The sequence below is a fragment of the Scophthalmus maximus genome, chromosome 9 (assembly GCF_022379125.1).
Source record: "Scophthalmus maximus strain ysfricsl-2021 chromosome 9, ASM2237912v1, whole genome shotgun sequence".
Lineage (NCBI taxonomy): Eukaryota > Metazoa > Chordata > Actinopteri > Pleuronectiformes > Scophthalmidae > Scophthalmus > Scophthalmus maximus.
Window position 1 is genome coordinate 1,678,214 of NC_061523.1, and position 70,611 is coordinate 1,748,824.

A 70,611-nucleotide genomic window follows, 5' to 3' on the forward strand; every position below is an offset into this window, starting at 1 on the left:
CGTAACAATTTAGGAAAAATGTGTAAAATATGTTGACTGCTACGTCCACTTTAATGACACAAAAAAATAATCATGTATGACACCTGTTACTACCTGGCAATAAAACAGATTCTGAAACTGAAAATATCAGTTTCCTAAGAAAGGGAAGATTAGTCTCAAAGGAAAAGTGACTGGGGAGGACAAATACAGATCACTGTTGGTGTGGCTTGTCCTTGTTGTTGAGCACAGAGAAGCTCCTTGACCGAGACAGGCTTGCATTTATTTTTCATAAGATTAAAGTTATTATGATATTTGTTGACAGTGTTTCTATGCTCCTTTCACTTCCAGAGGGGAAAGCTAAAGTTCTGGAGGACAGGTTCAAAGATTTTCTGAGAGTCTGACTTGTGAAACTGGTTTCAAATGGTTTCAAAAATTATTTCTTTGTCATATTAAATATTCATGATCAAACAAAGCAGCATCAAAGCAAAAAACAAAAAAATGATCTGTTGAAGCATTCTTCAAAATTTTAACAATCACAAATTCAGCTTTGTCAACTCATTAGGAGTGTGTAGTACATCTTGGCCCGGTTGGTTGGTTGGACTACACAAAAAGAACGGATTGCCATGAAACTTGGTTGAATGATGGGTGTGGATCTGGATAAAGGGATGGATCCAGGAAGTCTTTTTGTCACTTTCTTTAACATTGCAAGATGGAGCATTTTTTTGACATTTTCAACAATTCCCAAGGAAATAATTCATGGATAAGAAAAATACATAAATCAGGCATACCTAGGGGACTGATTCGTATGAGTGTGTACAGTTTGGTGCTGCTTGTATGCACTGTTCTGAGTACCATTCCAGTTTGCTAGGTTTCTTGTGACTGCTGTCTGAACAAGTGTTCTTCAAATGTTCCTAGGAAAAATGACAATGCCACAGACGAAATATTTAATCCCTTTTTATTTAGTAAACAAGAAAACCGGTAATGTCTCAGATAGTTATTGCCCTTTGCTCAATCAAAAGCTTCCAGTCACATCATGTAGAAATCTGCCTGTGAATGTCCAGAACAGACATTGTAACATTCTTAAACTCATTTCCATTTTTAAAATATGTACGAACACTCATGTTCAATTCTTCCTTCAATCATCTCATGTCAGTTTCACAAATGTAAAGCAGAAATGCAATAGTAGAGGAGAGAAAACGTGGAATAGGAAATCAAAGAAGAGAGACCCATAGGACAGAGCTGTCAGAGCATTTCACACTGGGGACTTGTCTTCAGACATACTGCAACACTTCCCAAACGCAAAACATGTTTCATGCCACACGAGCCCATCTGTATCATGACTGTTCGTACTTGCTGCAAGCCGTTCAAGGACACATCCAGTCAGGCCTGACTGCCAGAATGCTGACTCAGAAGGGACAGGACCGCAAGGACTGACAGTACAGTTTGAATTTGAGCCAAGCACCAGGCTTCAGTGAGGGAAGGACAGGGGGAAGCAAAAGTAACATGTCAAATTGCACACTCAATGTTAAGTCACCAGGTAATCTACAACAAGACAGAAGGGACAAAGTCACGTAACACTGGGATAGAGAGGTCTGTAGTGTCATTTCAAAGACTGAGGAACACTGAGGTAATAGCTACTCTGCACATGCATTATAGTATCTGAATCTACAGCAGGTGTTTCCAGCGGTTCATTTTCCCAACTAAAGAGGCAGAGGGAAGACCTGAGGTCGAGTGAAGACTGCTGGTGTCTCACTGGAAGAGATGGCCAGCGATTCGCTTAACAGGGAGTGGTTGCGAGAACTAAGGTTTTCCACTGGATGTTTGAAGGAATAAACTGTAACATTCAGAAAAAGGGGGGAGATTGAATGGCTCAGTTATGTCCACATCTGTGAACAGACCTACATGTTCACAGAAGTTACAAGAGGGGGTTACTGAAGGAAGATCAAGCAGGGATCTATTGAACCTACTGACTGGGCCCCTCAGCATCTTTAGGTGTGGAGTGTCGCAGCGATGTACCACTGCTAATGAAGATGAATGGCTTTTTCCACGAAACACGTTGATCTAAACATCGTCTCTTGTGTGTGTCTTGAAACGGTGACATCAGGTCCTTGGGTTTCTGAGTAAAAGGTCGACGGGAACGTGTTGGACCAAGGCACATCCTCTTCTTCTGGACGAGGGATAGTCATCATTCAGGAGCTGTTTACTTTGATCGAGGACAGGACAAGATTTGTCAATAGCACTGTTCAACGCTCTCTACAAACACATCTCAGCTGGTTTTCTACGTCCCTAGTGTGTATGTTTAATTGACGTACAACAATGCAGACGTGAGGGGGAGTGGTGAATGTAACATGTTCACTGCCTTCTCCACTATGGTAGAAATAGACAAAGGCCCAGTACCTTCAGTGGAACTACTGCATTTGCATCCTAAGAAGACGTCGCCTACCCTGAGTAACACAATTTTAAAATCCATGTTAGAGTAAGCATGGGGGGGGGGGGTCATTACATCTATTTACAGCAAGTATATCTAGTTATACCAAAGCATCTTGATAATGAAAACTGGTCATCAACCTTTTTCTGTTACAGTGTACAACTAAGACTGGGAAAAGGTATGTCACGTGTAGTGCATTTGGAAAATATTGAGACCACCTTCACTTTTCCACCTTTCTGTTGTGAAACCATGATGCCAATGCACTTTTATTCATGTGCAAATTTATCAAAAAGGTAAAAGTAAAATATTGACACTGATATAAGTATTCAGACACTTTGCCATAACACTTGATATTTAACTGGTGTGTCTCATCTCCACACAGGATCTCTAGAGCTCAGCCAGAGTGACCATCAGGTTCTCGTTCACTTGGGACCTTCTTCCCCAGTTGTTTCCTAGAGCAGGCCAGGAGTCCAGCTCAAGGAAGAGCCCTGATTGATCCAAACTTTTTCCATTTAATTTAGGACACTTTTCCCCTTGGAACCTTCAATACAGCAAATTGTTTTAGTAGCATTCACCAGATCTGTGCCCCAACAGTCCTATGTTCGAGTTCTGCAGATAGCTCGGATATGCAGCTGTGAGCTAAATTTCAAAAGTCACAGCAATGTGTCCAAATGCTAATGGCAATGTTAACTTTTCCCTTTTATTTAGCATATGGCTGCAACATAACAAAATGTAAAAAAGTTGTTGAATACTTTCTGAATGCACTACATGTATTGATCAACATCTGGGCATGGATTATTTAAATCGGTCTAATAAATTACCTCAGAGGCATCATCATCTGGAGCTGGGATGATTCTACCAGTCATGGGCCCGACTCCCAGCACCTTTGGCCTCTTCTCTGCTTTAGGAGCTCCTTCCAGTACAACAACAATGTACTCTTTCTTGGGCTCTTCAGCCACGGACTCCACAGGGGCGGCAGTGGCAGCTTCTTCCACCACAGCACTGGCTACTGCAACTTCTTCTACAGCTGTGGTAGTGACTGGTTCCTCATCTAGAGCCGTGGGAACTTCAGGTTCCACTGGTGCAGGAGCCTCCACAACCAGTGCCAAGGTTTCTTCTACTGGCACAGCATCTACTGGTGTTGGGGTTTCTACAACTGGGGCAGCCTCTACTTGTGTCAGGGCCTCCTCAAACACTGGGGCAGGGGCCTCTTCAACCACTGGTGCAGCTTCCACTGGTGCAGGGGCCTCCTCAACCACTGGTGCAGCTTCCACTGGTGCAGGGGCCTCCTCAACCACTGGTGCAGCTTCCACTGGTGCAGGGGCCTCCTCAATCACTGGTGCAGCCTCCACTGGTGCAGGGGCCTCCTCAACCACTGGTGCAACCTCCACTGTTGCAGGGGCCTCCTCAACCACTGGTGCAGCCTCCACTGGTGCAGGGGCCTCCTCAACCACTGGTGCAGCCTCCACTGGTGCAGGGGCCTCCTCAACCACTGGTGCAGACTCCTCTTCCACAGGTGCAGTCTCCACTGGTGCAGGGGCCTCTTCAACCACTGGTGCAGCCTCCTCAACCACAGGTGCAGGGGCCTCTTCTGTCAGTTTAGTGGCCTCCTCAACTGCAGTGATTTCATCAACAGTCTGTACTTCTACTGGTGCTGGGGGCTCCTCAGTGGGTGTGACCTCAACATCAGTTGGCGCCAACTCGTCCGTTACCTCAGCTGTCTTCAGTACTTCTACACAAGAGGCAACTGCCGGCAGCACTGCAACAAACATCCAAACATCACTGATGCTCAAGTTATATTTTCCCACATTTAGCTCACACAACTTGAGGTGGTTAGCCGAAGGCAACTTGTTGTGCATTTTTGAAACTCACGCAGCAGTACCTCGAGCAAATGTTTGACTACATGCAAGTACAAGGTCAACCCGCAGACGACAGTTGATGAGAAAAAAAGCATCACCAAGAAAGCTGCTAGAGTCACCAGGGCCACCGACATTGCTACACACCAGAGTACTGATAAAGGAAAAGATGCCACATAAATGGTGAACAGACGAAAGCAAAAAAAAACAGGACATGTAGTAATTATTATTAATTAGTAATTTGAGGTGGTTTATTAGGTGATTTTCTGTTGCTTTGAAACAATACATCTGAGGATAATTTTAAAGTGTGTCCAATACAGTTAATCTTTCTTTTTCTTTTTAAATAAGTCTTAAATTTGACCATTAGGTATGTTTTACAAATACAAAATGTATTGATTTAGATAAATTTCTTACAGATAGATTGAATAAATAAACACAAAAAATATGAATATCGCTCATCACTGCTCTCTGGTGGACAAACTATGCAATGATGACTGATTTCAACACTGGCAATTTGTAATACACAGCAGCAATACTGATAAACAGCATCACTGAGAAACTTCAAATCAGCCAATATATCAGAAAAACCAATCAATTTGTCAGTTCTGTTTGAAAACTGAAATGTGAAGCGTAATGCCGGTGACCCCAGAATGTCGCCTTGGTGTCTCACTGCATGCCTGATACCCAGTGAAGCAAAGTCACATGCAGAAAGTGTTTAGAAGGAAATGCAAAGGAGAGCCTCATTAAAATGCTCACGTAGTAAATTAATTACAGCAAATATTTGTGGTATGAGATGGTAAAGCAATTCTTTTCTATTATCTGGATTTAAAAAGGGAATGGGAGACAAATTATGATAAAGAGACCAAGTCAGACAAATTGAAAACGGCAATAAACCTTTTTCCGGTTTGATAAAAGCTTTATTGTTTAGCTTGACGTTTTACCGTAAACTCTTCACAGTGCCCGTTATCCAGTTATAAGCAAAATAAAAATATGATCACATATGGTTTAAATAACTTGTTGGCTAGTTTTTTAAATTATTTTTTTAAACAGCATCTCTGACCTTAAGATTTCTCCCACAGCTTCACATTAGAGTTACGAAAGAGGACACACTACAGCAGTTACAGAGTTTGTACACAGTCTCGGAGCTGTCTAGTTTTACTCTAGGACGTACATAGCTGAACCACACTGAGCATGAACGGGTGTGTACAGGCTCTGCAACACACGGCAAAGTGCTACAACATTACAGAGGTTTATATCAAAAGAAACAGGGTCTTATCAAATACCATACAATTTCATAATGAAACGATATGACGACAACACAATTGGGTGGTCTTTCCGCTCGTTGTTTAGCTGTACGTGGTTGGTGTGACCTGAAATAAGGCGTGTGGTAGTCATCTATGCAATATCAGGGTCAATGTGCATGAATTAGTGATCACATTTATTTCACCCATAACTGCAAATGAGCATTGCAAGACCTCACTGCCACTTTGGAGATGCCTCGCTGCTGATGTGTTACTGTGGTGTGCAGCTGTAAATCACGTGGCCTGCTGGGCCACATCATAACGAACAAATATAGACATCATACATCTACGCCGCACACCAGAAAAACCTCAAGGTATCCTTCCCCGAAGAAACTATTTGTTCACAGTGCTGCCCTTTATACCCACTCCAATAAATAGAAGAGAAAACATACATTTTTAGGACAAAATAGAATATTCAAGAAGAGGTGAACCCAGGCACCTGAGGAGAAGCAGCTAACCTCTAGTGGTTCTAAAGCCAGACAATATAAGTTACCCCTGTTATTGTTCACAGTGTAGTGAGAAGGAAAAGATCTGCTACACGGGCTCTTTAACTAAAGTGGATTAGAGACAGGAAAAGTGTGTGTGTGTGTGTGTGTGTGTGTGTGTGTGTTTGTGGTAGTGTGCGTCTCTCCCTGCAGTGAATGTGCAGAACATCAGGCTTAAAAGGCAGTTGCCTCCTCCTCAGATGAAGAAGTCGTACCGTTGCTTTCCGGGTCCTCAGCAGCGACAGGGGGCGGTTCCGCGACAGCCTCGGCGGCCTCCTCGATAGTTTCGGCCACATGGGCTACTTCTTCTGCGACGCTCTCCACCTCCTGCGCGGCCTCTGCGACGCCCTCCGCCACCTCCGCCACAGCTTCAGCGGCCTCTGCAACTACCTGGGCAACTTCCTCCACAACGACCTCCAGCTCGCTGTCAGCAGCTGCCTCCGTTTCCCCGACCTCGGCCTCTCCATCGGCTGCCTCCTCTACTGCCGCTGCCTCCTCCTCCTCCTCTCCACCTGAAACACAAGGACCAGAAGATGAGTTTTAGCAGACCGAAGACATTCTGTTGTCTGCTACAGCGAGCAGCCAAAAGTTTGGACTCTGCAGCTCCCCACCCTACACAGTGTTGATCACTGGTGCAGCCAGTGTGTGTAGTCTACACACCCATGCAGGGTGGAGCACTGCATGTAAAAATTAAAAGCTAAACTAAGGAAAAAATAAACTAAGCAAAACATCACTATTTAAATCTCATACATCTTGATTGATATAAATATTAAAAGCATTAGACAAGTTAATTATGATATATATATTATCAGTAACTGAATTAGCGTGATGTTTAAAAAAACATCATAAACGATTGTGTAAATGCAAATGTAAATGCAAATGTCACATTTCATCTGAAATTCACACAACCAACACCAGAAAACAATTCAACATTTGACTGTTAATCTTACTGAAGGATAAAATACATGATAAATTACATGTGGGAGATAAAGTTGTCTTTTAAAACTAAAAAAATTAAGAGGACAAAATGCACAAGTGTCCACATCCACCAAGAGATGTCCCATGTCTCTGGGATTGTAGGATTCATTTATCTCTTGATATATGCTAGGCTCTGGTGTGAAATCCTTTACCTTGTAGTCAGACTGAAGTTTAAATCAAACTGTATGCATGACTAAAAGTCACTAACACAATGCTTTCCATCATGTTTTGTTGTGCCATTCCAAACCTTACCTCCACCTCACTGAGCACTGAAAACACACAATCACCACAAACACTGCATGCAAACTGAAAGACGGAGCACGACACAGACGTGAGGGAGGGGAAGGAGGGAGGGGAAGGAGCGGGGGCACAGAGGGGAGTGGGGGGCTGGGGGTGCGGGGGTAGAGGGGTGAAGTTGAATCTTGGTTCTTACCATCCAATTAACAAGCTACGAGTTATCTGGAACTGGGAAAGTGAGTCGGACAGTCAAACGGACACTCAAACAGCCACGGCAGGTTGTGCATGTTAATCTTTAACTGAGAGATCTTGAAACCATTTATTTTACATTTAGCCATCAACAGATACATACACCAAGTGGTTGTGGGAGGGGCCCAGGAGTCCACTGCCACTCTTCTACCCAACACCTGAGCATCGACTGCTGGGAGTGAGAATACGTCCATATTGGCACCTTGATATTTTATGATAACGGGCCGAGTACAAACTACAGCTCTGTAGAGTTTTCAATATGGTGGAGCTGCTAGTTACGTTTGCTTGTTTGTTCGTTTGCAGGATAACACAAAAACTAAATAATGGATTTCTATGAAACTTGGAAGGAGGATACATGGGCCAGGAAAGGAACCATTACATTTTGGTGTGGATCCAGGAATTTATTACTTTCTTGCAGGATAAAGCATTTATTTTGACATTTGTACCCATTTCCCAGGGAATAACACACGGATCTTGATGGGAAACTGGGGACTGATATCTGTGATTGTGTGCAATTTGATGCAGCTCGATTTAATTTAAGGGGACTATAGGTCTGAGGTATGTGCTCTGCTCGGTGCTATTCTAGTTCTCCAATATATGATTATGTATTATTTATTTGAAAAGGTTTTTCTTAACGCAAAAGACGTAAAAGAGGTTTGTGTTATAGCCATGAGTTATAGTTACTTGTCCACCAGTCTGGTATGTCACCAAACGTGTTGCATACATCCCCGGCATACTTCACTTTCAATGTGTATGAAGTGTTGCAGTTCCACTGCATATGTGTATCTGAATCAGGATTATAAAGAAGGTGGCATGCAGCCAAGAATGGGAAAAAAACATTATTGTGGCCCATTAGGCTCCAAACACAGTAGATGTATATCAGACCCGATGTTGGATTACACTAATGGAATACCATCACTCACAACAGTGGAGGCCAATGTGTTCGCATTGCTCCACAGTTACAGTAAGCGATCATTAAATAGTGAATTTCTTTTTACATTGAAAACCAAAAGGGGGTTAACAGTAATATAGTCCATTGAAAAAGCACAAAATCTGCCAAAATTGGTTGGTGGATACTTGTGTCCAGTTCATGTATTTTTCTTCACAGATTTCATTTTAGCAGCATGAGGCAAAAGGACGAAGAATGAGCATGGAGTCAAAAATCCTTCACAGTACAGTCCAGAGGTTTTAGGCCGAGTAGAAGAAGACTTTGTGTCTTAGCGGTGCGGGAGAAGAGGAAAGGAGGAGAGAGGGATTTTGTTTTCTTGTTCACATCCACAGATTCCAGTTCTATGAGGAATATCCTTTGCGGCCACAGAGGACCCTAGCTTTAGCCTTACACTGAAAAGAGTAAAGACACATAGTTAGAAAGGGGAAGAAGAAATTATGCCTTTTTGTCCTTCAATTTACACAACGTCACCATCTATCTAAATTTAACCAACGTGAATTTGTGAAGGATGGATGTATGCTGCTGGAGAGATACGCTGGATGTCAATGGTGAGTGCTAGATGAGAAAGGGCCAAATTCATGGTTTCTGCATCTGCAGAGATCTGCGTGGTGTTAATTTCATCATATGCCTCATCATCTTGAGGTCAGGAGGTCAGCATGATTTCAAGTGAGTTTATTTGTCTGACGACACGCAGAAACCACAAACTGGCCTTTAGATATTAGGCAATTATGAAAAGTCACCGGATTGTCTTTGAGCACAGAGGTGTTCAAATTATAGAAGATAAAAAACTAATCCTCTAACAGGAGGTATGAGGAACATCACAGAGAGGGAGAGAGAAATAGGACTGGGGACTTAGGTCATATCGGAGGACAGGTGTGTCAAAATGATATGGGCCAAGTATAATCAAGCTGTAGAAGAAGAGGACTAGACATGTTCCTAAACACTGCTGCAGATCAAACCTACAGCCAGAGGACGAGGACCAACTGAACTATGGAGTTTTGACTAAAGCCAAAGCTTAGAGATTCAAACAGGATCATTTACAGTAAAGCATCTGTCGCTTTATCTGTAGTCGTTCATATCTACGCCTTCTTTACCAAGTTTGAAAGATACACACACACACACACACACTTTGATTTTTTTTCATTGCACCAAATAACTATAAGCGCCAAAATAGGCTTCATGCTCAGCAGAAAGTTCAAGACTAAGTTTTTTTGCTTGGGAATGTTTCGTAACTGAGTGAAATGACCCGTAAGTATTTAATCAGCAGCCATGATAAGAGCTGATTATATTCTCTTAATGTTAAGGAAAGGTGCTTCAATGCTTCCTTTCCTATCTCCTTTAGCATAGGGTAGGGTATAACATATATGACTGAGAAGAGACGTCATCATGTAAGTTACCGTTGCCTATGAAGCATTTTCATTTGATGTCACACGGTGTCATGTGGATAAAGCCACACTGTGCGATTTAAGTCTGTTTCCCCCCGATTTCTGAGTCGTATGACTCTCAAAAGAGTCGGCTGATTTTCAGCTTCATCGTGCGTTGCTTGCCATGCGGCGTACAGGGGGGAGCGAGCAGTGATTAATTGTCGGACTTTCCGATAAATTTATGACACGTCAGAAATTTGGGTCGGCTGACTTCAGCCTCTCACACGATTGAAGCAGAGCCAAAAGTCAATTCCTCAAACTCCTTAAAGCGTCTTTTCCTGACTGCGCCTGTGTGAAGTGGCAACATGGTCAATTTGACTTTGAGTATAAGAAATAAGTAGTATATTAAATATAATAATTCAGCGTGTTGGAGCACATCACTACGGGTGGAGGGTCCCTCTGCTGCTGAACGGTTATTGTTGTAACATGATAAATTATAATGTTTATTGAACATAGTGCTTGCGACCGCCTCTTTTTCGAGGTTTAGGCACAAAGATTATGCACAGAATATAACCTTTCCTTGAGGTTAAGTAAAAGTAGTTAGGAAAAGGCGATAGGAAGGACCTACCAAATCCACCCTGTATTATTTAGGCTCCCTGTAAATAACGATGGATTCATCCTTTACCCCGCCTAATCTATCCAACAAATGAGCCTTGCTTCATCAACAGACCTAGATAAAAGACAGGACTGCATACATGCAGTCATATATACATAAATCTTAGTTTAATTTTTTAATCACTGTGTGTGTGTGTGTGTGTGTGTGTGTGTGTGTGTGTGTGTGTGTGTGTGTGTGTGTGTGTGTGTGTGTGTGTGTGTGTGTGTGTGTGTGTGTGTGTGTGTGTGTGTGTGTGTGTGTGTGTGTTATTGCAACTCATTTAGGAATCACGATGATAAAGTTATTAGAGGAAAAATCAAGCTCATGCTGTCAATGTCCTTGAACCCACGGCAAAACATGTCAGTGAGCATTCCCGGTGATGTCAGGCAGTGATGATGAATGAAAGCATCTGTGTATTGGTGATGTCATACTGTTACTTACCCTCTTCATCATCCTTACCTGCAAGAAAACAAACACCAGCGTCAGTTTCAATGAGTTACAGCCACATGAAATACATGATTAAGTAAGAAAGAACGTATGGGTCGTACTGTAACAGTTTGCATTGTGTACTGACATCTATGAGCGTTTGTACAATTTGGTGCAGCTCAATCGAGTTTAAGGAGACTTTTGGGCCTTGTAGAATGCTCTACAAAGTGCCATTCTACTTTCCAAAAAAATGAAACGCCCGATTACACCCCGCCCCCCAATAGCATAACTCCAATTTGATTGTTTTTATTTGGACTTACTGTTTAGCCCTCAATTTGTTTCCATTTAACATCCTAGTGTCAGGTCGCAAAGTCTAAGGATTGTTGTTATTTGTGTGAGATGAAAACTACTTGACATGGGAAGCCAAATATTTACAGTGGAGTCATCCTCCATGCTTATGCTGATGGTATCAGTATAGTGCTGATTACTGTATTTGCTTTTATTCATGTTTGTCAAACTACACCAAGTTACAATTTATCTAGAATACAAAATGGGCAGATAGGAGTTAACTAACCAGACCAAAGAGACATAACCATGAGAAATCACAAACACTGATGATATCAGACATAGTTGTGGCTGCTGGACCAGAGCATTTTTATTGTTCAGAAGAAATGAGTGTTGAACAGGAAGGGAGAGATGTTCTACTACAGTCGAGGTTGCACACTGACACTTTTAGTCCAGTTACATGGTGAGCAGACTTTTAATACATCGGGCGACTATTTATTTCCTGCTGTGCTGCTTTTCCAGGATTAAAGCACGTGGAATTCATGATAGAAACAGTTTTTGAATTCTCAGAATTCTGCTGGTCAAGTCGAAAACCGGAGCCGTTATTTCTTTAGGTATATTTTATCTTTAGTCGTCTTTTTTGGAAAGAAGAGGCTCACTTGTTTTTTTTGGGGGGTAGACTACAAGATGTGAAAAATCGAGATTCAGATTGTGGATCGTGATTCTATCCCAAAAGATCGTCATATGGCCTTTTGGCCACCCTTAGTAAAGGGGGTTGAAAAATAAAAAAGTAACAGCTGACGGGTACTTACTCTTAGGTGGCCACGGTTTAGGTACCCACTCCGTCTTGGGTCTGGCGTTGATTTCCGTGAGACGGTCATTGTACCTGGCTGCGTCTGAAGACACAGTGCTGTAGGTCTGTGGAGAGAGGAAAACTCGCTCATGAACAGAGTCAAACTTCATTTTTGTTGAGGATCTTTATTTAGTGTGTGTTAGTCATCATCAAATAAAACTTACATATGCCACAGAAGCGACAAACGCTCCACCACACAGTAGGGCGTAGACTATGTTCTCCCCAGAGCCTCCAGGGAGTGAGGACATTGACCGTCGCTGCACAACTGCAACAAGTTAGAAAAAAAAAAGTCAGGTTGGATGATTTTGCTTCATAGAGCATTTTATGCGAGTTTACATGTCTGATTCCAAACACATGACCTTCTGTAATAAATGAAGGAACTCAAGAGACACCATTACAAATCTCATATTACAAAGAAGAAACACATGGTGGGATTAAAAATTATTATATATTTCTGACAAGCAAAATAAAACTAAAGAGTAGGAAGATGAGTTGAGGTGAGAAGAGGTTGTTCAGGGGGGTTAAAAGGAAAACTATCCAGAAAATTGAAATTAAATGATAAACTAAGTAGTAAAAGACTAAAACATATAATTGACAAATAAACACAATTTCAAAAAAAAAAGCCAGAGTGAAAAGGTATGACTCAAGTTTGCTTTATGAAGCAGAAGACTTCATGGTTCTAGAAGATTCTCAGGGATAAAAATAAGTCTGAAAGAGAGGAAGGACCAAGACCACTGGGAGCTTTAGAATCCGATTAAAGGATGAACCGTGCAGAGGCACGCTTGTTGTACACCTGCAAGGGGATGTTCCCTACCGCACATGCTCGGAATGACGGGGTACAAGCTGGTTTGGCCAGGTGTTGAACTCGTACAGCAATAGGACAATGTCATTCTTAGACTTGAGGTGAAAGTGTGGAGGAAAGAGAGTTCCAGTGAACTCACCCTGGATCAGATATCAAACCCATTTCATTTCATAATTCATCCCCTTTTAACCCAAATGACCAAAAATCCAGCTGCCCTGATAACGGCCGTATTTGCCATCCCCTAAGATTTGTGAAACAAAAACATTCAACAGTCAGCATATTTTCACCATTTTATGGACCAGACAACTAATTAGGGCTGCAACTAAAGATTATTTTCATAATCGATTAATCTGTCAATTATTATCTCGATTGGTTGTTTGGTCCATAAAATGATGAAAATCATTTCGAATGTTTCCCAAAACCTCAAAATTATGTTTTGTTCAAACACCAAAGATATTTAGTTTACTGTCACAGGAGCAAAGTAACCTGAAAATATGAAATCAGAATTATTACTTTTTTTTCCCCCCATAAAAACTACTGACCGATTAATCGATTATCACAATAGTTGGCGATTAATTTAGTCATCGGTTAACTGTTGCAACACAACAACTAATCGATTTATCGAGAAAGTAATCGGAAGATTGAACGATAATGAAAATAGTCGTTAGTTGCAGCCCTAAACTCATTTCCTAAAATAGAGAAGTCAAAGTAATGGACCTCGCAATAATTTTAACCGACTGTCCTCGATGCCTCAGGTGAAAAAAACTTCAAAAACTATGAAGTACTTGCTATTGTACAAGAAGTTATCAGGGTATTGAACTTATCGTCAGGAACTAATTCTGAGTCTGCGTCTTGACGGTTTCCATCACTGATATTTATACTGGCTAATCGGCTCAAGGTCGGAGGCAGGAGTTGAGTTGAGAAGGATAAGCTGGTGAACATTGAGGAGCGGCGGAGGGGCTGCGGGTCAACTAGTCGCGGGATTAGACCATGATACCCCCCTCTGGTTAAGTGGGACCACCGGGGAGGAGGAGGAGGGGATGCGATGGCTGGGTCTGTCTCTCCAGTGCGTGTCTCCGTCCTCACCGACTGGATTGGGGTGATGGAGTGGACCTAACGGTGATGTGCTCTGTTCAGGAGGCGCCCCAGTGTTGCCTGGCAGCAGGACAACGGGCGGCTCGTGACATCTCTGTTAAGGAGGGGGCTTGTTTCGTGGAGAAGTCGGGACATGGTCAGCTAGAAGTGGAGGGAGGAGGCCGGACACGAGGCCAGGCATCAGCATCTTCACAATTCTACATGCAGGTAGTCTACCATGAGTGTGACTGTTCAGAGGGAGAGTGGATCAGCCAGGTAACACACAGTGACCTTTAGAGCCCACAACTCAAGGTCCAATATCAATAATTTGACCCCTTTGATATTTCTCTCATCATGCGGCCCCTGACAATTGTTCCGGCTCACTGGCCTCGAGGTTATGCAACGTTAGGGCGCGCAGCTAAGACCACCGGCCGGCTCGTGGCGCCAGCTCCCAACGACCTCGGCTCTTTTCTTTTTTTTTTCTCTCTCTTTTTTTTTTTTTTTTTTTTTTTAGACGACGCTCACAGGCGAACACCACGTGACCGACAGCGGCAACCATAATGTCTCCACGCCAGTCACACACAAATGAAGGTCACACACACACACACACACACACACACACGATGCACTACCGCTTAGTCAGCAGGGACGAGTGTCCTTTACCTGTGCGGCTGGTTTGGTTTAGACCGGGTTAAACACGCAGGCCAACAGAGTATCTCTCACACACACACACACACACACAGACAGACAGACAGACACAGACAGACACACACACACCTCTGTGACAGTAGCCCCGCGCGAGCCCTCTGTGTGCGCTGTACAGGTCACACGAGGGAAACGTGAAGGGCCAATGGCCTTGCAGCAGACGAAAGTCAAAAATCCCCCTCGACCTTGGTGCCAACGGGTGAACGCTTAGCAACCCGGGGTTTCAGGGCTGCATCTGTCGCTCGAGGACAACGTGTTCTATTCCATCGGACACGCTGCATTCCGCTACCGAGACAATGGGGGGGGGGGGGGTTTGGCCCGATGACACTCACCGTCGCGGGGCAGCCCGTAGGCTGCTCTCCGTGCGAAGGGTCCGCACCTCTGCCAGGCCGCTCTGCAGGAGAACATCGCTGCTGTGTGAAGGGACACGGTGAGAGCACTGCAGCTTTCAGCACGCGAGGCCGGGCGAGGCGCTGGCGTGCCTGCTCGCTGGGAGGGCGTCAGAGGGGGCGGGGCCGGAGGACAGACCCGCCCCCTCTGACGCAACTTACTTAGCCCGCTGCTTGTGCGCCGTGTATGGAGGGTACTTAATGCCACACGTCAACACGGACATACGACCCGTATGGCATGAGCAGCGGACAAATATCAGAATCCCACATTACCAATTTGCATTTCAAATATTGAACAATAATGTATTTCCAACATGAAAAAACGATGTATAATATAAAACAAGTAATATGGTATAAAATATGATATGTTATATAATACGGTGTGTATATAGATACAGTGTAATATAATATGATATAATATGTTTAAAATGTACATTTCCAGGAAGATATTTTGTCCCTTTTTCAACAAAATGTGTACGTTTAGGGGCACATTTTTGGGGATTATGATGATAATGTTTGTTTCCTTCTCAAATCGGCGAAAGTTGCACTAGCTTTTCTGAATAAAAAAAATATAACAAAAAATATATTTGGTCAAATTTTTTAAACAATACTGTTTGGTCCCCATTTGTTTATAAAGAAATCAAACAAAAGGTTTTTTTTGTTTTAAGGAAGATAGCTGAATGGAAAGAACGATGTCCCAGCCATCAACACATCTGCCCTGCCCATCATCAGATACCCCACCTGGCCAAAGGAGGAGATACTGATATCATTAGTGGCATTAGTGACCTCTGGAACTGGAAATGGTCAAAGATAATGACTCTATAATGACTTCATAAAGAACGTCATTGGAGTCTCTCACATTCCTTACGCCGAAATCGACTGGGTTTTAACATTGTGTGCATGGGCAGTGCTTATATATAGAAAAACAGAATTAACCACCGACAAAAACTCCTCTGAGCAGTTTTGAGATGCAGGGTAAATTGCCATGGCAACATTTCCTCAGGGTAAACCTATCCACCATTCGTAGCGCGGGTTTACCCAGAAGTGGCTCCTAAATGACCCTGATGAGACAGTGGGTGAGGTCAAGTCCTGAAATTGGCCTAGGGAAGTTTCCTAAATCTTAACGTGACCCGGAAGTATTTGATCAGCAGCCATGATAATAGCTGTTCGGATTCTCTAAATGCATAGGAAAGGAGCTTCATTGCTTCCTTCCCTATCTCCTTTAGCATAGGGTACTTACTGTTACATATGAATCATTTACATCTGATGCCACACGGTGGTAATACACACTAAAACATGCTGAGGGATCCGGCTGCGTTTTTTGTAGTTGATCTTCAGAAATTTGTAGTTTCACCACGGCAGACGCACGTCAATAACATCCGCCGTCGTGTGATTACGTAGTATAGTGAAAGTCAAGTCGGATTCTCCAAACAGCGCTGTCGGCTTTTCCTATGTCCTATCAGTCCTCCTTTACACCTTTTCTTGACCTCCTGACATTTTCCACTGAGGTCAAGGAATAGTACATAGGAATAGTAGATAGGAAGGAGAATTCGACCTCAGCCCCAGTGTACCCTATGCTAAAGGAGATAGGAAGGGAAGCATTGAAGCACCTTTCCTAAGCAATTGACTTCAAGATTTGGGAAACTTCCTAAGCCAATTGGAAAATTCAACCTCACTCAATAACCTTGCTTCTTCATACAGGCCTCTAGCCACTAAGCCAACACATCTGCATGGAAATACCCATGATTGAAAGCTGAATCTCTTGTCTCATATTCATTCTTTAATCTTAAACTCTAATGTCTTCAGTGAACAAAACAAAGGAGTCAACCTTGTTCTGAGTTTTAGAGGGGGCTGTAAACATCAGGTTACATTGTGCAAATGTAAACTGGGCCATGATGCTGACATGTTATTGTAATCTTTGTGGAAGATAAAAAAATGCCAATAAACTGTTTAAGATTTAATTTGTCTGAGAAGTGATATGCAATATCCCTACAAGATACGTGATATTTCAAAAGCTAAAACATGTGATCCAACCTACACTTACATGATATTGGAGAAAGCAGTTTGGAATAGAAGGATGTATATCTCAGACATTTGGTTCATTAATGAAAAAAGTATACATGTGACATCCATATCGATCGTCATATACCCGGAACTGTGAATTTCTGTGAAGACAATAATGACGACTCGTACATCTCTTTTCACAGGATATATTTTTTATTTTACACAGAAAGCAGAGTGAGGAATCAGGAACAGTGGAAGGTGAAACATGTGGAGAACCCGTTGCGTCCCATGGGACCCGACGCCCGCCTGCAAGAATTACAGAGCATCGTGTTTTATTTGTTCATCTGTTTATACATTTTAGAATGTATTTTCACATTGGAAGACAGAAAAAAAACACTGTAATATTATGTTGCAATGTCGGTATCGGATCAAAGAATGATGAGATACATGAAGTAAAAATGACAGGCAGTCACATACCAGTGTGGTGGGTCATTCATCCAGGCCATTTCTCACTTTGTACTCGTGTAAATATGTGCTGTGCTGCTTGAAGAGCTGCAGTGGAAAGACGACAATGCCACGAAACATTTAAATTGAATGTATTCATATCGCAACATTATTCATATTCAACTGCATCCCATCAGGACTTTCAGCTCCACATTAAATGAGCGTAGCTGCAGATTTCAAAGTGATTAAATGGAAGAACTCTCTTGTCTCTTTTTCTTTTAACATTTCTCTCTTTTCCTTTGATTTTCTTGACATTATTGATCTACTTCAAAATTCATGTGTGTATTGTACCGTTTATCACAATAAATAAATACATGATAAATGTTATAGCCTCGTAACCAAAATAATTTCATTCAGAATTCAGAATACAGAATTCCTGAGTGTTGATGCTTTGATTCATGTGGAGAAATAACAAGAAAAGCCTCTGAATATTCATTAGAAAAATGATCGACGCACTGATAGATACCTCACAGTCAGAAATATGTCCACTTTTTAATTTATTTTTTAATTGTACATCATATGAGTGGACTGGAGAAAATATTAGAAACATCTCTCTGTGACTCAGTAAAGTTCAACAGCTCCACAAACTACAGTGTCCGAATGGCCATTAAAATAAATGAAAACGTTTGATCACATCCTCCCTATTATAATTATACCGCATCAGATTCAACTAGGTGTACCTAATTAATTGACTAGTGAGTATGTGTGCTCCAGCAAATCTTTTTATCTTTTGATGTCAGCATTTTCTGATTATCATAACACAGCAGTGGTATTGAAATTGGATGATGGTGATTGAATAAACTATCATACTAATAACAATTCTATAAGTACATTTGAATGGTCACAGCACTTCTAAGGAGAGGCTCAGTTGTGAACTTCCACAATAGGTGGGACCCGGTCATTGCTTTTGTCAAGACGCTTGCCTCCCTAGACTTAATTTAGTAGTTTGTGATTAGGTACGATGGGCACAAGTTGGAAATTCTCCATGTGGATGGGTGTACTTATGTTCCTGTACATTTAGCATGTGAATATGTGTATGGGTGTTTGTTAATATATGACGTCCCTCTATGGAGGTGTGTGTGTGTGTGTGTGTGTGTGTGTGTGTGTGCACACCCGTGTATACCTACATGCATGTTTCTACTTGTTGTTGTTTTTTAATGATTTTATTTTTTTTTCTATTGATTATTATTTTTATTTGACTTTTTTCATACTTATTTATTATTATTTATCATTCATTTTTTACTTAAAATTGGTTTCTCTTGTTCTGAGTGTAAGGGTTGGGTGGGGATCAATAAATAGATAAATTAAAAAAAAAAATATATATATATATATACATATAAAGAAGCTCTGAGACACAGTATGTGCTGCATGGTGATCACATACTATGAATTCAAACTGTACCTGAATATTATGATTCAGAAGAAAAGTTGTGGATTTGCCATAAGACATGGACACAAGGAAAACATAAAAATAGCTTGTTTGATGTATGATTACAACAGATTGAGAGAAAACCCTGCATAGAACTGTCAAAACAAATGATTACGCGTATAGCTCATATGCTATCACAATTATCTGCATGAAGTGCTGATCATTTACCAGGCCCCAGATGAAAGCAGATGATGCAAAGGCAAGTCCAACTGCCAGCCAGTTGGGGTTGGCAGTGTCGGGCTTGCGGCTCGTGAATGCGGACCTGGTTCCCACTGAAGAGAATAGAGCATGAAGAAGTTTTTGAATGGAAATGAAATATACATCTAGGCATTGGCAGACAGTGCACGAGACAGCCACGAAGGGACACAATAGTATTAGGACATGAAAAGGATGTTTTCCACACCAATAAGGCCCAGCGTATTACCGACTGCTCTCTGCTCTCCACTGTGTTATAGTGGATGGACGTTTTCAGTTAATGGAACCGACCAATGCCCGCCACTAACACAAACGACTTACAATTAAGTTGTGATTCAAATGTGGGGTTTTCCAATAAACTGAGCAACAGCAAAAGCTGACATACTGAAATACACAACTTGAATATCCCTTCATGCTCGACACTTTGGCATTACATGTTAGTAAACAATGGACACAATTCTTAACTTCATGAACACAATGATAATGTGTCGGTAAATTGCAAAGAAACAGAAACAAACACCCAACAATAAACGAAAAATACTACGTTCCCAAATAATTCCCAACTCCGCCTGTTTGACTTGCAGCGCTACAGGGATGCTAAGCTAAGGTCAGGCTTACAAATAACAACGGTGCCCATGTTGTAATCGGCGAGACAAAACACACACACAAACCCTTTAGAACATTCACAACCATTCATTCGTGACATTCGTATCATCTCACCTCTGCTATTGAGAGCAGCTCGGACGACAAACCGGTTGAAAATCATTTTTAGCTAAAGAACGGATCGCAGCGTCCTAGCTCCGATCGATCCTGCCGAGCCGCCGTTGATTACACTTCCTGGACTGACTGAGAGTAGTAGATAGTAGATCACAGATAGGTCGATCGAGCACTCAGGTCTTTTGAACCTAAATCTATGCTTTTAAATACATACATGTCATTTAATGACATTTGTGATATCTTATTCAACTACTTTAAAAGTGTACTTTGAAGAGGGTATATATATATATATCAATGCATGCTCTGATACACTTGATGAAACATGATGAATTGTCTGATGCCAAACACACTCATTCTTAGATTTGATTTTGTGGTGATAATAATGGATAATTTTTAATATTAAACAACAAACAAAACAGACAGTCACGAAATTCAACTCAATTCCTCCTTTATGTTGCAAAATAGAGGAATGTTGTTTTTTTTCTCCAAAATATCCACAAAGTTAGTAAAAAACTTAAAACTCCCCTAAGTGTGATCATTTCTGAGAAGCAAGATGGTGTCAAATGTATACATTTGGTGCAGGAGCATACTTGTAAACAACACTTAAACATAAGCAATGTTGTGGTATATCGTGTAGAGCTGCAACAGCTAATCGATTAATTGATTAGTAATGGACCACTACATTAATCACCAACTATTTTGATAACTGATTAATCAGTTCAAGTCGTTTTTATGGACAAAACTCTCTGATTTCAACTTCTTAAATGTGAAAATGTTCTGGTTTCTTTGCTCCTCTGTGACATTGAACTAAATATCTTTGGTGTGTGGACAAAACAAAAAAAATCATCTTGGTGTTCGGGAAACACGATCGACATTTTTGACCATTGAAGGATCCCCCCCCCCTGACCAAACAACTAATCGATTAATCGAGAAAATACTCGACAGATGAATCGATTACGAAGACGTCGTCAGTCGCAGCCCTGATCTTGTGTACTTGTATTTGTGGTGTCGTTGAATGGGGCACGTGGGGTCTGTCAAAACACCGCGCAGTCGGCGACAAGTGCCCTGACGCAGACTCAGAGCAGCACGCACGGCGGCCATCTTGCTCGGAAGGGGGGGCTCGGCGTCAACACGTGAGAGGAGCCCGACGAGACAGGAGCACAGCAGTATCTCTGACTTTAGGAGGACACTATTCATGTGTGAACCGACAGAGGCATAGGAAGCCAGCACCATGCCCTCTATCAGCCTGCCACCGAAGGAGAATGCTCTCTTCAAGAGAATTTTGGTAGGCTACATGCCCCGAGACAACGTTAGCACTGCTAGCTAAGAGCTAGTTGGCTAAGTAGCCGCCAGTTCTGGCAAGTAAGCGAGGGAGTGTTGCTGGGGAAATTAACCAGAAATCGCCAGTACACCAAACGCATTTGTTCTTATCATATACCTGTTATTAAGCACCAGTCGCAACGGCGCTGTCGATGCAACAGAACATGTGGTGTCCGCGCTGTGCGGCGGCCTCGCGGCGGCCGACGTGCACGAGGGACGGAGCCGCCGCGACACATGCCAGTTACACACAAGTGACACCGGCTCTGCACTTCTGCACACTTACAGTTTGGCAACACGTCGGGCTGCACTGCCACTGGAGCTATTCAACATTTGACACGTTTACTCCCCCAAGCAAGTTGTCGTTGAAGGAAGTGTGTGAGTTCAGTCCCCTGGCTGTGAAGACACCCGGCACCAAAACCTAATTCACTCGGGTTGAAATTGAATGGTGGACTCACTCTCGCGTTTCAAGATGGAGGGTGAGCTCAAGGCGTTTATTAAATTAAAGCCAAAATATCAAACATGCTAAAAAAAATACGAAGATCGTATATAAAAAAAAAGGTGCCATTGATGACAGCAATTGTGTACAATATGAATAATTTATCATATTGATAAGAGTAATGTGAAAGACTCCTGGGTGAAACATCCATCGGAACATTTGATTACATCTCATCAGCAGCCCTCCATCATGTAGACCAGAGTTCTCTCAGTTACTCCTCAGTTCTCCCACAACCTCCCTCTGACTGGCCTGTCAGGGAGGCAGGGTTTGGTGTATGTGATGCTCTTCTCGCTGACAGTAGGATGGACCAGTTTTCTGTGCTGGTCCCCTGGACACTATATTGACATTCAGCACAATTTCACTAACCAACTCTTTTTCGAGGATCAGCACAGGACGGCTATGTTCGACCTGGATGCCCCACCTTTAAACCCGCCCTGTCTTCTCTTGCAGAAATGTTACGAGCACAAGCAGTACAGAAACGGCCTGAAGTTCTGCAAACAGATCCTGGGCAACCCAAAGTTTGCTGAGCATGGAGGTAAGGCGAGACCTACCTGACCAAATCACTCACAATAAACTAGTGAGGGAAACTGTGCGAAAGATCATGCTTCACTTCACACCTTGGTCTGCTGGGTTTGAGGAACTAGCTGTTACACAAGATGTGTGATGTGGCTCACTGTGTCATTTTTGTCTCTAGCAAAACACTGATGGGGTAAATACATTTGAAAGATCAATCGTGTGTCACAGGGGTGGCGTCAATGTCACGACCTCCTGTATGTGAGACAGACCCGCTAACGAGGAGGCTAAACCCACAGGCAGAAGTGACCGTCACTAGCACGTCTCTTAAGCTGTCGGCGAGTGAGGGGTCCTGCAAAAAAAAACTAGAGTTGCAGCAACTGCTGTGGTAGAAGAAAACCCGATTCAGCTTAGTGGGACAGCTTAAAAGTTTCATATGGTCCTCAGCATGGACCAAGGGCGGTGCAGTTTGTCCCCCATATCTTATAGTGTAGTGGCATTGTGTTTGAAAAGCCAAGACCTGTGTTCTCACATACATGTGGGTGTCGATGTTGTTTTTTGACAGACTCCTCTATTCCTATTCTTTAACTACTGAGTATTCCACAGTGCTATACAATTCATTCCATCATGTAATATATATATAAACTGGGTCTGTAAACATAATCATTGTCATTCTCAATTATTCAAAGTGATTTTGATTTCCCTCAATGCCTCTCCTCTCCTCTCAGAGACACTGGCTATGAAGGGTTTAACCCTTAACTGTCTGGGAAAGAGGGAGGAGGCCTACGAGCTGGTGAGACGAGGCCTGCGCAATGACCTGAAGAGTCACATCTGTATCCTTTCATCGCTCCTTCAGTGGTCCCAGCACTCTCTCTTGCCAACTCCACCATCTTCACATTTTGCACCCTTGATGAGTTGGCAGCAGTGTTGGGCAATCATCTCCAGAGTCAGATGCAGGGATTTTCATTTTGATTCATTTTCTTAACGAAAGCCGACTTAGTTTAAAAATGTGTCTGTGACACAAACCAATACAAATGTTTCAATAACAAGGGGTTCATTTTTACGTGTGCAAATAGTCAGTGTCACAAGTGTGATGCTGGAGACGCAGAAGTGAAAACTATAGTGGGGCAAATAAAATTTTACATTAAATTAGAACTACTACTAACCACCTTAAATACAGATTTAGTACATTAATTGGAGGTTCTAAAATTGGCTGATCGTCCTCACCATCATCAACCACAGAGGTCATCGTTTGTCGACACAACACTAGTTTGCAGGTCTGATATTAACACCTGGGTCATGTGTGTGTTTATTTTGTTCAATATATTTTTTCCTGAACTGGCTCACCCTCCCAGGCTGGCATGTTTATGGCCTGCTACAGCGCTCTGATAAAAAGTACGACGAGGCCATCAAGTGTTACCGGAACGCTCTGAAGTGGGACAAAGACAACCTGCAGATACTCCGAGACCTCTCCATGCTGCAGATCCAGATGAGAGACCTGGAGGGATACAGGGTGAGGATCACCACAGAGAGATGAGTTTAGAATAAGTGTTCAGATAAAAAAAAATAAAGGGCCACAGAGGGAGAATGGATAAAGGTGTGTGGGATGTGTAAATGTATGACGGTTACTCATCCTGCTGCACAAGATGAAACTTTAGATAGACAAAGGAGAGACCGACATATTGCTACACGTTGATGAGGGACTGAATAATCAAATCGACGGTTGTCTCTCTCCAGGAGACTCGGTACCAGCTGCTGCAGCTCCGTCCAGGCCAGCGGGCCTCATGGATTGGATATGCTGTGGCCTATCACCTGTTAGAGGACTTTGAGATGGCTGCCAAGATCGTGGAGGAATTCCGCAAAACACAACAGGTAGGACCAAGTTATGGACTGCTCAGCAGAACATATCTTGAGGCAAATGTAAGATCCACTCTTTGTCTTTTCTGTCACACACAACACACTGCAGCATTCTACAGACGCAGGTCATCAGACCTTACTGGGCACAGTGGGCGTGCCTGACACTTGGTGTTGTCGGGATCGTCATAACGACAACAGCCAATCTCAGTTTCCGGCTCAGGAAACACGACCTAGCTGTTTTTTTGTGCCACCTTGTCATCCTTGCTGTCCGGTTGCATTGCAACTTGAAAAGTTTAGCTTTTCTTAACTTCTACAGCGCAAGAAGCGACAGTCCGACAATGCATGACAATGCCGCATTCAAAGTGAATCAGCAGTGTTTCCACTGAAGCCTGAAATATATAGGTGTGAGAGATGCGTTGTTCCTTTTGGAGGTGACATGAAATGTGTCCACATTTGAATTTACTGCCCATGAAAGACTGTCTGTTAATATAAGGAGCAGTGAATGAGTAATAGTAGTTTGTAAACATCACTCCCCGACATCTACAGAGACCCGCTAGCGGGTGGCGCTGCGACATCGGGGTTTTGGCCTAGTGGTTAGCGCGTCAGTCTCTCATACCGAGACGTCGGTTCACGGCCAGAGCAGAGGAGGAAAATCACAACAACAAAGAGAGAAACAAGCTTTCCCCCAAATAACTTACTGCCCCTTTAAGTAAAGCTTAACAGTGGAGATAGAAGGATTTCCCTGAGTAGATGCTCTAAGTGTTTTTTTTATCCATGTGTTTGTGTGTGTGTGTGTGTGTGTGTGTACGCAGACATCTCCAGACAAGGTGGACTATGAGTACAGTGAGCTGTTGCTGTATCAGAACCAGGTTCTGAGGGAGGCCCATCTTCACAAGGAGGCTCTCGATCACCTCAACAACTACGAAAAACAGATCTGTGACAAACTTGCTGTGGAGGAGACGAGAGGTGGGCCGATGCTCTCAGTCACACACACACACACACACACACACACACAAACACACACAGTTTTAATCATGTGTTTGGTGGGAGGTCCTGCAGAGCAGCTTTCTTCTCTTTTCACCTGTTTCTATTTATAAAACACTCAGTGTGAAGATTTTCCCCAGCCACTACATAAATTAGACTGATATAGCCTATTACAAATATTGTGTTTGTTGCGTGTGTTTTGGTAGTAAACCAACTCATTTCCTTCTTGTGTGTGCGCGCGCGTGTGTGTAGGAGAGCTACTGCTGAGGCTGGAGAGACCAGATGAGGCTTCAGAGGTCTACCGGAGACTCCAAGAGAGGAACCCAGAGAACTGGGCCTACTATCAGGGCCTGGAAAACGCCTTTAAGCCAGGTGAGCACTATCCTCAGACCTTGTGGTTCCAGATTTTTTATTATCCATTGTTATTTATTGATTTTATAAAATCCAAAAAATATATATATAATTTGTCTACAAAAACCCACCAAGTAAAAGATAAACAAAGTACCTGGAATTAGAAAGTTCTGAGAAATGGAGGTGTGGGGAGTTGCACACGACTGGTTACGACTGATTAGTGTGGGGGCACTGGTGATGAGTTGTCCCGTTTGTCACTAGCATGCCATAGACAAACAGAAAACTCATTTGTCATTGAAAATAAAACAACTAAACTGGTTTAAATCTCTTATTGAGATGCATCATAGCAGATATGTAGCTTCTGTTTGTTAAACCCCTGTTGTGTAATTTTTGTAATTTTATGGCGGCATCTGGTGGTAAATTTGCAAACCGCAAAACCAACTGAGCACCCGACAGGGACACTTTATGGTGGCGCAAAATTCAATGCAACATATTCTGGACCGTTTTGTGCAACAACCGTATTCAACACAACATAGCAAACATGGAGACTTACACGGAGGTCAGGTCCACCTAATGTAACTATATTTAACTCATTCAAAGTTGACGAAAAAACATTGGTTCTTTGTTGCAGGTGATGTTGCAGGTGATTCTACATATATAAACACATAGTTATGGACAATATATTAAATATATGTGAATAAGTTCTTCTAAATATTACACATTACCTTTAAGGAAAAGAGTGCCTGGCATTTTGACTGCGCTGATTTGTGTGGTGAACCTTCTCATAATCAAACATGAACATCTTATTTAATGGGAAAGGTATGATGCGTGGGAAAAAAGAACTGCAGAAGTGATGTTTCAAGCGCGAATGGGCAGAAAACTGAGTTTGTAGCCAACCAGACTGTTGTGTACTGAGATGTGTGTTTATTCTGTTGCCGCCTTATGTCACTTGCGCTTTGTCAGTACACACAGTGAACGGCTGTGTGTAAGCACAATCTGCTTTGGTGCAGCACTTTTAATTGTGTCCTGCTGCTTTCAGACAGCTGCAGGGTTTTAATGACCTGAAGAAGCTTTTGATGCTGTGGAATCAACCACATTGATGAATTGATAGATACAGACAAAGGTTCCTTCCTGCTTCTTAATGTCAGTCTATTATATATTGTTGAAATAATGTATTTACATTTTAGGCATAACGTTATTATCGCTGCACATTTGCTTCATGTTTTTGCTTTGCTCTTGTTGATGAAGCCACTGATTCAGAAGCAGATGTGGTTCTGAGACTGCTCTCACCAAATTCCCAATCACTCCCTTTGTGCTGCCTCATTTGAATGAACCTCCCTACTGATTGTTCCTCTCCTCCCACTGTTGCACTTAGCAGTCTGCATCGGACACTAAAATACCATAAAGACAGACAAAGCCGATGGCAGGTCAAGGTCACTTTTGCTTCTATGGTAATATGGCCCTGCACATTTCATCGTTGTTCCATATGATGGGGGATGGTCAAAGGACGTCTTCAGTATTGCCAAGGTGGGTGATATGTTTCTCCTCACGCTGTGTGTTTGTGTTTCTTCAGGCAGCATCGAGGAGCGTCTGAAGATTTATGAGGAATCCTGGGTGAAGTTTCCAAAAGGCCTGGTTCCACGAAGGCTACCTCTTACTTTCCTCACAGGTAAACACTGTGCGACTGGCAGTATCTACAGTCAGTGTGATAAAAGTCATATGATGAGATGGTTTTCAACCGCAGATGGAACTTGCCCAGTGAGCAAACGTTAATAACTCCATGTCACTGCAGCCCAGAAGATGAACATGGTGTCAACTCCATGGAACATACAAAAGGAAAGAAAGGGAAAAAAGTAAAAGCCGCTTCTGCAAGTGGACTTGCCTTTAGTTAGGGCTGGGCAATAAAGATAATGGCCTTAGTAGGCCTAGTATCGTATTGTTAAAAAAGAGAAGCCCACTAGCCACTGATGCTGATTCTTGTTTTCCAATGTCTCTTACATGAACTGTGTGTTGTGCTGACCAGGGGAGAAGTTTCGTGAATGTCTGGACAGCTACCTGAGGATGAACTTCAGTAAAGGCTGCCCGCCCGTCTTCACTACCCTCAAATCCCTCTACACTGGCAAGGAAAAGGTGTGCAGGCTGAAATGTAAAACCTCTGCTTCCACATTTAAACAGCAATGCCTCGTGCTCTGACCCAAAACAACTTGTTTTCTTTTAATGCAGGTTACAGTCATTGAGGATTTAGTAGTCGGCTTTGAAAGCTGTTTAAAAAGCTGTCGAATGTTTAGTAAAAATGGTGAGTGGTGCTTGGTTTCATTGGCCTGTTTAATCATTTGTTTGTGACTCTAAACCGTCTAAATCACAAATAATGGTAGACACTTGTGTAGCTGTGCTGTGAACCCATACACTCATTGTGTCTGTTGTGACTTGTGTGTACAGATAATGGGAAGGAGGAGCCCCCCACCACGCTGCTGTGGGTACAGTATTTCTTGGCTCAGCACTTTGACTTCATCGGCCAACCCAGCCTTGCCCTGGAGTACATCAATGCGGCCATCGACAGCACGCCCACACTCATTGAACTCTTCCTCATAAAGGCCAAGATCTACAAGGTGTAGTACAAACGCACACACGGACCACACACACGCTTGCTTCATTTTTCTGGTGTTTCAACATTCCCCATTCTCAAACGCGTGTGCTTGGTCCTGTAGCACGCAGGCAACATAAAGGAAGCGGCTCGGTGGATGGACGAGGCTCAGGCCCTGGACACGGCCGACCGCTTCATCAACTCCAAGTGTGCCAAGTACATGCTGAAAGCTGGCCTCATCAAAGAAGCAGAGGAGATGTGCACCAAGTTCACACGGGTAAAGAGCATTTTGATTTGATACGTTTATGAGTCATGTCATAAACTGTATATAGTCTGAGCTCTGTAGTGTGTCCATAGATAGTGTGTCAGTAGAATCGGTAGTGTAGGACGTGCATGAGAGTGGACGTTTAAGTGCAAATATTTTGAGTGCATCAAAGCAACACAACAGCAAAAGAACAACTGAAATCCAAAGCAGCTGCTCGCTGGAGAGATGAGAGAGAGACTTGTACCCACTGGGAACAGATGAACCCTGCCCTTGCTCTGTCTTTACTGCAGCAGACTGGGTTTGAAACCAGTCCAGGCTCTCCCTCTTCACTGTGTCGACTGGCTGAAGCCGCTCTACATGATGGTGTGTGTCTGTGTGTGTGTCTGTGTTGTAGGAGGGGACTTCTGCAGTAGAGAACCTGAACGAGATGCAGTGCATGTGGTTCCAGACGGAGTGCGCCCTGTCCTACAAGGCCATGAACAAGTTAGGAGAGGCCCTGAAGAAGTGCCACGAGATCGAGAGGGTGAGTTTCTACAACTGTTGTCACCTCCATCACACTTGGCCGCACACAGAACTTTATGTGCATGTTTGACTCCAAATAAACAGCACTTCATCTCTGTGTGCTTTCTGCACAGTCATATGTGTTGGAGCAATTCTCTTCCTGTCACTCAAATAAGAAGAGAATGATTAGTTTCACTGACTGACTGATTGTCTGTCTGTCTGTCTGTCTACATCTTGGCAACTTATATTTACAAGTGTCATCATCGTATGTTGATTTTCAAACTTGCACGATGTGTGGAGACGAGGGAAGCAGAAAAAAAGTTATCTTGTTCCTTCTTCTGATGTCTGGAGCGTTGTTGGATAGTGTTGTGCCCTGTGTAGTAATCTTATCTAATCAAGAATGCTCAGGTATAAAATTAAGTATCAATTTAAGCCACTCAGATGTCAGTTAAATACTAAATGGTTATGTAATCTTTATTTCTTCAATTTTCCATTATCTCGTAGTTTGAGTTAGAAATTAACAGAATTCAAATGTCAAAGTCAGACTTTTAAAGATCATATCAGATATGAAATACATTATATAATCAAATATGGTTCAGGTTTCCAGCTGAAAGAATGAGAAGAACATTTTGATAATATCACATTAAATAGTTGAGTGATTAGAAAAAAAGAAAAAGTTAGAAATTGTAAATCGGTCAGTTTAAGGAATTATCGTCTAACGCTGCGTTTGCAAGTTTAAACAAACCAAAATAGTCATTTTATGACCAGAGAACAGTTGGTGAAAGTGAACTGTTATTTTTTTCCATATGCTTTTAGATTCTAGATTTGTTCTTATTGTCAGCGGGGGACTGACTTAAGGCAACAGGTCCAGATAGGTTTCCTACATTTAGATCAGTTTATAAAGAAACTCTTGGACCTCCTAAAGCAGGGGTGTCAAACTCTGGCCCGCGGGCCAGTCTGGCCCGTAGTGTAATTATATTTGGCCCGCGAGATAATATCAAATTTCTATTTGAGCTGGTCCGCCGGTAATGCATGCACGGCTAATACTACAAATCCCAGAATGCTCTGCTAGTGCCTTGGCGCGTCAAGACCCGCAAGCATCCCCTCCTCTGTTTTCATTCATTCGCAACCTCATGCTACCAGTCACCTCGGGCAGATGTCAGACACCCTGCAAGGAAACCTGGGCCATTTTGCGTGCTGCCAAACCATAAAAACGCAGATTTCTACCACCGTGTTCCCAAGTGCACAGTTCTGAAAAACTCCGCGTACTCAGAGCCGAGTTTACCCGGCGATTTGCCGACTTTGAAGCGCAGAAATGTAGATTTGAACTGCAACCTTGGTACTCCAGGGCATGGACTTGAATGGTTGGATTTTCATTGAAGGAAATTATAATCATTGTAATTATTATTTTTGTTGTTGTTGGCCCGTGAAAAAATGATTTCATTGACAAACCGAAAAGGCTACAGATGGAGAAAGAGGCATAATATTATTTTTATTTAAGAAATGAATGCCACTGATGTGTCCTTTATTTGAAATTGATTTCTCAGGTGTTTATAGTATTAAGCTTTGCTTGTTCCAGATTCAGTGTTTAAGTAAAACATAGGTTTGTTCCCATATGAAAAGGTGCATTATTATATCTAGAAAGAAGGGAAAACATGCTTTTTTTCAATTAATATGAAATCTGCCTCTTTGTCCCAGTTTTTAATTTTGGCCCACTGTGTATCTGAGTTTGACACCCCTGTCCTAAAGAAAAGAAAGAGGAATCCCAACTTCCCCCGATGTTACCGAAAGCACTGATGATGGGGCACAGACTAACTTAAACTTAACTTAAACTTAAAGCCCCCTCCACTCATTGGGCCAAGAAACCGGAAACGTCCAGTGCACACAGAGGCAGAACGCATCCATGAGAAGACGCCAGGTGTGTCAGCAGACAGTTAGAGTTATCATTAGCAGTTTGTGAAAGTTTTATGGCTGAATCTCGCCGATGTTGCCGCTAGCCATCTTGTTGCGCACATTCTTCCACCAGTCAACCTAGCAGCTGTAGTGCTCAATTTTTGTTAATTCAATGTGTTGGTCTACACTGTTTATTTGGTACACACAGCCTTTTTATGTTTGTATGACTAACCCCTTAAAAAAACCAAAATAAATACAGCAGTAAAATAATTCCTCCTGATATAAATACAATGTCATTCCTCTCCCCCTGCTCTCCTCTCCATCAGCATTTTGTGGAGATCACAGATGACCAGTTTGACTTTCACACATACTGTATGAGGAAGATGACGTTGCGTTCCTACGTGGACCTGCTGAAGCTGGAGGACGTCCTGCGGCAGCATCCCTTCTTCTACAAAGCTGCTCGAACAGCCATCCACATCTACCTGGCCCTGCACGACAAGCCCCTGACTGACGACAACAAGGAGAGCCGGGCTGACGCCGGTTAGACTGTGTGTGCGTGCGTGCGTGCGTGCGTGTTATAAATGATTGTCCTGAGTATCTGAACATCAGTATTGATGTATGATTTCTGTTTCCTTGTTGAAGACCTACAAGATGTTTAGTATCAGTGTTACTAGGTACAGAGAGACTTTTTTAATGTTTGTATTAAATATGGTTAGCCCCTAACCCCTTCACCATACCTTTGAATCTGCCCTCACAGTTATACATGAGTTAAATTAGCAAACCTGTCACTGACATGATGGCAATGACAACCACAGCATCTTAGGGCATTTTCACACTTGAAAGTTCCGACCAAGGTCTGAACCAACGCTCGTGTTTTTGTTACATTGTTTACATTTAATCTGGTTAGTTTTGGTTTCACATTGTAGTTTTGCGAGCGCACTAAATAACTTTACGTGACAAACCTACGAGCTGTCGTCAATCATAAGGGGGCTGCGTTTCAATATACTTGACTCTCGTCTGATGTCTGGTGTGTTGTCAATTCGGCAGGAAGACTTTTTAGTTTTCTCGCTCTGCCGTCCTCTCATATTCTCTCTCTCTTATCCTCTCAGAAAATAAGTTTGCCATTTTGCCCTCTGTAGAGAACCTGACAGACAAGGAGCTGAAGAAACTGCGCAACAAACAGCGACGAGCCCAAAAGAAGAAACAGCTGGAAGAAGAGAAGAAGAATGCTGAGAAGGAGAAGCAGCTGAAGAACCAGAAAAAGAAGAAGGAGGATGATGATGAGGAGATAGGTGGGCCGAAAGAGGAGCTAATACCTGACAAACTGACCAAGGTGGGCTCAAACTTACCACTTCCTTCAGCAGGACAGGAGGTCTTGTGGCTGTGCTGTGTGAATACAGCAGCTGACTGGCAGATGTACCAGAGTTTAATAACGCCACATGGTTCAACTTGTTTTACCAGCCCGAGAATCCTCTGGATGAGGCGGTGAAATTCCTGATCCCTCTGAAGAACTTGGTGCGCAACAAGATTGAGACTCACCTACTGGCCTTCGAGATTTACTTCAGGAAAGGTGAGATGGAAACGGCGAGCGGCAACACATTCCGAGCTGACATGATGTTTGCACCTTTACTTATTGAAAGTAACGTCATGGTTGATTCTTTTCGTTTCTCCAGACAAGTATCTGTTGATGCTGCAGTCAATAAAGAGAGCGGTGCCCATAGAGCCCTCCGACCCGTGGCTGCACCAGTGTCTGGTGCGCTTCTTCAGAGGAGGTGAACATGACCCACACAAATGATGTTTGATAGTGACGCCATCAAAGTTACATTAAGGCCGGTTGTCACTTTGAGTCGTCAGAAGCTTTTTACTCATGTGATGGAAGTGAGAAATCTGTTTAATAGTCTCAAAAGTGGCATTCATAAAAATGTAAACGATGTGTTGTGTGCACTCGTATCTTTTTCCCCCAGATTTCTATGCACGTCAGTTTTGAGACTAATTAAAGGCCACATTGTGAAACTACTTTGTCATGTAGGTTCAGCACGCTAATATGAATCCTTTGTTTGTGTTGTTCACTGAAGACATTTGAGTTCAAGATCAAAAGATGAATGAGACGAGAGTTTACAACTTCAGCTTTTATTTTCTAGTATTTACTAGGGGTGCAACGGATCACGACTACACATTAACCTCGACCACAACCATCTCTCTCCCTTGAACTTAAACTGAAGTTATCATATTCATCTTTTGATCCTAAAGACAAATAACGGAGTTGGCCCTGACGTTCTTATAGTTCTGACAGAGACGTAGGGATTGCCTCACAGATGAAAAGTTACATTTGGTTCTGTTCTCTGTGTGCAGTGAGTGAAGGAGCGGAGCTGGCCGAGCCAGTGAGGACGGTGTTGAAGCAGGAGATCTCCAGATTGTTTGGGGAGAGCAACCCTCAGAGCTTCAACAAGAGCTTCCTGAGCCAACACTCCAACTCCGTCCCACACCGACTGGCAGGTACGCCACACACACACACACACACACACACACACACACACACACACTGAACTCTTCAAAGACAAATCAGACGTATCTGCAGCAGAGCTCTTGCTCTCATTTTTTTTTCTTGTTTGTTTTTGGAGACCAGACATGTTGACATATGGTGGAAGATCATCATGTGTCACAACGACTGTGTATTTTTAACTACACAGTGATCCAACGACTTTGAAAGAATGAACCTGAGAGTAAATAAAGTTATTCTTGTTTATTAAATTGCATCCGATTATGAAATTAGTTTAAGACATTCAAAGAAAAAAAATTGCAGTTAAAAAAGCAAAGTAACTTTCGCAAAAAAGAAAATGAGACCTTGGGAGGTCGTTAATTGTTATCACATTAATTCATTCCAAAAGAGATATTGGCAGACTGGATCAATTACACAAATCTATTTTGATCTTTGTATGAGAGGGATAGTTTTTATTTTATAGAAATTATCCAAACGTGGTGTGATTTTTATTCCCAAGTATTTAAAGGCCTTTGGTGTCCAGTGGAAAGAACACGACGGTTGGCCTCACGACGGGCCAGCGTTGGATTTATTTAAATGTATTTTATATCCTTAACAGCTTCCAAATTGTTTGATTGAATTACATAAATATGTTGAATTTTTTTAGATCAGTTATATATAGAAATTTGTCATCCTATATAGTCAATATATAGAGATATTTAATGTTCATTATTATCATCTTCACGCCTTTGATGTTTGTGTTGGTTCAGTCACTATGGAAAACGTGTCCTGTCCCTCTGTTACTGATAAGAACTGCTGCTTATTATACATTGATTTGATCCATTTGATGAAATTAGAAACAACATTAAAACTATGTAAAACTGAGAAGAGACAATTCCATTAAACCCTGTGAAAGACCTCTGCCGAGCAGGCCGACTGGTTTCCGTATGATTTTTTACATTAAATAGTCTCCTTTTATCGTCAGCAGCATATCGTCCTTTTACAAAACCTGATTGGTCCATATGAAGAAGTTAAGGCAGAATCGATTCAAATCTTTTTGCTAATAACTTGTAATAATAAGCAGTCTAGGAGATGTATAGGTCTAAATGAGGAACAATCTAAGGGGTTGATTGCAGAAATATTATATTGGGACAAAAATAAATCATCATGAACACACAAATGTCATCAGGGCCTGGACTTTTATTTATTTATTGGCATCCAATTAACAGTATCCAAAACCTAATTAAGGTGAACAGTAGTAGGATTACCTTTTTAGATGTTCAGGGTGAAGGGGAGGGATGTTAAACACTGTCAGTCACAAGTCTGTGTGTGTCTGCGTGTTCCTGTGTGTTCCCAGCCGCTAAGATGATGGTCTACCTGGAGCCCTCCTCCGACAAGATGGCCTGTGAGATAGCTACGGCCCTGGATGAGTCTTTGTCCGGAAGAAGCTCACAGGTAGGTGATGCTGATAACATTGGTGGTCCTGGATCAGTGAGTTACCGGGTGGTCAATCCATGGGTCAAGTCTCTGATGTCCCGTGTGTGTGTGTGTGTGTGTGTGTGTGTGTGTGTGTGTGTGTGTGTGTGTGTGTGTGTGTGTGTGTGTGTGTGTGTGTGTGTGTGTGTGTGTGTGTGTGTGTGTGTGTGTGTGTGTGTGTGTGTGTGTGTGTGTGTGTGTGTGTGTGTGTGCGCGCGTGCGCCTGTACATGTGTGCTCGCTGCAGGTCTGCACTGAGGTGCTGGAGGCTCTGCGTGCTGGGCAGCTGGGTGAGGGTCAGCAGAAGGCTGCTGAGGCCTACAGGGCCGTCTGCCATAAGCTCTACCCCTACAGCCTGGCCTTCATGCCCCCTGGTTACCAAGACAACAGCACCGCGGTCAGCACCAACGGCGACCTTTCGGCAGGAGAGCACGACGACATGGCGAACGAAATGTGAGCTCGGTCATGAAGCGAGGAGGAGAATGAGGAGGAGGTGTTAACACGCTGCCAGGCGCCTTAGTCCGTCAACACATCCGTTACTCCTCCCCCCGCCCCTCCAGCTCCCGGGCCCGCCCCCACATTGCACTGATCTGGACAGACAGAGCACCACAGCAAAGGGAGCTGGCGCATGAACAAGGCGAAGCCCAGTAAACTTTTTTAAAGAGTAAAAAAAAGGCCCAGTCCACGGTTTGTTCTGTTACTGAAAACACAGAAACATCTGATGTGTGGAGACGAAGAGGATTGTAGGAGAAGTGGACATTGGCTGGCTCCGATGGCTTCTGTCAACACAGCTTAGGTTTTCTATAACTCCTGTGTTTTCATGCCATGACTTTCTTGTAGGTGCATCTGCTTCTCACGTTTTTAAAAAGTAATTTATATATTACAAACTGACAAATGGATTAATAAAGCAATGTTTGCAAATCTAAACAGTAACTTGGTGGTTGTGATGTTGTGGTTCAGAATGTGAGCTGCTGTTTGGAGCACAAACACCAACACCTGCCCTCTCCCTGTAATGCTCTGCTCTGCCACACAAGGGCGCTGTCTGGCCCCACGTGAGAAGAGAATGAGGGGACAGGACAAACTCTTCAGTTTAATCCTTTGTGAGGAAAGTGTGAAAAAATGGAGCACACCATCTCTAACTTATCAACCATCGATGAGTTCTGAAGTAGAATAGCATTCCTCCCAACAGTCCGCTTAAATATAATCAAGCCGCACCAAATGACACCGCCTCTTTTTCTACTTCTGTGCCAACAAGTGAAGGGCTCTTTTTTGGCCCGTGTCCCATCCTTCCACCAAATATAGTGGAAATCCGTTCTGCAGTATTTGTGTAACTCCCTGACAAAGAAACAAAGCAACCACCTACAAACCATCGGTCAGGTGAGAAGCTCCTTGGTGGAGGAAGTAAGACTTGTACTGAGAGCCGCAGAAAAACAGTAAGGTTTAATTAAAGGCCATGTCATCAAAAAATAATAATCATAAAGTATAATTTGAATTTGGAAAAACATTTTCATGCAACATACAGTAAAATGAAGGCTGGTTAACGAACAGACAGTGAAATCAGAATCTTCTGAAACTTAACCTTACACGCTTGCTGCCGTCACTTAGTTCTGCCACTACAGATGGCATTACACATTTCACAAAGCATAACCCCTAAGCCTAGGCTCTCTAGGTTCCAGCCGGAATGTCAGAGGTTGGAACGGTGCACATGTTTGTCCAGGGCCTCCGCCCGCCCAGAGCTCCGAGAGCTGAGGAAGGTGTGGTCCTGATTCAGATAGGTAGTGATGAACTCTGGGAAATCTCTCTTGAGGACCACCTCCAGGAACATGTCTGCGGCAATGTTTAGCCTCTGCTTCGCCCTGAAGTAGACACACAGTCTTATAGGACAGATTCATGAATAACTTTTAGAACTCATTTCAAGCACTCCTACTTGACTGGAGCCTTAGTGCTGTCACTAAGGTGTGAATGGCTTTGGATAAAACAACTGATAAATGAATACATGTAAATATGAGTTTAACTTAATCAGAAGAGTATTTGCTGCAAAAGGAACTTTGCATTGATCCAGTAAAATCCCTGATAGATGAAGGTTGGACAAAATGGTAAAAAAAAAGAAGCAGAGGTTTTCCATTGTGCACACGCCTGAGAGATCTGAATGAGACTATTTAATTCCTCACCCATGAAAATCAGCTGAGAGGCCGGTAAGCCTTTAATATCTGAGTTTGACAAGATATTTTGTTCTATTTCACTAGAATTCCCATTTTAGCCTCTCTATGTTAGCTTGGCTAATGTCAAAATGCACATTAGTCTGGGACCTCTTACGTGGGAGAAATTTGAAAATATCAGGTACTTTTAGTCAAATGCTCCATCATCAGTACTGTGAGCGTCACTGTAGAAACCCGCCCATTATCAGATAATCAGCTGTGATTTGACCGGCAAGTTTTCTGCCGGAGGTAGAATCACTTCCCAAAGGAGGAGATCCAGACTGTAGTCTGGCAGGCTATCTCTATGCTGCCAGAGCAGCTTCATTATTTAGATTTTTTTATTATATTTCTGTGGTTACATTTGATTTGATTTTGATTCTATGTGAGTTAAATACATACTGTTCTCAAATTTAACAAGGTGATTGTGGTTGATGGTTCAGTTGATCCTCCACACAAGCTTCTGTTCTGAGTGAGGGAGCGCTCCTGTTTATATGTTTATGTGTACATTTACAGTATGTTTTTCTTTTCTTTAGGCATAAAAAAACAAAGACATAGGTATGTCTATCCCTTGCATAACTCGTGTACTATAAATGCAAAAAACAATAAAAAATAAAATATGTAATAATAATATAAAAGTCACAAGCTGGAATGACTAAGATTAAACAGCATAAACACTTAGAAACATACATGACAGCCTAATATTAAATTGGTATGAACTAAATGGCTTTGTCAAGTAATATATGCATCATAACATAATTAAGCAAGAATTATACTTATTAATAGAACAACACTTTACAATTCAATAACCAGCTGGAAGGTAAGTACCCACTCAAGGTAACAATCTCTCTCTCAAATCAAATCTCGTGAATCATGTATGTGGCCCAAATGAGGACAATTGCACTTAAATAGGGGGACATCTGCAACCAAATTTCAGCGATGAATTATTGAACTCTGCACTTTTTTTGAATTTGAATCTGCGACTGCGAACCTTACAGAACCTACAGAACCGAACAAACCTTTCAGAACAGAACATACAGAACATAACTAACCTGACAGAATGACACAGAACAGTACTAACCTTACAGAACCTACAGAACAGCACTAACCTTACAGAACTACCTGACAGAACAGAACATGCACAACAGAACAAACCTTACAGAACAGAACATACAGAATCGAACTAACCTGACAGAATGACACAGAACAGAACTAACCTTACAGAACCTACAGAACAGAACTAACCTTACAGAACAGAACTAACCTGACAGAACCTACAGAACAGAACTAACCTTACAGAACAGAACTAACCTGACAGAACCTACAGAACAGTACTAACCTGACAGAACCTACAGAACAGTACTAACCTGACAGAACCTACAGAACAGAACTAACCTTACAGAACAGAACTAACCTGACAGAACAGTACTAACCTTACAGAACCTACAGAACAGCACTAACCTTACAGAACTTCCTGACAGAACAGAACATGCACAACAGAACTAACCTGACAGAATGACAGAGAACAGAACTAACCTGACAGAACCTACAGAACAGCGCTAACCTTACAGAACCTACAGAACAGAACTAACCTTACAGAACAGAACTAACCTGACATAACCTACAGAACAGTACTAACCTTACAGAACAGAACTAACCTTACAGAACCTACAGAACAGTACTAACCTTACAGAACAGAACTAACCTTACAGAACCTACAGGACAGTACTAACCTTACAGAACAGAACTAACCTGACAGAACTTACAGAACAGTACTAACCTGACAGAACCTACAGAACAGTACTAACCTTACAGAACCTACAGAACAGTACTAACCTTACAGAACCTACAGAACAGAACATACACAACAGAACTAACCTGACAGATTGACACAAGCTGTTGAGCTCGACCATGACCTCCTTTGTAAGGTCAACAACCAGCCGCCTGCTCACCCTGCTACCGTCCTCCACCTGAGCCTGATGACGGATCCATTGCCACACCTGGCACACACACACACACACACACACACGGACACACACACACACACATTCCAATCAAGAAATATGTATTTACAACACAAACTTTAAAGAAAGAAATCTACCGTAAACCACTTTTCAAAGAGGTGGATAATGGGGGTCCACAATCTTGTGCATGAGACGTGAAGTCACCCATTGGTTTGTCATGGCGTCAGATGACTGTCTTTGATACAAGAGCGCACACACAATATAAACGAGCGCAGGAATTGAGAGAGTGAAGACAGAGACTGAAGAGCAAAATATGGCGTTGTGGTGAATAAGCTGAATGTTTATCTGCTCCCCCTCGCTGTCCAAACTCTCCTCGCTCTTGATGTATTGGAGTGAGGCTTGACAAGTCGATCACCCGTGACTCTAACCAACCGTTGACATGGCAACTTCAAATCCAGAAGCTTTATCTGCTTCACTGGAACTGGTATGTCAAACTGTTTGAAGATGTTAGACTTCAAACAATTAATTATAGAATTAAAACCTTTGAATAATTTTCTTGGAATAAAAGGTATATGTAGAGGATTTGTATTTGTGGTAAATTATGCCCAGGATGATGCTGTTGGGAACAATAACAAAATCCGGGAGTGCATCTATAAGTTCAAACCCTTGATTGCTCTGATTGAGCACAGATCTCAATACAGCTATAAATGACCTCCTCCATGGGCGACACATTGTGCACTAAGTCTACCTGTGATCTGGAAATCTCTGCTGTGGCTGAATCTTCAACATTGCCTCTGTAGAAAAATACGCCTTCACCTAGGAAAAAGCAGCGTTATAACAGAAACTATGACTTCACACTTCATACGTCTGCACCTAAAGATGAGAATGTACTAACCTGACAGCCAAGATTTAATAAAGAGGACACCGACTGCAATGTTGTACTTCAAACCATGAAGGGTGACTCCTCCCTGAGGGAAGATAAACTACATCAGATTATAGTTCATTGTTGGAGACCAATACGGCATATCCTGTTATTTTATATGAGGTTAATAAGGTCAGTATTGCATTTTCATTCTGTCTTACTCTGTGTAATGTTCTGAGTTCAGTTCTAAACCCAAATCAAGATCTATGGAGCAACACCACGATCAAAACAATTAACAAGGGAATGTCTTTTCAAAGAACGCTGGTCATCTCTCAAGGAAGAGTTAAACTACTCATGGTGGAAAACACCTGACCAAGATAAAATATGGTGTTTATTTTTATCTTTCAATTTTCACATATGCATCTTTTCTAAGGGGATTTTAATTTCCTTCTACTAACAACTACAGAAAGCAAAAACATTCTGGGTTGTCACATAATTCTGCAGTTCAGGTCTGGGACAGCTCAGGTATGGGACAGTTCAGTTCTGGACCAGTTCAGGTCTGGACCAGTTCAGTTCTGGACCAGTTCGGCTCTGGACCAGTTCAGGTCTGGACCAGTTCAGGTCTGGGGACAGTTCAGGTCTGGGACCAGTTCAGGTCTGGGACAGTTCATGTATGGGACTGTTCGGGTCTGGGGTCAGTTCGGCTCTGGACCAGTTCAGGTCTGGACCAGTTCAGGTCTGGGGACAGTTCAGGTCTGGGACCAGTTCAGGTCTGGGACAGTTCATGTATGGGACTGTTCGGGTCTGGGTCAGTTCAGGTCTGGGACACTTCATGTATGGGACTGTTCGGGTCTGGGTCAGTTCAGGTCTGGGACAGTTCAGGTCTGGGACCAGTTCAGGTCTGGGTCAGTTCAGGTCTGGGACTGTTCGGGTCTGGGTCAGTTCAGGTCTGGGACAGTTCAGGTCTGGGACCAGTTCAGGTCTGGACCAGTTCAGGTCTGGGACCAGTTCAGGTCTGGGACAGTTCATGTATGGGACTGTTCGGCTCTGGGGTCAGTTCGGCTCTGGACCAGTTCAGGTCTGGACCAGTTCAGGTCTGGGGACAGTTCAGGTCTGGGACCAGTTCAGGTCTGGGACAGTTCATGTATGGGACTGTTCGGGTCTGGGTCAGTTCAGGTCTGGGACAGTTCGGGTCTGGGACCAGTTCAGGTCTGGGTCAGTTCAGGTCTGGGACCAGTTCAGGTCTGGGTCAGTTCAGGTCCGGGACAGTTCAGGTCTGGGACCAGTTCAGGTCTGGGTCAGTTCAGGTCTGTGTCAGTTCAGGTCTGGACCAGTTCAGGTCTGGGACAGTTCAGGTCTGGGACAGTTCAGGTCTGGGACTAGTTCAGGTCTGGGTCAGTTCAGGTCTGGGACAGTTCAGGTCTGGGACAGTTCAGGTCTGGGATTGACTGACCGATGGCATGGACAGCAGGTCTTCAGGACTCACGGACACATCATGTCGAAGCTGCTGAAGTTGATTATCACCTTCAGTGTGAAGTTTGAAGAGCTGGAAGAGGTCGAATAGAATTAGCAAAAACATACAGTGCATGTAAATCAGATCTGTTCATTTTATCACAAGTTATTACATTGTAGTCATATGCTAAAATGGATGTCATTATTTCATGTGTCTTCCCTCAGGAGAGGCTTTTAAATTTATTAAACAAAAACCCTTCCAATTATTGGAAAAAGGCTGAACAGACAATGGACGACTGATTATTTGCCAGGCAGATAATTCCTATTTATTTCGCAGGCCCCTCTCCCCTGATTGCTCAGTTTGGGGAGGCGACAAGTTCTAGAAATATTCCTGCTTGTTCCAAATATCTTTCATGTAAGAATTATGGAGGCCACTGTGGCTCGTGCAGAATTATATGCTGCAGATTTTTTAATATCCTTCCCCAGATCTTTTTGCTCTGATATACATTGTCAGCTGTGAGACCTCATACAAGGTAAATTTACCACAGGTGCCCTCCAGTCGAGGTGTATAACATCTCAAAGAGGATCATGGGAAATGGAAGGAACCTGGGCTACAGTAAGTCATTATTGTCTTCTCTGTATTTATAGAAACCATTATGTGGCTCATTATCCAGTACTTACTTCCTGCATGGGTTCGATCAAGCTCAGGTCATAAACCATGAAACCATCCACACCTGCCTTGATTTCCAGCAACTTCAGTCTAAACGGTGGAAGAAAACAACATCATGGAGGTCAACATATTCCAAATTAAAAAAGTTTTATCTGTCAACATCCCCAGGGTAACTCTAAACTGATGATTCCCTCATGCGCTGTTAATTTACATGATATAATAAAGTAAGAAATTACTTTTGACTGATATAATGCCTCAGATTGACCTAACATCACCAGTTCAGTGTGATGTGACATCAGTCAGACAGTTTGAAAAAGACACTGTCCTCAAAGACTCAAGAACAGTGCGAGGGTTTCATAGAGTCTTTATATTTCTCCATCTTTTGAGCCATTTTGATGGCCTGCACATGCTAGAAAACTTACACACAACTGGTCTGGGGGAAAATTGTATATTAAATGGGTCATAACACCCCAAATCTGCCATTTTGAATTCATTTTTCCCCATTGCTATGATTTGTACTTTAACAAACTCCTCCTTTGGAATTAATCCAATCAACCTCAAATGTGTGTGTGTGTGTGTGTGTGTGTGTGTGTGTGTGAAATATCTAGCCTCCATCTTATCCCCTTCTGGATAAGTCCAAATGTGTCAACTTTTGGATCTCTGCCTGAACATCACCTACTTCCAGTATAAAGAGAGAATTTGCAGGCAAAAACATGGCAGTGCAATGGGCTCTCCAGTATCTCCTCTTGTGGACAACATCTACAGTACATGGAAGAAGAATAAAGCAAGAGGCCCCGGAATTTTGTCAGGGGAACAACACCAAGCCACTGGTTCAGATATGTGGATGACACATGGGTCAAAATCAAAATCCTTTCACTGCACAAATCAACGCTGTGGACAGAAACATCAAGTTCACCAGGGAGGGGAACAGGGAACAGTTTGCCTTTTTTTGGGAGTAAACAGGAAACCCGCTCACACAGACCAGTACATGCTCTTCGACTCACACCATCCACTGGAACACAAACTGGGAGTTACCAGAACTCTGCAACACAGAGCTGATAATGTACCCACCAGTGCCCTAGTGAAGACCTGAAGAACTTAAAGTGTGTGGTAACCCAAACTGGACCTTTGTGAAAACTGTTACAAGATCCAGGAAAAACACCAACTGTTGAAGAGAAGAAGAACAGGCGCAACAACAATCTGCGTATCTGAAACACTCAGGAGGATCTTCAACATGCATCGTCACTGTGTTTTTCTCAAACCCAGTAAAATATTAAGACAAAGACTGGGTCACCCCAAAGATCACATACCACAGAACAGAAATGCAACTTAGTATATGCACATTCCAATACAGCGAGGAATGTGGCGACCTGTATATTGGAGAAACTAAACCAACTCATGGCTCAACACAGGGCAGCAGCTCCTCAGGGCAAGACTCAGCTGTCTTCCAACAGGCACACTCCTTTGTGGATACTGATTTGCAAATTTTGGACATTGGAGACAGATGGTTTGAAAGAGGAGTGAAGGAAGCCATCATCCTTTCATCCCTTCCCCAGGAGACTTCTGAGAAAACCTTTCACACTTTAATGAATTCTTCGAGCTGCACCTGTATGTGTGTCAACAGTTCCTACCTGGTGACAGATGCCAACATTGTCCTGTAGGGTTCACCGAGCGTGTCCCGAGGTAGAAGCTTAGCAGACATGCCTCCTGTGGCCATTGCTCCCCGCCGGTGGCACGTCTGAACCAACAGGTCCATGTAGCTACGCAGAAAGTGTTTCTCTATGTCGACATATTTACTGCGGTCAGGCAGCATGAAGGCCGGCCGGTGTCCTGCAGGAACACACAATCCCTTGACTTCAGATGGACAGAATGCCTTTGTGATTATGACCTAGTGTAAAAAGTTCATGGTAATAATGTAACAATACATTTGACTTCCCCTAAAGAAGGATTGTGCTCAAAGGTTCAGTGGAAGTTCACAGGGAAGTTGAGTTTGTTTGTCTCACCAAACTTATTGATGATGGAGGCTGAATAATCCCAGATGCCACAGTTGAGTCCTGCTGAATGGTCCCGCAGCTCATAGAGAATCTCCTCCATCTCAAACGCTGCCAGTACATTTTCAATTAGCACCGTTGCCTTGATGCTGCCCAGTGGAAGGCTTAGCTAGTAACACACACACACACACACGCATGCACGCGCACACACACACACACACACGCAAGCAATGTAAAGTTGTCATTAATTTTATTCTCAAAATATGATTTCTGTATTCCTTAAATGAATGAAGACAAATTAAGTATTGCAACTATCATGATCGTGTCATTTAACCCAGCCAATGTCCAAATTCACACCCATTCGTCCCTGTTTAAATTGCTCAAGAACTGATCACACCGCATATTAAAACATATCGAATTTGCCCATTATTATGGTGCTACGTGTCAATCTGCACAGTTAGTGGTGGTAGGGCCTATTTGGGGGGAAAGTCCAGGGCTGTTTTTTAGTCCCAGTCCATCCCTGCTTGAATGGGACTATTTTTTCAAAACACCCAGTCAGTGAAACAGAATTCTCCGTGGACCAAACATTTTCCAGTTTTCACACAAAATGCATTCAATGACCACATTTTCCAAAATCCATGAACTCTTTTTTCATTCATACTCCACCTAATGCAAAGCATTACATATTTGTAGCATATTTTTCAAATGCTAACACACTGTAACAAAACTGTTAGAAACACCATCAAAACAGAAACTGCAGAAACTATAAAAAAAAAAATATAAAATGTATAAACTATATGCAATTAAATAATCATTCCTAACATCAAATTATCAGAAATTTAGTCGCGTTACCAAACAGACACAAGAGGACAGCCCCGGAAGGATTTTGTTTGGAATCATGGATCATGGAAGAATGGTTGGTGGGAAAAGAAGAGTGTCAGAGAGAGAGGGAGGTCGCGAGGAGGACAAAGGAGAGGAAGACCAACACCGCTTGTGGCCAAATGCAATTCAATTCAATTTTATTTTTAAATCCCTTTTTACTGTAAAAGGAAGAAACCTCCAGCAGAACTGGACTCAGTTGTGGGCAGAACATCTGTTTCGACATGCAGGAGAGAGGAAGAACTAGAACCCTCCCAGTTCTGCACAGTATGAGTGATTATAATATACATGTTAGGATTTTTTAAGCATTATTGCAGAACAGGAATTTTTGGATTTTTTGTTTCAACCTTTTATTTAGCACAAGTAAATTACTATATGTAAAGATACAGAAATAAATGAAAGGATATTGAAGTCATGATCTGATTCATTCTTCTTACATATACTTTAGTACAGTCAATAAAGTAAACATTTTTTTTAAATCTATATATCATTTCATAATCCGATTTATTTGATTAATTATTCAAACTTCAAAGATAAAAGTTCATCATTTATGTGATGCTCCCTGTTGTTAATGTTTTAAGTCAGTGTGTTATGACTGACGGTGTTTTGCTTTCTGAGTGAGATTGTTGCCAGTGTTCTGGTCATGTACGAAGTGTTGTGGGGATTAGAGTGAGTTTTGGAGGTTATATGTAATTGTTTGGCCCAGATGCATGCTGGTGATGCAGACTGTATGAAGAGTTTTGAAGTGGCTAATACTACATCATAGAAACCTACTATTCCCATAAACGGATAAATGAAATACATCTAGCAATGACCACATTAATGGCAGTTGACTTTTGTGGTTTTCTCTCGCTTTCTCTCTTTGCTTTAAATTTACATAGACACAGTCGGAGCTGTTCTCACAACTACATGACCAGACATGCTTACTGTCAGCTGAACTGAACAGAATATTAGTACATGATCTCAAAGAAACTGAAAAAGACTTGTGCATAAACAGTGTGAAATGTGCAGACCTTCTGTTGTGTCCAGACAAATATCTTGTTCCATAGTCTGGCCTCCATAAAGCTCTCCACCTGCAAAAACCGAGACACAGGTGAGTTTTATGTTGACTACATTCATATTATACAAATGTGTGTGTGTGTGTGTATGTGTGTTTATGTATTTTACTTTCGATAGGTAGAAAAAGGGTCCACTCTTATTGTCAAACAGCGTCTTTCCACAGTGAAACATAAGCAGTCCAAAGTCAAAGAGAGGACCAGGGGCCTCCTTGCCCTCCACCTGACAAACAGAAAATGTTTTTTTTAATGTATGGATCATTTTTTGTCGGATTTGTGCTAGAATTCATTGCCTGACTTGTTGCCATGTTAGTGTCATCATCACCAAGAGAGCCACTAAGTGAGGACTGAAAGATGACCTGTAAGAGAGAGGGAAGTGCTGGTGAGGACATTGTCCACTGGGTCAAGATGACCTGACTTGTGTGATTGGATATGTGGTGTAGCCATTGGTTTTCCAGGAAAGTGGTATGATTTTGCTCATTTTTTCCGTAGCTCGGCCAAAAAGGTGTCGAGACTTTCTGCAGTCCGAGTATCTACCTGAGTGCTACGTGTAGCTGTGTTCTCCGCGATCACAGAAAAAGGTGTGAAAGAGCACTCTCACCTGACCTCACCTGGTGGATCGGAATTCTTTCTTCTGTATGTGGCAGCCTGTGTGTACGTGTGTGGTCACATGACCCAATCAGGTGATGAGCAGCCAGTGATCAGGACACGTTAAAAGTTTGTCTGGCTGACAGCTGATAGCTGATGCAAGCGCTCCGTCTTTCACAAGGGGAACCAGGAAAGATTGACGGTAACGTGCAGAACGGTTAAAGCCCCTGAATGATTCTGGCGCGGGTCCTTGCTCTGCTTTGTTTGTGCGGCTTGTGTGTGTGTGTGTGTGTGTGTGTGTGTGTGTGTGTGTGTGTGTGTGTGTGTGTGTGTGGGGCGCGTGTTTTCGTTTGTGCGCGCAATTGATCCGGGCCTAGTAATGTAGTTTTCAGCTGTATTGAACAGTGACTGTAATGTGTTGTTCATCACCAAATGTATTTGTATGTTTCAGTTCGTGACGTGACACAGGACTGGAGTCCTTCCTCCGGCTGTGTCACTGCGCTAGGGGAGTGAGTGTCTCCCTGAACAGACCAGACCAGACCAGCCACTGTTTGTTATCCTAATTTTATCATTCTCTTTTGGTCTTTGGTTCTTAGGACATGTTGTTTAATTGTTGATTTTGGCATTTGAGGTTCACCTGCAGTGAAAGAGCTATATTTTGTGTGGGGATGGGAATCCTTTTTATCCTCTGCTCTGTGAGCAACGCCCACCCTGTACAAGGCCGGGCCCACGTCGACACACCACCCTCTCCTCGTGGTGGGACTGCACAGGGTGATACTTTTGTGTATGTGTAACCCTAACACTGCATGATATTTTACTGTGGCTTTTTATTGATATTGTGTGTAGTGCATGCTTCTGCTGTCTCCCTCTTCTGTCTCCCACAGGCTTCCCTGGTGGGTGCGGGTAGGCCCGACCTTCCTAATTTGAGGATTTCGTTTGCCACCCATCCAAACACGTCGCTTATTTCGCAGGTTGCCTCGTGCCTTTGTTATTTTGTTTTAACATTGATTATTGTTGATAAACTTAAAACCTATTTTTTTTTTAAATAAACACACGCCTCTTTCTTACTGTCCCTGTTTGGGGAACTAAGAGTTGGTCACCAGACACACTACTGGTTTCAAAGGATCCTCCTGCCCTTTAACAGGAGGTGGCGTTGTCGAGTACGAGCAGGTATTCTGTGCCTGGTGCCACATGTATTTTAGTTTAGTACAGAGAGGCTTTTCCCTGCCACTATAACGCCTTATAAATACTGACATGTGCATCAGAAATTACCATTAAAAAAAATGCTGATACACAGATAAATAATCTCCATAAACTCTCTTTACTGCAAATATGGGGAAGAAATGTAAGAGCCATTTTATTTTTCTATATTTTGTATGAAAACACAAGAATCATCTTATCAATTAAGATGTGTTTGTCTTAATTATATAATTCAAAAGCAGTGAAACATGTCATGTTCTGAGCTATCCTGATAGCAGATTTTTTTTACAATACGAACACTGGGAGTCTCCCACGAGAATTAAAATCCTTTGACTCTCAGAACACATTGTAACTCTCAAGCTATTGGAAAATCAAGTCAGTGGTGAAAGTCACTATCAAATAAACCACTTTCCCAGACAGATTTCCACCCAACAGAATCAGTGATCAGTGAATTAATGGAGTGAAGTGGAGGATGCTGCACTACCATCATGTTGTGCTCCACCATGTTCCAAGCACGGGGCCGCAGCATCAGCACTGGAGCCTGAGATATGTGTGGAACATCTGTGAACAGGGAAGCAGATGAACAGTGAGGTTCTTGGGAACACGTTGTAGCAGAAAGGACAGGAAATGAAGGGTAGGAAGGAGGGAGGAGGGAGATTATAACCCTGTGCAGACCTGGGAGCTGGAAGGAGAGGGAACTCTTAACAAAGAAAAACATGGAGAAGGACAGGCTGAAAGAGGAGTGAGAGTAACCAGATGAGAATCAAGCAGTTAAATCTGGCTTTGAAACAAGTGAAGAGTCAAAGCCAAGAAACCAGACAAATCATATTCCTTCTATAAAGGGAACTTGCTGAACTGTGGAGTGGGTTTTGGAGATTGATCCTTTCACCTTCAGATATTCTGTGGACCTGCTGGAACAGCTCTGGGATCTTTCAACTCCCCTGGCTGCCTCTATATACCTGCCTCCTATCATCAATGTTCATGTCCCCCTTGGACCTTCCCCACACAAACACTTACACTTACTATTATTTGATGAATCTTCTTTGATGTTTTGACTTTTGTTTAGTACATTTTGTAGCCAGGGTGAGTAGTAGGGTTTTGACCATATTATTTATTTAAAACGTTTCCAAGTGACAGGAATAAAACTTTTTATTTATCCCGTCTGGCGCCGGACGAGCAATTTGGTCACTGATAGTTTACCTACGCTACAATTTGCACAGTGACGGTGGCTCCCATCCACATCTGGAACACTCAAGTGCATGTGTGTTGTGCATCCTCAACCAATGTTCTCAGCTATGTGAAGTGGCAGTGTCAATATCAGTATTAATGTAAAGGGAACAACTTACTGGGAAATTGGTTGTGCACTGCCTTGACAACATTGTGAATGCCTCTGATCTGGTTGTAGTACGTAGGACAGTTCCCATCGTCAAAATCAACCTGCAGAAACCAGAGAGAGGACTTCAATCTTCAGGACACAGTCATGTCCTGTACAAACATCATTCATTTTAAGGTTAAGGCTGGTGTTATTCTATATTCATTCACACAAGCTGTGGCTATACTCACATTTGGTGCTACTGAGTATTTCTGACTGCAGCACGATGTTTATGGGACTTACTCAAAATAAACTAGTGTTCTTGTCAGTTTTTCATTAATTATTTGCATTTCCATGCCAACTAACCTCTGGGATTAAATCAGGGAACAGCCATCTGCACTAGTCTGGATTAGTGAGACTGCTACGAAAATCAAGAATGCATCAACAACGGTATATACAGAGGCCACGCTTGCCAGCAGGCAAGGCAGGCGACTGCCGAGGGCTGACAAACTTGATAAGTACAGCAGTGACAATGGGAAAAAAGAAAGAAGAAAAAACAGGAAGAGGATAAAAAAAGCAAGACAATGGTAAATTGAACAGATAATAATGATTAAATTTAATACTACATAACTAAATGCTGCTAGTCTAGCCTTAACTGTGGAGGAGAGACACTTGAATAACGTAACATCCACTAGCGTCACATTAATTCTTTTGTTTACTGTGATGTTTGCTGAGGGTATTTAAATGTATTTTTTTCATGTCTGTGCAGTAGGCCTGTGGTTTTATGAAACTGAAATCTTCATTGCGCTGTAAATGTTAAAACCTTAGTAGCCATGGTGCATCATCTGTATTGGAACTATGTTAAATTTGTCCCTGAAATGTAAATATTAATCAATGAATAGTTTTTAAATAGATAGATTATTTATTACATAAGGGTGATTTACGCTGGTTCGAGGGGCCCCCTTGGGTTTTTTTTGCCTGGGGCCCCAACATACTTTAGAATCGCCTCTGGGTATATATAGCATGGTGGATCAGGGATTCCAAAAACCATATGGAGCCCAGGTTGCAGGCTGCTGGGCCTCTTTCTTGAAAATCGTCATCTTCAAGAAATGAACAATGATGTAATATGTAAGAATGTACATTAGCAATTAAAATGTCATATTTAATGAGCACAGTTATTGGGTTGGTCCTGAATGGTCACAGGCAGGTGATTGTTGGTACCTGTATGCCTTGTGCTGGTGACTTGAGAGCTTTGACGAATCGCTGGGTGTCGCAGGGGGCCATATCCCCAATATCCACATGTCTTCTCTGGAGTCTAGGGGGAACAGGGAGCACCCTCCAGTTCGGGTCTTTCCTGATATGTGTGGTGTGTTCCAGGAAGCTGGGCAGGTCCCCTGAAAGCTCCAAGTGGGCCTTCCTGGAAACTCTCAACCACAGGAACTGAGGAGAGGAGAGAAGAGCAGACGTCTCATCCTGAATTAAATTAAAGTCAATTCATTAATTCATTCATTCCATAAAATGGCTTTTCCAGCTGTCTCACCTGATCCACCTCCTCATTAAATGTGGAGATCAGCTCATGAAGGAAGAGGAGAGAATCAGTGGTGAAAAGTGTCTCATACTCTGCTTCAAGGCCTGAGGGAGGGGGACACACCTCCATGCTGACTGACCCCTGTGGACAAAAAGTTTGGATCTACATATAAGAGTCTGTATGATGTGGATCTCTCAAGGTTGATCCTCCTATTCACAGAAAGGCGTAGGGGCCCCATAGATCGAGAGGACCCATGAAATGTTAAAAAGGATAATTTGATGAAAACACATATGACTCCCTGTGAATAAAACTTTAATAGACATACTAGTGCTTGATGCCAAGACTCAGCAGTGCGACGTGAAGTAGTTGAGAAAGTTAAAACTTTAAGCAAATGTGATGTGACAGCGGAGCACTTTCTTTGTACTGGTTGGTTTCCTCTCCACCCCATTATACAAACAAAGTTTAAACATGCATTTATTAAATTAGCCATATTGGGGCAGCAAAATAGACAACATAGACATATTCAGTTTCACCATATAAAGGACTGAGCCAGTTCCCTGTGTTCATCACTGTGTGTGACATCGTATACGTTACATTTTAAATCCTTAATTGATATAAAAATATTGATTGGTGCCATTTTCAACAAAATAAAGAAAACATCACAGCAGACTTGATTGAGAATTGAACTACATCAGTGTGCAGCAGTAAATTGCCTGCAGTAGAATATACATGTCCAGTTGGAGTGAGGCTGAAAATTCCTGCCTATTATTCTGCTGGCCAATTTGAAAGTGCACCCATGATCACTGTGGCTGGATTGTCAAAGTAAGGACATGTCTGAAACACAATTTCAACTCTGAGGCACACGGTACATTGCTCCTCACTTTGTAGTTGTTTCTTCCCATTAATCATAAAATGTTATTGTATACAGTTAACATTCTCTATTTAACTTCGAAATGGGGTTATATGGTGATACTCACAGACATGCTGATGTTGATCGCTGTTCACTCAACAAAAATGGACTTTGGTTTTAGTCATACTTTGGCCACTGTTTAAACAGGTTTGTCCGTATGGGGTGGTGAGTTCAAAGTCCTATAATGTAGACTCTGCACTTTGATATTTACTGCATAGTACAATATTTTTTTAAGCTCCTTGGACAACTGAAAATTTATTTCTACTGTAAATCTATCAAAAATGAAATTCTGCTTAGGGCCCCTTAGAAGCTAGGGCTGGCTCTGTGTCCCCACAGGTTGTGAGGAGGGATTTAGAGCCCTGAGGAGTGAGAGTAAACAACGTTTAACATGAAAATATCAAAGCTTGAGAAATGTTAAAATGATCCATAGTTTGGTTCAAATCTACTCAATTCAATTTCAATTGTATAGCACCAAAAATCACAACGCGGGTCATCTCAACAACGTCCGTTGAAAGAGTCTGGAGCATTAACACGCTCCGCCCACACTCCCCAGAGGTTAAATATACCACATCTGTTAGAACTGAAGAAGCCTCTTGGATGAAGGTGAAACGTGAATAGAAGTTGCAGATGATTCAACACCCTCGTGGATAACTATAACCTGGATGAATGAGAAGCTCACGTCACAGACACGTCATCTCAAGACACTTTACATAGTAAGATTGAGACATTACATTATTATGGAGGAACTCCCTTTTAACCTCAAACAGAACCAGACAACTTTGGACCATAAAGTTCCCCCTCTGCTGATTTGAGTGGGAGGTGTGCAAACTCATTATCCAGCTTGAGCTCATTTAACTAATTTTACCACAGACAATAGATTTGTCGTAGTAATGTATTGATGTCCAATAGTGATTATTGGTACCCTTAGTATGTGTATTTTTATCATTTGCCATTGGCCTGGCTTCAAGACACAGACAGCAACCACTGCAGTGGTGTGATGTCATCACACCACTGTCACACGACTTCCCAAGGCCATGTCACACGACTTCCCAAGGCCATGTTGAAGACTGTAGGTTTGCTAAGTATACACTGTGTACGTATGGTCGTAAAAGGTAAACGTGTATTAATTATGTTTTATTATTTATTTGATCGGTAAATGAAACATTTACTATATTAAACAAGAACGCTATCATTTGAGACGCACAGTGTCATAGGTCACTTTTGGGTATGTGACATATTAATTGATTGCACACTTACCCCAACCATTACTACCACTTGCCTCAAACCCTTAAATTGACATTAACCACTGACCCACAAATCTTGGGGATTTGGCCTCAGTCCCCAGTTAACTGTTCTCTGGTTACCCTTAGTATTCAACAATTGAAACTTTGTGAAAATAAAACAGGTGTTTACTGTTGTTGTACTCAAGAACAACCAGGTCTCCCTTTGGTCATTCAGGGACCCAGGGAAAACATTTCTGGGCCCCATCCCGATGTCCACCCTCAGGGACTTTGAGGTGTGTTCCAGATATTGTTACAACAGGGACTGAGAAACAAACACTGCAACCCATCCAATTACGGATGGAGCACAAGCCTCTTTCCTGGTGTGTGTGTGTGTGTGTGTGTGTGGGTCCTGACGATGATGTTGAAAACGGCGACGATGATGATGATGGTCATGATAATGAAAGGCAATTCTGGTTGCTAAGCTATCTAATGTTTGGATTTTGGTTTCTATGGTATTTTTTAGCGTTTGTATATAGGGCATGATTAGTGATACATTATGGTTGACTAATGGTTATAAATGTCTATTTCTCTGTATTTTACTAGTATTGTATTAGCACTTTATGATGGGAAAAACTGGCACTTTAATTATGGAAATTTTAATCATTACATTATGAGCATGTATGGCTGCATTCCATGTGCTTATTATTCAGTGCCCCAACTTCATGTGGATCTCCTTATTTTGTTGTCTTCCGTTGTGCAGTGTGTCCAATTGTCTTGCATGTATGTCTTGCTGCACCACAAATTGCCCCCTCTGGGACAATATCAAAAAAGTTGAAGTTGAAAGCTTAAGTGAGCCAACTGTATCTGTTATTATCTGGTGAATGGGTCACTGGATCACACGTGGGCTTTTTGTCGATGAGGTTTGCCGTGACTCTTTTGGCGAATCTTCATGTATTATGGCCATAAAGAGTCAACAACGTAAATCAAGAAGTTGTCAAAGTTGTCAACCCCACATGTCAAATGCACACACGTGTTTTGGTGTCGTCAAGGTAACGTGATATGATTCAACGTGCTGTCACATTTATACGACAACGGAAGTTTAGCACACTTCCGCTTCCGTTTCACTCAACTTCTGTCTTGACCGTAAATCTATGGTCTTGACAACTGCTGCCACTGAGTTGATCTGGAAAAGCCATGGCGGACAAGGCGCAGATACAAGACGCGATTAAAACCCAAGGTGAAGTCGTCCGGAAGCTGAAGTCAGAGAAGGCAAGCAAAGAGCAGGTCAGTACTCGGAGCTGACGGTGATGCTAAAGCAACAGTAGCAGTTAGCATGCGGTGAGCAGCATGTCCAGTCGGCAACAGAGGGGCTAGCTAGTAGCTAACTAGTCAGCGCCGGTGTCATGGCCCAACTAGGTTTCGGTTTGACTGGTTCCCGTCGGCAGATTCGTCACTCCTTCACAAACATAGTAGTGGCAATTTGCCGGTCGCATCTCATATCTACTGCGGCGAATATGATTGTGTGAGTAAGCACACATTTTCAGCCACCTACGTGAAAAATCAAGTGAAGAAAATAAAATTCCCAAAAGGCACAATAGATTCTGCCTTCATTCATTTTACTGTATATACCAGTCATTCACACTCATACATGTCCAAAGGTCTTGATTGGTCTTGTGTCTTCAGATATGGGACAATTTGTGTTACACCTTACACAAAATAGATTCTGATACAGTTTCCGCCGGCACGATGCCATAAAGACCCACCAGCTGTACCTAGTCCTAACAATGAAATACAAACATAAACTTGAAACATGAAAATAAATGATTTAGGGTTGATGCCCGGCCCTAGTGTGGCTAACACAGAAGCAGAAGAAGCTGAATGGTATTCAGTTGTGAGCCAATTATCGGCCGCAGACAAAACTCTGATATACATGAAAATCAATTTGATTAATGTTTTTAAATGTAAGGTGCTTTTAAAGTGACAGACACAGTAGATGCACTTGACATACTAGACACGCCCCGTCAATCTGTCTGGCTGCCCCTCTGTCTGTCTGTCTGTCTGTCTGTGTGTGTGTGTGTGTGTGTGTGTGTGTGTGTGTGTGTGTGTGTGTGTGTGTGTGTGTGCGTGCTGTATTAGGCTGGCTGCTTTGATTGACTTGGTACATCTCATGTTCTGTCCTCCATGCTGTGATGATGATGATGATGATGATGATGCCGCCGTGCGTCATGCCCCGCCCCTCCCCTTGTGCTAGAGTTGCTCACCACTTTTCTCCTGTTCTTCCTGCCTGACTCTGCGTGACCTCTGCTGGCCTTGATCCTCATCATCATCACCACCACCACCATCGACATTTGGGGAATCCAACCCTCTTGGACGTCACTGCCCAACCCTGTTTCATTGGCTGCTGTGGCTGGCCCTGGACAATACCATTGGATTATGCTGTACCAATGATGAACTCTTGAAAAATTTCTTGTCCAACATCTGGACTTATTTTTATTTTATTTTTGTATCCCCCCTGTACCGTGGGATGGACATGCTGGGCATGTTTTGTATTCGTGCTTGCTCTGGTCTGGGTGCCTTACGGACTGCAACACGTGTCCGATCTCTGCATTCTGTTCCTGGGATCACTGTGGCTCAGGTAGGCCTCTGGTGCTGGGGGCATGTGTGTTATGTGGCAAAGTTCCCTGTAATAAGATGTTATCTGTAAATTTTTAACTGATGGTGACCAATGCATCAAAGCACTAAGAAAACGTGTGTGTGTGTGTTGCAGATTGATGAAGAAGTAGCCAAACTGCTGGAACTGAAGGCTCAGATAGGAGGAGATGATGGCAAAAACCAGTTTGTCCTCAAGACAGCAAAGGTAAAGGCTGCTGTGTTTAAACACACGTGGATTTATTGTAGTCACAGAAAATAAAAAGTTACCAAATTTCTACCTCATATTATGATGGGAAATGTTTCTGTAAGTCCTACCTGGATAAATGCACACACTAAGTAAGTACACACGCGGCCTCCACTTTCTTCTTTAATTACATGCAATAGCTAAAATTGTTAAAAGATATTTAATTGTATCATATGTTTTCATGTCTGTGACATATTCAAAAATAGCATAGACATTTAAATATTAGGGTTAAGTAAAAAGGTGACATATAATGCTCAAATTCAGGTTCATACTTTTAATTTGGGTTGTTTGTGTTGAGATTCTGCCTCGCCATGGTCCTATTAAAAGCCTGCTTCACGTCGATTTTCAGATGTTTTGCTATGGACTGAAACAGTTTTGTGAATTTCTTTTTACATTACATAGAGGATATTTACTCTACTCAAATATTAAAGGTGACATATTATGGTAATACTTAGCTTCATACATTCAATTTGGGTGACCACTTGAAAAGGTTTGCATGCTCTAATGTTCAAAAAAGGCATCAGTGTTCTCATACTGTCCATTCCTGCAGCTCCTCTTTTCACCCTCTGTCTAATACGCCTGGATTTCTTTTAGCCACGCCTCCCAATAAACCCCAGTCTGCTTTGATTGGCCAGCCGGCCCAGTCTGTTGTGATTGGTCAACCGATTTCAAATTGTATAGGAAATGTCACGCCCCATCCCCAGAAAAGTGGAGATTCTCAGATAACAGGCAGGGTTACCCCCAAAAGATTCATACTGTGACATCATAGTGGGGGAAAAATCTGAACTAGTTGTTCAGAGCCAGGCTGTAGGGTTTAGCCAGCTCACAATAAAACGACAGGGTGGTCTTCTTTCACAGTTCGTGGGCTGGCAGGCTCCACAGATACACACATTTATGTGCACAAACACTGAAAAAGTGATTTTTGCATATGTCACCTTTAACATAATGTTGCTGGTATTATGTCAGTGCGACTATCAACAGAATTTTTTTTGCCTGGGCACTATGTGGTCCACCTGTTTAAAGTGGGTGGAACGTAAAAAACATCAGGTGACATGAGATGTGAGTCAGGCGTCTCACACCGACTGTTTAGCAGCTGTACTCTTAACATGAAAACCAAGATGTCCCGCGACCGCCACTCACACAACGCAGGCATCCTGTTCCAGGCCTAACTCACTTCCTCCCTTTGATAAGATGGGTAAAATTGAGGTGACAGGCAGAATGATCACAGCTAACATCTTTCTCCGTCAGGGGACAAGGGACTACAACCCTAGGCAGATGGCCATCAGAGAGAAAGTGTTCAACACCATTATCAGCTGCTTCAAACGCCACGGAGCAGAGACCATCGACACACCTGTCTTTGAACTGAAGGTAGATTTTCAACACTATTCATCGTTAGCATGGAAAGGGTGAAAAACATCAGTCCATATGACATTCAAGTATGAGAGCTGTTTATCTTCCTGTTGGTGTGTAGGAAACATTGACAGGGAAATATGGAGAAGATTCCAAGCTCATCTACGACCTGAAAGACCAAGGAGGAGAGCTGCTGTCCCTCAGATATGACCTCACCGTATCCTTCAGATGCTCCATACCTCATTTTCACAACACAGTTCTATAAGATGTCATTTTGTAATCTATTTAAATTTGTTATCCTTTATTGTATACAAAATATCTTAATACACATAAATTTGTCACTGATGTGTTTTCTTTACTATACCTTAGCATCCCACACTAAATTCCAACTTCAGCCTCTCATCTCATACCTACAGGACCCAGATTTGAATGATTTTCTTCATCATTAGGAGCATTTATTTTTTAATTATTATGTTATGTAACTCCACCAAGGCAATTATATGTTTTTGTCTGTTTATAAAAACAACTAAATTTCCATGACATTTTGTAGTGGTTGGGGCATGTCCCAAGGAACAACCTATTATGTTTTGGACCAGATCCTGATAAACAGTTGGTTATAGGAGCAGTAAGTGATTGTAAAGCAATACACGTTTTGTAAAAATCTGCGAATATTACCTCACAGTCCGCTAGTTGTCGCTTTTGTTTGTGCGTCGAAAAAAAATCCATGTTTTTCAGTCCAGCCCAGTCTCCATAAATCGAAAACAAAAGGATGGTGCGGACTGCGCCACACAACACTGCGATTGCATTTTGTAAACCTCACTAGTCAACAATTTAAGAGAAGTGCTGGCTAGTGGCGCTGCAGCTCCGAACTAGCTTTTTCCAGAATTGCTTACTGCCCCTTTAACCTTTGACCTCTACTATACCATTATTTAAATACATGTCGATGTGCCGTCTTGCATGTGTAAGTCCCTTCCAATTTAGAGAGTGGTGTGTTTTCCTTGACCGGCCCCCTTTTAGGTGCCATTTGCCCGCTACCTGGCAATGAACAAGATAACCAACATCAAGCGCTACCACATCGCTAAGGTCTATCGGCGTGACAACCCAGCCATGACCCGTGGACGCTACCGAGAGTTTTATCAATGTGTGAGTGATCCAAGTGTTTTCAGCCCTGTCAGGGACTATGGGTCCAGTTGTTCAGCAATTTGTTGTCTTTTGGAATCTGACCTGACTTCTCCTGACTATACTTAAAGAATATACTGAGACATTTTCTGCTCCACTTCAATAAATTAATGTGTGTGCGCGTGTCAGGATTTTGACATAGCAGGGCAGTATGACGCCATGATTCCAGACGCTGAGTGTCTGAAGATTGTCCATGAAATCCTCAGTGAGCTGGAGCTGGGAGACTTCCGTATCAAGGTTTGTGTCACATCCATATAGTTGAACGGTCGCTTTGTGTAATATGATTGACAAGCGTCAGCTCAGCAACCGTGTCCTCCACTTCCAGGTCAACGACAGACGTATCCTGGACGGTATGTTTGCCGTGTGTGGCGTTCCAGACGACAAGTTCCGTACCATCTGTTCAACTGTGGACAAACTGGACAAGGTGTGGAGGCATTCCATAACTTTGAGTTATTTATGATATGTCTTCATTTACACAAACAAAATTATGTAGACGGTGCTCTGCAGAGTCAGCTACTGGTGTGAGGGCCAGACTTCCTCACTGTAGTTAATGTTTGTCTGATGTTTCTTTTTTCACCTTCTCTCTGGCACTCATTGCCGTCTGGCTTTGACCCTTCTCCTCCCGCTGCTCCATCTCTAGATGGCCTGGGAGGACGTGAAGATGGAGATGGTGAAGGAAAAGGGCTTGTCAGAGGAGGTTGCTGACCAGATTGGGGAGTACGTCAGTATGCAGGGTGAGACCAAAATCACACGAGATGCGAGACATTAGATTAGATATTCCTTTATTCGTCCCACAATGGGGAAATGTGGTCGTTACAGCAGCACATTGGCAGAATATAGACGAAATAGCAGAATAGAAAGAAATTTACAGGAATTAAAAAAAAAGCAGTATGTATGTACAAAATATAAATATTATGTACAGAGAAGTAGCAATAGTTGCACATGGGGAACGATTATAAATATTGCACAATTTGTGTGTGTGTGTGTGTGTGTGTGTGTGTGTGTGTGTGTGTGTGTGTGTGTGTGTGTGTGTGTGTGTGTGTGTGTGTGTGTGTGTGTGTGTGTGTGTGTGTGTGTGTGTGTGTGTGTGTGTGTGTGTGTGTGTGTGTGTGTGTGTGTGTGTGTGTGTGTGCGCGCGCGCGCGCGTGCGTGCGTGCGTGCGTGCGTGTGTTTGGAGCAGTGCTGGTTGTACAGTCTCACAGCAGCAGTTGTCCATCACTGTTGGCACCACGTGATCCACACCAAATCCAACCTCCATTCACAAAGTCACTGCAGCACAGACACTACTGTATGCTGATCAGTACATTTACGACAGCAACTTCTTTTCAGTTTTGAACTACTACTTCTTGGATACCTACTGTACATTTTAGTGTGAAATATTGTACGTTTTACTTCACTACTTTTATTTGATACCTATATAAGATTTTACATACTAAGTGGAGCAAAATGTGCACGTGACAGAATGTTGTACCTCGGTTTGGTGTGGAGGAGTTATCGAAATCCCACATTTTCCAATACAGTGACTGGCCTCATATCAGCTACAATGAAAACGCTGATGTCTGTCGTTGTTGCCCTAGCCCCAGCGATTTCAAGTCTAAGTGCAAAGGCATTTGTCAGAATCGTCTGGCCTTTCGACGTTTTATTCACAGGCGCGGTTGATTTTAGTAGAGAGCTGTGGTAGTGTCTTTGCGTGTAGTAGTTTTAGCCGCAGTCCAACATTTCCTTACAGTGCTCAAAGCATCATGGGAGTTCCCCAAGAAGTCAGGGCCAATAGCATCATAAATAATGGATGAAGAGGTTTTACGCCTAATCTTGAGGCTTAAAGAAACCTGTTTTTGTAAAAAAAAAAAGGTAAACTACCTGCTCCGCACCAAACAGCAGACGGACATAGTGATAGACTAATGAACATGGAGCAGCTAAAGAGCCAGAGATATCCCTTAAGAGTTGTTGGAGACTAAACACGGAGTAAAACAAGTGTAGAAGACTTTGATTCACCAAGTGGATGCAAGCACGACTTTTCTGAGAGTGTGATCATGTTTGTTACGCAGGTGGCATGGACCTCGCAGAGCGCCTCCTTCAGGACCAGAAGATGTTACAGAGTAAGCAGGCCTGTGCCGGCCTCTCGGACATCAAGCTGCTCTTCAGCTACCTGCAGCTCTTCCAAGTCACAGACAAGGTGACACATCCATTAGTCATATAGTGATCATTTTATACACTTTTTACATTTCATCATCATACCTTCTACTTTATTGGCACTGCTACTGGTAACTGACGACTCTGGAACTCTTTCCGGCCCTTCATCTCCAGGTGGTGTTCGACCTCAGTCTCGCCCGGGGACTGGACTATTACACGGGAATCATTTATGAGGGAGTGCTGACGCAGGCGGGTGTGGCCCCAGTCTCCAATGAAGCCCAAAATGGGGCGCCTGCAGGGGAGAGTGTCAGTGTGGGCAGCGTGGCCGGAGGGGGTCGCTACGACGGCCTGGTGGGCATGTTCGACCCGAAGGGCAGGAAAGTGCCGTGTGTGGGCGTCAGCATTGGGATTGAGAGGATCTTTTCCATCTTGGAGCAGAAGGCTGAGGTAATGTCAATCAAAAATGACTCAATTGTATCCTTTTTTCTTTTTTTTTTTTCCTGGCAGAAATACAATACTATAATTACATAGTTACCATAGAATGAGACCTTTTTTAATCTACGTAGGGAGCATGTCCTCTTCGACAGAGTCCGCCATGCTTCTACAGTAGCCCAGAGCAGACAAACCGAACGCTGGCTCTAGAATGTTTTTATTTCAACCTGACTGATATATTTCAATTGGGCAGTTTTATCATTCTATAACATTGGCCTATTATAGATATTTTCCATTTCCAAAACATGGTGCAGTAAAAGATGCTTGGGGTTATTTAGAAACGGTGCTGTCATTATTATATATATATATGTATGTATTTTTTTTTTAATATTTGTAGTGTGGACAGACACAAAACACAAAACAAGCTGGTAGTTGGCAGGCCAGGACATAATCAAAGTCTAACTCAATAAATTAATTAAAAAAAATTCTCCTGGAATTTGCAACAGACTGTTACAGAATAATTACTGAGCTGCTCCTCCGCCGTCACATTGTGTTGTGCTGTCTGAAACCAGAAGAAGCACAGATGTGTGTGCCTGTGTCTAGGTTTTGCGCAGCATTAAGGAACAGGCCTCCAATAGTAATGACACAAGACCTAGCTTGTGTCTTTATTAAGACATTATGAAGCACGACCTTCCAAGCCAGAAGTTGTGAGATCCTAGTCATGTGCAGAACTGTGCTCGTCCACAGAATGCAGGTTACACAGAGAATGGCTAAAAACAATAACTTGAGAAGTAAAAGAGGCAATGGGTGAGTCCAGTGGTACGTTTGAGTCATGAAATACTCTTTACTATCTCTTATCTCCCCATTACATACTGTGAATAATGAATGTGTATTATAATTTAAAACAATGCTGACTGCCTCTTTGATACTTTGGCAAACATTAACAACAGCCACTCAAGGGTAACTCTGTTATTAAGAACAAAACTCAAAACATACATCAACTGAAATGCAGTGTGACACTGCTCTTCTGTTTCTGTGTCTCTCTCTTCTCTTGGGAGCTTCTTCACAGGCTCTTTGACGAGGGGAGTGATTAGACTATTGAAGTCACTCCCCATGGTGCAGCTGGAGGTCTCTCCTGAACCACCTATACACAGCCTAAAGTATTGTGACAATTATGCGACACTGCCTTTTTCTGAATGATTCCCTGGCGTCGGTGACCCCTCCCCACACCGGCCGACAACATAATGTCACTTTCTTTACTGTTCGCCTGCTGGACATCTTCACAGTGACGTTATAAAAACTGTGTTCATCCTGCACATCCAGTGTGTGTTATCTGTAGTGGAGCTGGTCGGCCATTTTGTAGTCAATCTTTTTCATAAAATGAAACTCAATTATCTTTGTGACCCCCTCATGTGTGTGGCTTATATATAAGTTTGAATGATATACTTAAATGGTGTTATTTCTTTTCATACCACACACTGCCTGTCGACTATTTCAGCAACAACACTATCTTCAGACCAAAGTTTATAACTTTTCAGATTAAAAGCTGTAATTCAACTCAAAGTATTGCAGCAAACAACCAAACATTCACATGCGTTTACTTTGAAGGCAAAACTGCTTAAGTGAAAGTTATTCAATAAATGTTGCTGCCATGACCAAGATTAGCACCCACGGCAGCCTGCTGGAGGAAAGACTCCTATTGCCAATCACTGCTATATAGCTGCTCTATAAAGTAAGAACGGCGGCCAAAATATCAATATCTGACCTACATGTAACATCAGGATCCGCATTTGCCCCGAAAATCCAGAATGGCTCTTGTTGTTGTGCCATTGATGTTTCACGTTGTCTGTCGATGCGTGAATTCAATATCTATGGCAAATTTGGCACACAAGTTCACTCGGACACAAGGATGATGTAATTAGATTTTGGTGGTTATTGAAAAAGGAGGGGAGGGGTTTACAGTTTAAGATTTCAGTCCTTCACACTGAACCTTTTGAAAAGTTGTCAAATTGATGTCTCTCAAGGTGAATAGGTGGATTGATAGTAAGTGTGCGTGTGTCCAGACTGTAACATTGTTGTGTTGTTGTTCAGGCCTCAGCACAGAAGGTTCGGACCACAGAGGTCCAGGTAATGGTGGCGTCTGCTCAGAAGAACCTTTTGGAGCAGAGACTGCGACTCATCACTGAGCTCTGGAACGCAGGCATTAAGGTGTGTGTTCTGTACTGACCTTATGTGGCCTGACAATGTCTTTTTTCTCTTCTGATTGCTTTATTTTAAACTCATGGTCATTACATTTTTTTAAGACAGTGGGATTCTGAACAGCAAAGGAAACTGACTTTTGTGTGTGTTACTGTGTGTCCAGGCAGAGGTCATGCACAAGAAGAACCCCAAACTGCTGAGTCAGCTGCAGCACTGCGAGGAGTCGGGGATCCCCCTGGTGGCCATACTGGGAGAACAGGAGCTGAAAGACGGCGTGGTCAAACTACGTGTCGTCGCCACCAGAGAGGAGGTGCGACTCAGGGAATCATTTATCAGGGAATCATTCAGAAGAAGGCCGTGTCACATAATCAGCGACTCACATGATACGAATAGATATTGCCATTTGAAATGATATATACCAAAATAGAGCATTTTATCCACTTCTAGCCTTAGTATTTTACAGACTTCTACAAAGGGGGCTCGGGGTTAATTCCCATCACAGTTTTAGTGTTGCATTGTGTTTGAGTTTCAATGGTCAGAAGGCGGGTACACGACTAATCTGTGTGTTTTCTCTCCACAGTTTGATATTTCCAGAGCGGATCTTGTTGGTGAGATCAGGAGGAGGACCTCGGAGGCCTAGCCATTCCTCTCTTCCCAGCAACAACATCGTGGTTCAAACACAGACACAGGCAGAATCTTACAGGGCGTTTCTTGTCTAGTGCGTACGCTTTGCTGGCATGAGATTGGTCGCTTTAATTTAAAAAAGGTTTGGTCGCTGCAACATTTTGTTTCACACACACACACAAACTGTAGAATGAAAAAAGGCAGACATGAATGAACGGAGAGACACACACTTGCTAATCATGAACTGTGGAAGAAGTCAGACAGGAATGCTGATGGCAAAGCCACACAGAGTGGTTGTGCTAACTGGGGCTAAAGCTTGTGTCCAACTTCCTCTTCACTTTCTGCTGAGCCCTCTCCTCCGTCACCCGGTCGGGCTGCACACACACAGCGACAGTAGTGATCCTTCATTCCTGATGCAATGACAGAAGGGAGGATCTCAACGCTAACTGGCTATCACGTCAACGCGTCATGCAAATATTTTGCTCCAGTTAAAATATTTGAACACGAGTGACAATGCGCCAGCCGTGAATTTCCCACCTTCGTTCTATTCACGTCACCTGACCCAATGAGGCGAAATTTGCGTCTTTGCATTGACTTTGTACGTAATGTACTCGCACGAATAATTTGCGACGTGTCCGGTGTGAATGCACTATAACATAACAGAGAGGCCTTTCTTTATTTCCTGTATCAAACATGCTCCTTCTGTTCAGTGTCTGAAATAAACACATTCATCAGTCACTGTTGTGCATAATATTTAATCAGGATTGCTGTGTTGACAAATAAGTTGTTGGCATGCTTGGATTTATTGTGGCCGTTGCTGTCCATGTGACCACTGCAAGGCTTGGCCAAGTCCGTAAAAATGTATTTCTTACTAGCATCTAATCGTATCGAACCAAGCAGAGATGGAAATGCTACAAACCTGGTACAGACACTCTTTATTGTGAAGTGACTTCATCAACTCTTTAAGATGGAATGAGTGTCACATTGTCAAAACACAAAAAATTGACTATGAAAATTAAATACCTGACTGGGTTCCTTTAGAAATGGCCATCATTTCAAATTTTGTCACACAAAATGTCTGCCAGCCAACAATGGCCGGGGTACCACACTCCTACCACACAACAGCAAGGACCTGACTTACGGAGTCATGCAGAGAAGGATGGAACGTCACCGTCTGCTCGACCTCTGCCTGAAAACCACTTAGCAATGACCTTCGCCAAAGAGGTTATGTTTTCATCAGTGTTTGTCTCTTCAGGTCAGCATCACGTACAAACTACTACAACTTTTCATCAAATGTTGTGGGGGTGAGGCATGACCCAAGGAAGAAACTGCTCAATTTTGGAGTAGATCCAGGATAGGTTGTCTTTTTAACATTGCAAAATAGGGTGTTAACCTTGCTGGAGGTATGTACTGTCCAAGCCTCGTTCTACATTTTTATAATAGTTATAATATAAATGCTCACTGGTGACAAGTGGCCAATGTGTATATTGTGGACATGGAGGTATTCATTAGTTATAGCTTTTAGATAGTCACCCTCTCCTCATATTATTCTGTGCTACAATGAAATAATAAGACAGTAAAAGCATCAATTCTGTCGGGAATCAAATCAATCAATTCAAATGAAGCTCTAATATTAATTTGCTTATGTAGTTATTTAGTGTGATACAACTTCCCAACCAACAAGCTTATAATAAACAGAGTGGACACATGAAAAGTCTGGAGCAGCAACATGATTCCACTCCTCGCGCTTTATTATTTGTCATGTTACTCTAAACTCTTTTGTCCCAGTCAGGATCCTGTAGAATAATGACTGGTTTCCAGTGAGCAGGTTGAGTTACCTAGTGATTTACCCTAATAAGAGTTAAACCTGAAGTTAAATTGATAACGACATATCTTGCTTCATAGGACAGGCCCCTGATGATAAGAAGGATATTGATTTATTTTCTAGATTATGCCCTATTTGACCTACACAGGATTCTAAGTGATTCCTGTAAACAGTGAAATGTAAAAAAGGAAAACTAGTCTTAAAGGAAGCTTCAAAGCATTTGTAAGTTGATCATACTGTAAGGAAGTAAATGAAACCCAACACTTAGAAATCCAAAATCCCATCGACATCTGTGCCTGACCGAGTGACACTATAGAAACCTGAAGCGCTGCAGTGTAACAGTGATGTTAGTGCAACACCCACTCCCCTGGAGCTGCCTTAAACATAAACCATCCATTTTAAGACCCCTCCATCTGATATTTACACATTACCGATCAGGGATCGCTACTTTTTGCACGTAACCACTTTTTGTAAATGCTCATCAATAAATAATCCTCAAACTCTGTTAAGAGGAGCATCAGAGGGATGATGCTCACCCTGCACATGCTGTGTATACTAGCAAATATCAGACAATGCTAACATTTTCATTTTGTAATGCTATTTCAGAATGACATAATTTATACCATATGACGATGAGTGATTCTATTCTGTTTCTATATAAACTCTCTAATCTTACTGTTTGCAAAAGTGAATGGATTTCTATACTATGACATTCTGACTTCAGAGTGATGTCATGATGCATCATTCCTACAATGATCATTGATTATTTTTGTGATTCAAGAACTATGCATGACTTCATTGTGACTTCTGCATGTCACTTACAGTGCATGCGGGAAGTATTCAGACCCCCTTCAATTTTTCACAATTTGTTATGTTGCAGCCTTATGTCAAAATCATTCCTCATCAATCTACATCTGTTCTCCCTGGACAGCCAGCTCTAGGAGTCCTGGTTGTCCGAAACTTCTTCCATTTAAGGATTATGGAGGCCACTGTGCTCTAAGGAACATTGACTGCAGGAGAATTTTTTCTTTAGCCTTGCCCAGATCTGTGTCTTGCCACAACTCTGACTCTGAGCTCCAATGAAGGTGTAGAACCATCTCAAAGATGATCAAAAGAAATGGACGGCACCTGAGTTTAATAAGCGGATGTGTCTGAATACTTATGTTTGCAAAAGTTTGTATAATTTTGTGTTTGGGCTCTCATTATGGGGTGCTGGGTGTAGATTGATGAGGACAAAAATGAATTTAAATGATTCTATCATAAGGCTGCAACATAACAAATGGTGAAAAATTTAAGGGGGTCTGAATACTTTCTGTATGCACTCTATATGGGGATGGGGAATTATTTTCTGATCAATATAAGCTGTAGGTCATATTGATTATATTGCAAACAATAATAGTTTCAAATCATACTTTTGGTGACATTGATCAGCTCCAACAGTTCATCTGGAGAAACCCCTTCTCAAGTCCGTGGGGTTACTAATCTTTCATCACACTCCATCTATATAAAATAACATCGCCACATTTTCTTTTCAAATCTCATTTAATTAAAATGAGGAACAATCCAACAGTAATACATAGAAAAGCATGCATAAAACAAACGGCAGAACTTTAAACAAGACAAGCAATTCTACTGCTACTCGAATAAAAACATGCAGAAATCAACAAACCGACAAACCTCAACAAAACCAACATGGTGTTTAACAGTGCTGCAGGAGGAGCCTGTAGTAATCTGATGAGCCGCTCACTGGGACGACAGGCTGTTGTAAACCCTGTGCAGGACCTGCTGCGCCGCAGCCTGCCGACCTTCCTCCAGCATGGTGGTGGCATTGGCTCCTGGCAAGATGGAGACCAGCCCTTTAAAGGGAAGGGTTATCCCGGGGATACACACTGTGAAGGTAAAGTAGATGAAGCCGTCCGGCCCGGTGCAGATGTAGTGCACGTCATAGTGTGGCTGACCGACCCCCGTCACCTCACACGCCTTGTGCAGGAGCATCACTGGAGACGGTGCCGACACAAGATGCCCCTTGGAGGAGGAAGTGGAGGCGGAGTGGCAGGGAGGATGAGGGTGCGGGGGGGCAGTGGGTCCTCCCACTGCTCTGCTGAAACCTGGGGGGTTGACTGGACGAGAAGCCAGACAGGGAGGTGGGACTGAGGGCTGTGGAGAGTTCAGGATGTGGCGCGGCGGCTTCAGGGGAGATGCCAGGTGGGTCTTCAGAGGTTTCTTTGGGGGAAGCAACTCATCCTGACTCAGCTTCACTGTTGACTGCCACTTGACTGAGATGCTCAGTGCAAACTCCTTCTTGAACGCTTGACACAAAGAGAACAGGGAGAAGTGGAAGTTGTTGGTCAAATGAGATACAAGACTGCCTGAGGACTTTTAAAATGCTGCAAAGAGTCTGCGGAGTGTTCCTGATGGTCTTCCAATGATTAGATCTCTGCCAAACCTAAACTTGAACTCCATTGTTCTGGTATTGGACATTGTTCATTTCATTTCAAACTGAGGAAGCAACTGTACAACTGTAGCACAACATATGGTGTGCGTTTTCACTGCAACAGATAATGAGCTTAACCTGGAGCTGCTTTAATGCCGAACCACACAGTAACACATCAAGTTATTTCTCTGGGTCCACACAACAAAGAGCATCTGCTCAAACTACTTCCTGTTTCTGACCTTTCAATGTAAGAGTATTCGGCAATCTATTGAAAACCACCAGTTACTTTCTGACGGCCATCGTGAAAGTGACAAACAATTCCTGTTTCAGCGCGGTGTAACACATATTTTTCCGTGTCACTTCATGCGTCTGTTTTTCGTGACAAAACGTACTTTGGAGACATTCCTCCTGGTGAAGGATCGTGAAGTGTGTGAACCCCCCGTCGCAGATGAGTCATGTACTGTGAACAGCTTAACGACACGGAGATCTTACGACTTTGAAATACGCGTAGTGTGTCCGAGGCATTACCTGTATTTTCAGAGAACTATGTGGCTGCTTAGAGGAACCAATGACTATTGTTGGAACATGGTTTGATGAGGAGTATTTCAAAAGCTTTGAAATTTGCGCTCACTTGGCCAAAACAAAAATGATACACTATAATACATAATAGAACACCTAATTATAAACCTTGTTTAAAATGTTGAAAAGAACCTTTAACATCATGCCTTGCGGGGATCAGGAATCTTCATCTCACTTAACTATTCACAGTAACAGACATTTTGACCAGAGGTGTCACACAGCAATACAATGAGTCGCGCCATCAGCACCAGCTCACCTTCCTCGAGCATCTTCTTGGCCATAGAAGCAGTGTGGTGGGATGAGAAGGCTACGATAGCACACATCCCCTCGATACCAGGCCCAGCCTTCAGAGACACTCTCTCCACCCCCTCCGCCAGCATACGCAGTATCTACACAAATAAATGAGTTATAAAGAGTCACTTTTACACAAGGTTTACCCACAAAGCAGTAAGATACGTTCTCAAAGGACTGTTGTCATTTTTAGTGTTGTCAAAAGTTTATTTTTAGTATTACTGTTTTAAGTGGCCTTTAAAACCATTGCTCATAAGCTGTAGACAATACCGGGTAAAATGTCATCATTACATTACCTTCATTCACAAGTGAATTCAAATATTATCCAGAAGTGCAAGAATCCAGTTCCAGTGTGTCTCAATCTAATAAATGCTGCAGTGCCTTACTTAAAGAAGACGTGTCGGTGAGTAGGATCGACACGGTGCTTCCTGACTACGGTCTGGACACCTAACAAGAAAAGACCAACACCGGCTGCTCCGGATAGCGTGTCAGCCGACTCACCACGGCTGTGCCAATCACGCCCACCTAGCACTGCTCCCGCTGAGCCGGCTCCGCCTCTCTCGTACAGCTGAGAGCCAGAACCACACTCACAAGTGTTTACAGATATCCTCAATAAGGAATCAAAAAGTGCAGTGGAATCCCCCAGGTCGCGTGATGTGCAGTGGAACGACTCTCTCCAACACGAGTAGTCCAGAGCAGTCAAAAGATCACCATCAACAACACGTAAGAGACTGCATTTATTTTTAATTTAAGTGTCAGAACAATCTCTGTGCAATAAACTGTAACACATCATCCAACATCCACTGCACAATGCATAACTGTAGTTTTAAACAGTTAGACCCACGACTGTGTATAATGGCCCGCAAGTATCTTTTGGTACCTGCCACAAGTGCTCCCTCGGAGCGTCTTTTTAGCACAGAAGGGAATATCGTGACTTGCACAAGCTCATCATTGAAGCCAGCAAAATCAATATGCTGGTTTTCTTAGCAAAAAAAACTGTGAGCCACTGAGAACAAAAGTTAAAGAGCTTTATGGGTGGCAGTGTATCATAATCATTGTGCACTTTAGTATGTGAGGTGTGTGTTGCTGTTCTTTACTGGAGATAGCAAGGTTCATTTATTATAATGTTCAAAGTGTTTTTTTTTATTATTTGTTTTTTCAAAGTAGAAGCAAATTCTGTTTTTCAATTTGTTTGAAATGTTACTGACTTGGGATCAGTAAGATTGTCCTACATATAATTTTAAATTTTAAGTACTTTTTCTTCAGTGTTTAAAAAGTGCATGCCATATGTTTATACTTTTTGTTCGTTTGTTTTATAGTTGTCATAATTATTGCATTTGTACAAGGATGGAAGTTAAACATACATGTTTGAGAAAAACTACTGTAATGAGCAGTTCAATAAAAAATGTTATTTTAAATCATGCATCTGTTAATTTAATGCTAACAAATAGGCCCAGCCTATGGGAATTTAAATTAAATTCTAAATGTGTCTAATATATTGATGGTCATATTAAAAGAAGAAAAAAAACAGGATACAATCTTTTTTTTTTTTCATCAAATATTAAATTGCAGTCACAATATTGGGGAAAAAAATGGCAATTACATTTTCCCAAATCGTTCAGCTCTATTAAAAACCTACTCAAGGTAAACACTGTATATTGTATACAAACACATTCATGTCATGTCCTCCTACCACATATATATATATATATATATACATATAAATATATACACTTCTGACCATAGTAGCTGATGTGTATGTTTGTTTAGTTCTGTCGTCCTTGTTTATGTTTGTCTAAAGTCTATTGTGCAAGTACACTGTGAGAGCATAGGAAACCGAAGTCAAATTACATGTTTACTCTTGTTTTTTGTGCTACGAACCAGATACAAAAAGTTTCGCTGCAGTTGTGTCAGTGTTGCTGACTGGATTGTGAATTGATCCACCAACAGTTTGTTTATAGCTCTGTAGTTCTTTTTCACCAACTGAGAGATAGAGATGAGATCTCTGACTCTGAATTACAAGTTGGACGCTGACAATTGTTTTCTTCACACTAGAATGGCACTGAGTAGAGCCCCTTAGTCCAGATCAGTGCCAAAGGTTCTTTCTTGGCCCATGTCCCATCAAGTTTCGTGCAAATCCGTACACTAGTTTTTGCATAATCCTGCTGAGAAACAATTAAAGAAAGGCTTGATTGAATTTATTGGCAGATGTATGTGCTCTACTGAGTGCCATTCTAATAATTTCATTCTGACTCTAAC

At 42.4% G+C, this 70,611-nt stretch overlaps 5 protein-coding genes across 10 annotated transcripts in view; 2 read left to right on the forward strand and 3 right to left on the reverse strand.

Annotated features, from left to right (window-relative positions):
• Window positions 1–917: 917 nt before the first annotated feature.
• mgarpa (mitochondria localized glutamic acid rich protein a) lies at window positions 918–15,149 on the reverse strand. Of its 3 annotated transcripts, XM_035649556.2 has the most exons (8): window positions 14,959–15,149; window positions 12,210–12,310; window positions 12,005–12,110; window positions 10,923–10,940; window positions 6,265–6,561; window positions 3,229–4,166; window positions 2,377–2,423; window positions 918–2,182 (listed from the first exon to the last, which is right to left on the reverse strand). In XM_035649556.2, the coding sequence occupies exons 1-7, from the start codon at window positions 15,032–15,034 to the stop codon at window positions 2,388–2,390; spliced, it is 1,572 nt and encodes a 523-aa protein (XP_035505449.2). In that variant the 5' UTR covers window positions 15,035–15,149; the 3' UTR covers window positions 918–2,182; window positions 2,377–2,387. The 3 variants fall into 3 exon arrangements, with proteins under 3 accessions (XP_035505449.2, XP_035505450.2, XP_035505453.1); XM_035649557.2 differs by lacking the exon at window positions 2,377–2,423; XM_035649560.2 differs by lacking the exons at window positions 918–2,182; window positions 2,377–2,423; window positions 3,229–4,166; window positions 6,265–6,561 and adding an exon at window positions 7,553–8,854 and having other exon boundaries at window positions 14,959–15,142.
• Window positions 15,150–20,889: 5,740 nt separating this feature from the next.
• On the forward strand, window positions 20,890–35,514 carry LOC118319280 (N-alpha-acetyltransferase 15, NatA auxiliary subunit-like). Its single transcript, XM_035649553.2, has 20 exons — window positions 20,890–21,148; window positions 22,130–22,214; window positions 22,921–23,025; window positions 23,548–23,705; window positions 23,930–24,064; window positions 24,862–25,015; window positions 25,286–25,405; window positions 26,958–27,053; window positions 27,408–27,514; window positions 27,608–27,680; window positions 27,824–27,993; window positions 28,093–28,245; window positions 28,628–28,756; window positions 30,954–31,167; window positions 31,767–31,960; window positions 32,089–32,197; window positions 32,301–32,399; window positions 32,980–33,123; window positions 34,464–34,561; window positions 34,829–35,514. Exons 1-20 carry the CDS (start codon window positions 21,095–21,097, stop codon window positions 35,036–35,038), a joined length of 2,607 nt encoding a protein of 868 aa, XP_035505446.2. The 5' UTR covers window positions 20,890–21,094; the 3' UTR covers window positions 35,039–35,514.
• Window positions 35,515–36,002: 488 nt separating this feature from the next.
• mlsl (malate synthase-like) lies at window positions 36,003–51,328 on the reverse strand. 3 transcript variants are annotated; one of them, XM_035649562.2, is made up of 15 exons: window positions 51,255–51,328; window positions 50,290–50,418; window positions 49,971–50,189; window positions 48,784–48,874; window positions 47,922–47,998; window positions 45,762–45,872; window positions 45,608–45,667; window positions 43,728–43,884; window positions 43,356–43,554; window positions 41,736–41,814; window positions 41,056–41,148; window positions 39,636–39,708; window positions 39,489–39,556; window positions 38,655–38,776; window positions 36,003–36,437 (listed from the first exon to the last, which is right to left on the reverse strand). In XM_035649562.2, exons 1-15 carry the CDS (start codon window positions 51,258–51,260, stop codon window positions 36,266–36,268), a joined length of 1,656 nt encoding a protein of 551 aa, XP_035505455.1. In that variant the 5' UTR covers window positions 51,261–51,328; the 3' UTR covers window positions 36,003–36,265. The 3 variants fall into 3 exon arrangements, 2 of the variants coding, with proteins under 2 accessions (XP_035505455.1, XP_035505456.1); XM_035649563.2 differs by lacking the exon at window positions 38,655–38,776; XR_004795936.2 differs by lacking the exon at window positions 39,489–39,556 and having other exon boundaries at window positions 36,310–36,437.
• A 2,185-nt stretch (window positions 51,329–53,513) lies between these two features.
• On the forward strand, window positions 53,514–63,961 carry hars (histidyl-tRNA synthetase). Of its 2 annotated transcripts, XM_047334235.1 has the most exons (14): window positions 53,539–53,694; window positions 54,662–55,045; window positions 55,178–55,267; window positions 56,555–56,674; window positions 56,778–56,873; window positions 57,674–57,799; window positions 57,965–58,072; window positions 58,161–58,259; window positions 58,476–58,569; window positions 59,884–60,011; window positions 60,143–60,415; window positions 62,492–62,608; window positions 62,763–62,909; window positions 63,180–63,961. In XM_047334235.1, exons 2-14 carry the CDS (start codon window positions 54,935–54,937, stop codon window positions 63,237–63,239), a joined length of 1,569 nt encoding a protein of 522 aa, XP_047190191.1. In that variant the 5' UTR covers window positions 53,539–53,694; window positions 54,662–54,934; the 3' UTR covers window positions 63,240–63,961. The 2 variants fall into 2 exon arrangements, with proteins under 2 accessions (XP_035505969.2, XP_047190191.1); XM_035650076.2 differs by lacking the exon at window positions 54,662–55,045 and having other exon boundaries at window positions 53,514–53,694.
• A 2,616-nt stretch (window positions 63,962–66,577) lies between these two features.
• The window catches only part of dnd1 (DND microRNA-mediated repression inhibitor 1), an 18,642-nt gene continuing 14,608 nt past the window's right edge, over window positions 66,578–70,611 (reverse strand). The window contains exons 4-5 of the mRNA XM_035650077.2: window positions 68,318–68,450; window positions 66,578–67,357 (exon numbers count right to left, since the gene is read on the reverse strand). Of these exons, the coding sequence (XP_035505970.1) occupies window positions 66,792–67,357; window positions 68,318–68,450 (699 nt within the window). The 3' untranslated portion in view covers window positions 66,578–66,791. The remainder of the gene's footprint in view (window positions 67,358–68,317; window positions 68,451–70,611) is intronic.

Excerpts from the sequence above, each read along its gene's own strand:
- mlsl (XM_035649562.2), bottom strand. Across the intron at positions 48,875-49,970 it reads CACCAGCACAAGGCATACAG|GTTGATTTTGACGATGGGAA; the intron begins GTACCAACAATC and ends TGGTTTCTGCAG. Across the intron at positions 45,873-47,921 it reads TGGTGGAGCACAACATGATG|GTGGAGGGCAAGGAGGCCCC; the intron begins GTAGTGCAGCAT and ends TCTGTTTGTCAG.
- LOC118319280 (XM_035649553.2), top strand. The coding sequence starts at position 21,095 with ATGCCCTCTATCAGCCTGCCACCGAAGGAGAATGCTCTCTTCAAGAGA. Across the intron at positions 28,246-28,627 it reads TGTGCACCAAGTTCACACGG|GAGGGGACTTCTGCAGTAGA; the intron begins GTAAAGAGCATT and ends TCTGTGTTGTAG. Across the intron at positions 32,198-32,300 it reads CGAGATTTACTTCAGGAAAG|ACAAGTATCTGTTGATGCTG; the intron begins GTGAGATGGAAA and ends TCGTTTCTCCAG.
- mgarpa (XM_035649556.2), bottom strand. The coding sequence starts at position 15,034 with ATGTTCTCCTGCAGAGCGGCCTGGCAGAGGTGCGGACCCTTCGCACGG. Across the intron at positions 4,167-6,264 it reads TGAGGACCCGGAAAGCAACG|TGCTGCCGGCAGTTGCCTCT; the intron begins GTACGACTTCTT and ends TGTTTGTTGCAG. Across the intron at positions 2,424-3,228 it reads CAGATGATGATGCCTCTGAG|GGTAGGCGACGTCTTCTTAG; the intron begins GTAATTTATTAG and ends TGTGTTACTCAG.
- hars (XM_047334235.1), top strand. The coding sequence starts at position 54,935 with ATGGACATGCTGGGCATGTTTTGTATTCGTGCTTGCTCTGGTCTGGGT. Across the intron at positions 58,260-58,475 it reads CTGTGGACAAACTGGACAAG|ATGGCCTGGGAGGACGTGAA; the intron begins GTGTGGAGGCAT and ends CTCCATCTCTAG. Across the intron at positions 58,570-59,883 it reads GGAGTACGTCAGTATGCAGG|GTGGCATGGACCTCGCAGAG; the intron begins GTGAGACCAAAA and ends TTTGTTACGCAG.